The sequence below is a fragment of the Glycine max genome, chromosome 7, assembly GCF_000004515.6.
Source record: "Glycine max cultivar Williams 82 chromosome 7, Glycine_max_v4.0, whole genome shotgun sequence".
Lineage (NCBI taxonomy): Eukaryota > Viridiplantae > Streptophyta > Magnoliopsida > Fabales > Fabaceae > Glycine > Glycine max.
Genome location: NC_038243.2, coordinates 9,095,115 through 9,167,203, shown reverse-complemented (window position 1 = coordinate 9,167,203; position 72,089 = coordinate 9,095,115). Strand labels below are relative to the sequence as shown.

The following is a 72,089-nucleotide window of genomic DNA, read 5'->3' as shown; positions in this document are numbered from 1 at the left end:
AAGCCTCACGTCTAAGATCATTGTCTACTAGACCACCTGGTGCTAAGAGACCAGTGGTCCATGTTGATCCTGCTACCGGCAAGACCGACGGTCTCCACAGGAAGAAATTAAGAACATATTTGGGGATTGTGGCGCATGATAAGGTGGACGTCACCTACAAGAACTGGAAGGAGGTCCCTACTGCTCAGAAGGACCTGATTTGGGAGGATATTCAGGTATTTTTCTTTTCTTATTTGATTTTGTTTAATTAATAGCCAAAAAATACATTATTGTAACAAATAAACTTTATTTGATGTTGTCAGGCGAAATTTGATATCCTAGAGGCTTCTGACAGTAGGACGAAAAGGAAGTTACTTCAGACCGTGGGGAGAGATGGAGGCACTTTAAATCAGACCTCACGAGGAAATGGGCCCTTGCAGCCGATCAGGACGGTGTCGAGGACACTGTCTGTGAGAAATACGTCATCAGCAAGGAAAAGTGGGCCCAGTTTTGCCAGACTCGCAGAGACCCTTCTTGGGAGGTACGTTCCTTGCCATTTAAGTTGTTTTTCAAAAAACATGATGCTGTTATACTTCATTCTACCAATTTGAAACATTATTGTTTAATTTTTTCAGGATGTGCGCAAGAAGGCACAGGCCATCCAGAAACAGAATACTGCCCCCTCACGTTTTGTCTCGTGGGGTTATGACAATTTGGAACAGAAGCTCCTGGCTGAGAAGACGAAGAAGAAGCTGGAGGAAGCTGCATAGTTAGGAAGCGTTGATGGCGTTATCGACCCTCCATCCCTGGTCAGACGCCACATGAAATGGAAAATGGCCCGCACGAAGAAAACAGGGGAGATGACGACTGAGGCCGCAAAGGAAATCGCTAAGAAGATTGTAAGTCATTTTCAACTAACCATTACAATTATATTTCAATATTTTGTGAATGCCATGTACCACTGTGTGTTTTCTGTGCATGATTCCTTTGAGCAGCAGGCCACATAGGGATCCTTCGTCCCCCATGGACGTCAGGATGTTTTCACCGCTGCTATTGGACGTCTAGAGCACCCTGGACGTGTCCGTGCTGCTGGAGCCGGTGTGACTATCAAACAATACTTTGGATCAGCTTCACGGACGTCCTGCATCTCTTCCTCCCTGCCTCTCGAAGAATTGCAGCAGTTGACCCAGCAAATCAGGGATCAGCTAGAGGAGTCCATCACAGAAAAAGTGACACGGTAGCTCATGGCATCATTCAGCCAGATGCAGTCCCAGATTCAGTCCCAGATACAATCTCAGGGACTTGCACCGCCTCCCGAGCATTTGGTTGGTCCCTCCAGTCCTCGAGTAAGCACAAAAGGGAGTTGTGTTAATCCCTCAGGAAACAATCCTGAGACGGGTGACTCTGATAGGTGCGACTTGTACATAGAAGCAGATCCTGCCCGCCTGGTTGCCATGGGAAGAGTTTATGAGGGATCCATTGTTGTTCATAACACTCCTTTGTTGCCTGACCAAGTAAAGGTGAGTGTGGAGGAGGTTACAGATGCAGATGCTCCAGTTCCTGTACCCACTGATGAGGTTTCCTTAGTGGGGCAGACACTTCACACCTTCCTTGCTTGGCCGACACATCTGGTCAAGTCTTTATCACAGCAGGTACTTATTGTCCTTACTATATGTTTCTTCTTTTTAAAATTAATTCATTAAGTGTGCCTCAAATTAGGCTATTTAACTTTGTTTCATGAATAGGTAGCTGTGTTTCCGGCAAAACCACCTCCAAAGCCCGATTCGAAGGTCGATGGTCCGCTTTATCTGATGACATTGACCATCCCAGAGCTTTTCTTGAGGCCTTATCAGGTTAGATGGGATGCCACCGTGTTTGGGGTTTTTAATCCAGATTTCCCCCTCTACATAAAGCACGAAGACCGCTCCAAAATCGCACACGGTGGTCAATGTCTCAGCATATCAGTGTTACAGTTGTGGATTCTATAAGTCATTTTATATTACTTTTAATTACCTAAGTTATTGCTTTCAAATTCATAAATATTTAACTTTGACTTAACATAAACAAGCATCTCACTGAAACATGTATGCGAGCGGGGAATTCTAATATCTATGGATTCCTCGAGCCACAGTCCATTCAGAGGTCTGGGCAATCGCAGTTTGAGTCTGAAAGTTACATAAAGACTTGGATGTAGAGTTCAAAACGTGATGTCTATCTTGGAGCCTACCTAAATGGGTAAGTCACAAAATAACTAAATTTACTTAATGTTTACTAATGTACTAACCCATATTATCTCTACTGCAGCGGACACTGGCAGATGGTGGTCATCCTGTCCAAGGAACACCTAGTTGTCTGGTTTTGTTCATTGCATAACAGGCCAGACAACTACCTTAAGGGGATTATTAATAGGTTAGTGTTCTTTTCAATACATTTGCATTGAAATACCTCAACTTACAACACCAGTTTTTAATTGTTACTCATCTGGAACAGTGCTTTAAAAGGTCTTGATGATGGTCCACAGCCTAAATCAAAGGCTCCTGCTAGGTGGATTGTCGTCAAGGTACGTCATTTACATAAAACTTCCACTTATATATATTTCTTTATGTGTCTATACACTAGTTGTTTAATTAATATCCAAATTTCATTATGTATTTAGTGTAATAGACAAAAAAGAAGTACTGAGTGCGGCTCCTATGTGATGCACCGGATGTCCACCATCATTTTAGGAACTTTTAGGAATAATTGGGAAGCGGTAAGTTTATTTCAAACAAAATCTATTTATTTATAATTTGTATTACATTATTAACTTATTATGATTTATTTCATCATGCAGTATTTTAACGATCCTAGACCATTGGAGCCAGAGAGATTAAAGGCATTGCGGATCCAGTGGGCACAGTTTTATCTCCGAGTTAGAGATCAAGCCTAGGATTTAGGGACATTATCTTTAGCTTAGTTTACTTTGGTTTAACATTTTTGACATTTTCTATGTAATATTAACATTGAATTCATTTGATGATTGTTCTTTATGATAAATCAATTATTTGATGTTTATTATCATTAAAACTGCTTGAAAGCAGAATAAAATGTTTATTTGCTGTGAATTGGGCTTGAAATTGCATTTTACAAGTACAATTTTGGGTTTACTGTAAAAACATAAACTATATAAAAAAAATACTTGAAAACAACATCAGTTATTAACAAAAACCGATGTTAATATGATAAACAACATCAGTTATTTACAAAAATCGATGTCGACATGAACCTTAACATCGGTCATACAGAAAACCGATGTTAACTTTTGTACATTAACATCGATTATTCATACATAACCGATGTTGCCGTTTCTATATTAACATCGATTGTTTATACATAACCGATGTTAATGTACATAAGTTAACATCGGCTATCTATACATAACCGATGTTAATGTACAAATATTAACATCGGCTATTCATAAAAAACCGATGTTAATGTACAACAAATAGCCGATGAATAGCCGATGTTAATATCGGTTTTCTATGAATAGCCGATGTTATATACAAAGACGTACAACAAATAAGTATATGCATCATCAATGTTGATATCGGTTTTCTATTGAAACCGATGTTAATGTAATACCGATGTTAATATATTACATTAACATCGGTTCTTCTAGAGAACCGATGTTAATATATAACATTAACGTCGGTTTTACTACAAAACCGATGTCAACTTTCGTGATGCATACACTTTTTTTGCTGTAGTTCTTTGTGTTTAACATCGGTTATTTAGAAAATCGATGTTATCATATTTATGTTAACATCGATTTGTGAAAACCGATGTTAATGATGATACATTCAACATCGTCACTTTCAACATTGATTTTAGAGCCGATGTAGAATGTCATAAATAACCGATGTTGAAAGTGTAATTTCTAATAGTGGTTACTGGTGTTGAAGTTAAACCCATAGACACAACTGGTGCTAGTGATGCATTTGTTAGTGGGATTATCTATAGCTTAGCTTCTGATCAAAGGCTTTTCTAGGTAATTTTGAAATTTTTACATACTCTATTTGTTCATCATGTTCCAGTGTATTTGAGCACTGAATTCTCTGTACCTATCGCGTAAGCATTAATAATTTGACTCTTGGATTTTATTGATTATCATTTTATACATCTATGCTTAGTTGTAGACATAATTCTTCTGAATTTGGCCATGGTTTTGAATTGGATTATAATGCTTAGATATATAAATCCTAAGCTTTAGCAGCAATGTAGGCAATTCTGGAAGTGCTTACGTTTGAGATTGTATAATTCCATGATTTTGTTGCAAGTGTACAGAGTGCTTGCATAAAATTTAGACTAAAAATGTTTTTCTCTCCCTTTAAAATTAGTAAAGTATGAATTTTGTTCTTAGAATTTTTTTTATACACCTATGTGTCATTCTCCACACGTTACTCCCTCACTAGACCAATTGGATGCCACTACTCTTATGATTTTTTGGGGTTAAAAAATTCCAAAAATTGTAAAAAATCGTGTTAAATTTTGAAACCTCTCACAATGTGTAATGGCAGGGTGCTTAACTCTTTTTTTATTTGTTTTCATTTTACATCTTATATTATATTATATTTTAGGGACTCAGTTTTTATATTCTATTTTATTTCATTATTCTTTTCTTTTTATTTTTCTTATAAACCAGACACATTGTAAATTACATATTTGATATTTTATGATTTAGTTTTTTTTTTCAATTTGATATATTATATTTAAAAATTTAATTTATTCCTTTTTATGCTTATAAAGTGAATCAAAATATATAGTTTTTATGAAACAATATGCGTTTTCAAATTTGAGGCGCAATTATTATTATTATTATTATTTTTTACTGATTTGAGGTATAAAAGTTATTTCATTAGATATACTTATATGAAAACTATAAAGTTTAACTGATGTTTAAATAAAAAAAATTGATAAACACACCAAAAAAATAGTCTCATTAACAATTAAAAAATAATTTAATATTAGTTATTTTCACTATGTTTTCTGTCGTTCATATATTTTTTGAAAGGTTTTAATATTTTTTGGTCTTTAAACTTTTTTGGATTTATACTTTTAGTCCTAATCTAAATTTTTACGGGTCAAAGCTTCTGAACAAGTCTTCATTATCACTTTTATTTTTTGAAGTTTAGTAACGATATTAATTTGATGATTTTATAATATATTGGCAACCTAAACCTAATGACTATTATGTCATCAATTAGTTTTGGTAACAGAGTAGCTTAATAACATATATTTGTATGACCTTAATAACCTTAATAAAGAGAGGGAGTTAGTTTGGTTAGTTGGACAAGCCCAAACTCATTGTAGAAGAAAAAAAGCATTTTGCCTATAAATAAAGAGAGGGAGGTTGAGAGAGAAATCATATTGTCAAAAAAAAATGTTCAGATTAAGATCACATATCAATTTTTTCTTTGATTTACAGTGTTTAAAGGAATTAACACAGTATTACTTAGTACTAGTATTTTCGATTCAATAAAAAAATTGTAACCACAACCTCAAACAACTAGTAAGTGATTTTTTTTGTCAAGTGATTTTCTTTTGCTTTATAAAAGCAAAAGAAGATATATATTAGATTTTTTGTCAAATGATTTTCTTTTGCTTTATAAAAGCTAGTAAAAGTATATATTTTTGGTAGGACTAAAACTTAATTTATACTTGTTTTATTATTTTTATTTCTCAAAAAACTTAAAAAATATATGTGGGTTAAAATTAAACAATGTATATAAACAGCTGTTATTAGTGTTGCACTCAATGATACGTACTACGAGCAGGACTAAAAAAGTAACAATACAAAAAAATAAAACCCCAAACCAAATCATGTTTATTTTATAGAAATTAAAAAGTTAAGTAAGCTTTCTTTTATATTGTCAGTAAATGTAGTATTTAATTTATTCATATATTATCATAAAAGCTTCTTCACCTTACTCACAGGTCTCATGTACATTGAACCATATTTTTGTAGTCATATTATGTTATGTTATATTGTTTGATGTACATTTGTCTAATTGAAAACATATGATTATCTCATTCAAAATGCCATTTAAATGTATGCTTGCTTCAGTTAAATAACGTACTTTATGTTGATTGTAAGTGTTGCACTCCCATATTTTGTTGGGTTTCAAAGCAGAATCCTCTACAATTTCCACTTATTTTCTTCTGTCAACAGCTTCAACATATAAGTCATTTTCCTTGTAGTGAAAACTATATATATTGGTGTTTTTTATATATATTTTTGGCTACATTTTTTCCGAATCAGGAAATGGCAAAGAACACTTGATGCAGTCAAACAGCAAATCTAGGCCTGAAATCTGAAACAACTTCGAGCGGAGTCTTAGGGGCTTCTTCGAGGTATAGATATTTTTTTAAGCTCTATTCGATGGTTGATCTAGTTTTTTTCTCTTGAGTTTTTACCAACCCTAATAGTTCACCATGCTTTGAAAAGAAACTAGAGATGCAACTTTTAAACCCGCTCCTCTGGTTCAGAAGCCAATTTCTTCGATCATGGAGAAAATTCGGCAGAGGAAATTGGAGATTTTACAAAAGTAGGTTGATTTGCGTTAAGATTGTTGTTGTTCATTGGGGTATGGATAAAATAAACATTTGTTTGTTTATTTTGGTCTATGATATGAATCTACATTTAATACGCATATTATGTACTTCTATCTCAAATTGAAAAGCAATTAATTTCCTTAATATTATTGCATGTGGACATCCATATATTGATTTTTATGCTTTCGTATGAGATTGAAATGATAATTAATGCCAGTCTGTAATACATTGTTCTGGTCATCATACAGGGGGATTTGTTGGCTCTCATTCACAAACAAGGGACGTCTTCTTCACATTGTTGGACATAATGGGGTAGCATACGGGGTTAATACTGAAACAGGAGAGCTTTTAAAGGAATTTAAAATCACAAAAAAGTCTATTACTTCTCTGGCTTTCTCGCATGGTGAGTGCTAATTTCATCTAGAGCTTGGTCCATCATATTCATTCATCTTATTGCATGACAACTGACACTTGTTTCTTTTCTAATTTTCCAGATGAAAAATATTTAGCTATTGTCAGCTCTAGACCACGGGTTATAAGCTGGGAAATTGGGGAAGAGATTCTGAAGTTCCCTAATGATTTGGTAATCTTCATTACTTATTCTGGATATGAATATTTGTCTTTACAAGTTAAAAGCATCATTACATTTTAGTTTTATTCCTCAACAGGTAAATGTAGAGCACATTTCTATATCGAATGATGCTAAAAATTTAGTTACATCATATTTTGAGGGTAAACATCTTCAAGTTTGGAAGTGTGATTTAAATTCAGGAAGTCTGTGTAGAGGTCCTACACTTCCCATAAGACATCCTCCATTAGTTTATGTAAAATTTACTCTTTGGCATGATGAGCAGTAGTACTACCACGGTACCACCATCTGAGTATATTTAAGAATTGATTGGTATTTTTTGTACTATCATTTAATGTAGATCAACATGAGGTTGTTGAAGGAGTCCTTCTTGATGATGATTTGAATGAGCCAACAATGGGAGAGAAACTTGCTAGTCTAAGTGTTCTGGATGGGAACAAATCAAGGAGTGATATAGAGCAAGAATCTTTTGTCCCAGCAAGGCCTCCAAGTGCAGACTCTGTACATGTTTTGCTTAAGCAAGCATTAAATGCTGATGATCGCACCCTTCTGCTAGATTGCTTGTTTACACAAAATGAGAAGGTTCTCTTTCTCTCCTATTTCTATTGAACATTATGTATATTTGAATGGAAATTGTCCACTTGCTCAGTTTCTTATATGTTATACATGATGTAACTCCTTTTGCAGGTTGTTGTATCTTTTCAAAGGTCATGTTGCAGCAGATCTCTAACTTTGTGCAGCATAATAATAAGCTTATGTATATTTAATTAAAAATTATAATCAACAAAGAGTGTAATTAGGAACTAGTTTTATTATTATTATATGACATTTACCTACAGAAGACCGTAGGTACAAGTAAATTGACTTTTACCTACAGTTAGAGATTATAGTTATAAATTAATATCTTTTACCTACACATTTGAAATAGTAGGTGTTACCTATAGTGATAGTTAAATTTGACTATAGGTAAAAATATATCCGTAGGTAAAGCCTATAGTGACAAACTATTAGTTGTCACTGTATACCCCTCAAAGTTGACGCAAAAAACGTCTGTAGGACAAAGTCCTTTATACATCTACCTATGGATTTTGGACTTCTAGTAATAGATTTTGACTGTAGGTAAACGTCATTTTCCTTGTAGTGTTAGAGCGAGTTTGTTGAGGAATAGTGTAGTGATCTAAGATAGTTAGGCTCATTCATGTGAGAAATCATGGTTTGAGTAATTTCTCAGTGTAAGAATACTAGAATAACATTAAATAGAGAAAAACACTTTTTGTACAACAAGAGAAATTCAGTAGGACACTCACCAAAGCTTTTAACTTGATAGTTGTCACATTTTATAGCTTTGAATATTCTATTTTTTTTGTTTAAATAGATTAATAGTGCAGAACTCAATATTTGCCTTGTTGCAAGCCTTAAAAGTGTTTATATATTGAATATACATAGTCTAGGTGAAACAAATTCCCTGTGGATACGATACATGGTCTTACCGTTTTATATACTACTTGTGCGAATCGGTACACTTGCCGACCGTCTAACATTTCACAGTTTCACTTGTTCATAATTTGACTGTTGGTTAATTATATGAATTTTTATGCAGGTGCTCTCAATGAAACACACTTTGTGGGAAATGTTGATGAAGAGTCTCGCCAACTAATAAAATGCACATATGAGTGCCTGGAGAAGGCAATATCCATTGGTATGTATCCATTTGATTTCAATTCTGAAGTTTGTGTCTTGTTTAAGTTTCAAAAATAATTGAACTTTTGAAACATTATAGCAGGCTTGGATCTTATATTTGTCTTTTGTTTGATGTGTACCTTAAAGGTTCGTTATCAATTCATAAATCAAACTACAAATTTGGTCCTAACTTAAAATTCCCAAATTATAAGGTAACAAATCATTTAACTGGTAAAAATATAAATTAAGGACAGAAGGGTTAAGTAACTGATATTGAATCATATTAGCTACTTAATATGGTGTAAATATGCATTGTTAAAAGTATGCATTTGGCATTTGGATTATGTTGTGATTGTTGTGTTTAAAATACTTCCTATAATTGAAACATACATAATATTTTAAGAAATTAAACCATGGGATGGGATCCTGAATCTTCTTGTAAAACAAATTCAGTTAAACTTGGGGTACGATTCCGTGAAATTGGTGAAGCTATTAATCGTCATGCTTCAATGTTTGGCTTTTCAATGGTAATGATTTACTTCTTTGTTCTTTGATTTTTTTAATCTATTTATTGTTATTTGTTCACACTAGTGCATGGTTATCATCTGTTCCTTACTCATTTTTTCCCATGACCCCATAGGTAAAATGATATTGTGGTCATGGAATTGGAGAGCTCTTCCATTGTGCACATAACGTTCCTCATTATTCAAGTATCCTTTCCTTAGTTTAAAAGCACTACAAAGTATTAAAAAAATATTTGGAAATTTTCTTTTTGCATCCTCTAATGTTTTGATCTTTAACATTCAAATTTGACTTCACATGTTTTTATTAAGTTAGCCATATATATTTGTACCAACCACATTTTGTTAGCAAAAAATAAAGAATGATTAAAAAAAGTTAATTTTCGTTAAAAATGAAAAGGGTATTACATTTGAATATAATTTGATATATCAATTTTATAAGACACTTTCTAAGATAATTCTTATCTGGGACCGTCTTAGAAAGTGAACATTCTAAAACGGCTGTTAGTTAACGATCATCTTAAAAAGTGTACTTTCTAAGACGGTTGTTAGCTGTGATCGTCTTAGAAAATCTTAAAAAAAGTACTTTTTAAGATGGTTGTGAGCTAAGACCCCTCTTAGAAAGTGAACTTTCTAAGATGGTCCCGGCTAACAACCATTATAGAAAATTAGACTTAACGGTTGTCTTATAACAATCGCTAAAGGTTTCAAGTTTCAACAACGTTAGTTATAAAGATGATTTGTAACCGTCGTTAAATGCATCTATTAACCGTCGTTAAATATCTTTTTTACAATAGTGATATATTATATTATATTAATTAATAATATTATTAATTTATAGTGTTTGATGTTAGAATAATTAACTATAATTTAATTTTATGACGCAAAGAGAGTGAAGTGCCATAACATTTACATCCAAGTCCCACAATAAAGAAGGTATAACAAGAATAAGAGCAAAATGAAAATTAACAACTTATTAGATCATCAATTCCTGATCTTTTTTAATAATTTTTTATTATATAAAAATTGTATTAGATTATAAACTGTAGTTCTTTTCTTTATAGTTAGTGCTGCTCCGTGTGGCAGTTTTTGTCTTATAAGAAGCAAAACTCAAAATTTGATCTAATACTACTTAACTACAATTTAGGTAAATGATTAGTTTCTGAGAGAAGGTAAATGATTGTAAAACGGTCAGTAAAAGTAGGATAATCGATAATAAATAAATAAAAAGTCTTATAATTATATAATTCGATTTAGAGGAAATTAAAAGATTTTTTTATTTATTATCGATTATCTTACTTATACATAATACATGGAATAACTTTTTTAATAAATCCTGTCTAAGGGATACAATGCGATTTATATATGAAACCTAATACAGTAAAGCTATATAAACAAAGTAAGAATCAAAGCTTGAGGTCCATTGTAACATTTCAGGATCAAGTACCACGAAAAATTATTGAATGGCAGGGTTCTTACCTTGTTGGATTCCATTTGTTGGGGTCAGACGCACATTACCAAAGCAAACAAGTAGTTACTTTTGGTGCGTAGCAATGTGGAAATCAGTTAAAACATGGATCACAAATGAGAATCCAAACATGCATTTAACTAACTATACCTCAATGTTAGAAATTAATTAGAGGAGTATCAATAAATTTTTTAACACATTAATTAACATATTGTTACCTAGGTGGAGGAGGAGCGGCGTTTTGGCTTCAACCTGAACCAGGTCCAGGAGAAAGCCTAGGTGGAGGAGGTGGACTTGACATGGGACCAAATTTTCTCTTTTGCAGATCTGCAAATTCAAATGACAACATATTGTTACCTCTTCAAGATGTAATATATGTTTCTACATTCATGAAAGTTTACTTTTTACATATTAAACTCCTACATGGAATATATAACCAAACATTAAATATAAGCTGGTGAAAGCTCGAGTAGTCATTGTGATTCTACGATACATGCATACTTTTTTACATAATACATATCTTTGCATATATCTTTCAATGAGATAGACAAACCTGCACTAACTGGAGCTAGCTGTGCAAAGAAAGTAAAGGCTATTATCAGCAGAATAAGAAAAGGTATTGATATAGAAGAAAGACTGGTCCGAGCCATCTCCTAGTTTATGTTGAAAGTTGAAAGCCTGAAACCAAAATAATATACATGCCCTGATTCATAGTCACCGAAATTTATAATGTCCCAAAAGCAATGGAGTCAAAGTTACTTTTATTTCAGCTTTCAATGAAATTTCCCAAAGGTATTGACGTCATGCATAATTACTAGCAAATAACAAAAAGAAAAAATAATGGGTATAATAAAATCCAACTATTAAGAAAAGTAATATCTACGAGCTAATATGTACATATGACTAAATCAGAATCTTGTCTAGAAATTTTGATGTTTCAAGCAAACTCATTTGAAAGAATTTTTGTAGGAACGTACAAAGTATAAGAAAAGAAGAAAAAATATTTTTTTAAAATAAATAAATAAACGTTTAGTCAATAGTAATTAACAATAATAGAACTGTCTTTTTATAGCTTTTTTTTGGAAGTTCAAGCTCTAACATCTTTTTTGCACTTCGTCAATACTACTGTTGATTTTTTATTCACCTCTTAAAACCTTGCGTCTTTTTTCTGTAAAACAAAAAAAAAAAAAACAAAAAAAGGAAGAAAAACTCTACCTCTTCTATCACATGTTTCTTTATCTTCTTTCAAATGTTGGTTATCGTGCACTTTATTGCATGATTTTATGCAAAATACCATTTCAATATGTTTTTTTTTTTTTATCTCTCAAACTAATTTTGGGTCATTGTTGATTTTGGTTTCCTAAATTTAAATTTAGTCTTTCAGTCCTCAATTTTAAGAAATTATCATTTTAGTTCTTCTTAATTGATTTTTGGGATTTGGATGCACAATTTATTATAATATTTTTTTGTCATAAAAAGAATTAATTAAAACACATTTTCTTAAAAAAAAACTGAGGACTAAAAATTCACATTGAAATTTAGAGAAAAAATAATTGAAATTTATAAGATTAAAAATATATTTAAATCGAAAATGAAAATAAGGAGGAATTGAGAATAATGAGTGATAAGATATTGGACATAAGTCAATTTCCTTACAAATTACATGGCCTGACCAAACTCCTTGCAATTTCCTTATAAAAACATATTGAAATCTAACATTAAAAAAAACAAAGACAAGATATTTTCAGACCACGTTTTAAATTTGACAAGTCTCTAGTTTGTATAGGGTACGTCGTTGAAGCATTTCTTAATTGAGGAGTTACAGAATGACATCAACCAATGCATCCCTGGATTCATATTAATTACTGCGTACAACTGTTCAAATAGATAATAGACCTTCATACATATAAGGGAAGCATGCACAAGCATAAAGAGGTATATACGTAATACCAACCCAAAATTAAGTTGTTTGTTTAATGATAGATGAGTATAAATATATGGTTTTAAGGTTAAATCCTAACTATGTCATTTATTTGACGTCAAGTCATAATTAAGTGCGAACCTCAAATCGCAAACTGGGTTCTACGTCTTTGACCGAACTCCAGAGATTGATTAGTCATTGCTTGGGCACTACATTAAAACACAAAAATTGAAAAAAGAGAGATGATATGTGATACCACGATTTTAGATGTTGTCAAAATCACATGGATGCATGAGTTTTCATACTAAATATTATGTTAAATGTATGGTAGAATTTTCATGTTTGACCATAGACCGGAAAATAAGAAATGAAGAAAAGAGAATTGAATAAAATAAAAATATCAAATTTTCACTGTTTAAAGAGAAAGAAGCAATAGTTTTTGGAGCCCCAAGCAGATATCTTTTCTCTAATTTGGTCTGAATGTAGAGGAGAAATTTTATTTCTTTCCCATTTTTTTGTTTTAGTTTCTTAAAAAATAAACAATTTATATAACATAAAATAAAAAATATTAAATGATTTTTATGTTGATGAAAAAATAGTGGAGTGACAAAGCTTAATTTTTGGAGTTAAACTATAAATAGTTTTAAGAAAAATTATTTATTTCTTTTATTATCTTTTTTTATTTAACTAACATTTCATTTTTTTTCTTTTGATTTCTATCAGTTAAGGAAACATTTTTTTTTTTTACTTTTGGCTTCCTCTTACTTTTATTCTTAATTATATTTTTCCACTTATTTCTTTTCTTTTTAGCTCATTTCAAATTTGAGCAATATTAAGTTATAGAGTGAGGGAAAAGAAATAATAGTGGCTGTATATTCTAAAATGATAATTGTCACAACCAAAATTGTGACGGGACGACAAGCTAAACATGAATTGAATGATAATCAAGAGTCATCACCATAATTTATTTTGGGGAAACATGTAAAAGTATAAAACAAACTCTAAAGAAACGTGACATGTTCTGCAGAATCAAGGAAAGGTAAGCCTAGAATTTGAGGACTATGTGCCTCCTTAACAAACAAGAAAGGGAAAATATCTGTTTATTGATAGATGTTGCCTTCATACATAATGGTCATATATAGCAATACTCATAACTATCAGAAAAGCAAATAACAGAAAAAGGAATTGAAATAAGGATGGCAGACAACATTTCCTAAACTTCAAAAATGAGCATGCGCCGCCGAATTCATTGAGTAACTCATCGATAGTGGGTATTGGAAAATGATCGCGGACAGTGATATCGTTGAGGGTGCGATAGTTGATCTACGCAGAACCGCCACATACCATCTCTCTTTTTGACCAAAAGAACCACCACTTGTGCTTGGGCAGATGATGCCCTTTTGCAACATCAAATCCACTTGGCTCTCAATTTCTTGTTTTTGAAAGTCTAGGTACCGGTAGGGCCTCACATTTATTGGTTTTGTGTTTGGGAGCAAATGGATGTTATGACTAGTATGATCAGGGGGGGTGGGAGAGAAGATGGATTTTGGAAGAGGTCCGTAAATTTGTTGATGAGGGATGCTATTACTGAAATAACAGAGGGTGGGTTAATGTTTTGGGTTGAAGGGGGCTCTAATGAGAGCATCATAATGTGGAAGAATCCACTGGCTCCCTCTTTGCAAACTGCGGTGGATAAATGGTGAGCAATTCCAAATTCGTGTCACCTTCAATTCCACAACACAGTCTGCGCAAAGAAACTTCATCGTGAGATCATTGTAGTCCGTGAGGACTAGTCCCAACGATTTCAACCACTAAACTCCAAGAACGAGGTCAATGCCCGAGAATGATAACACATGGAGGTCAATGGCGAAGGAATGCCCTTGAACGATGACTGGAACGTCGGCAAAAAGATGGTGGCACTCAATCTCGTGGCCATGTCCAACAAGGACCCTTAGTGGTTTTATGGGTTTGGCCGGAAGACCCAAGACTTGGGCCAGGTGCGTTTGAATGAAATTGGGGATACTACCCCCGTCAATTGATATCACCACCTCCTGGCTCGAAACACAGCCTACTAAACGCAAGGCCTCCAGTGCTAACTGTCTAGATAAAGTGTGAAGGCTAATTTGGGCTGTAGGGAGCCTATTTCGTCTAGTGGTTTGGGTCGAAGCTCCATAAGAGGACTGTCGTCTACCGGGTATTCTTCTTCTTCTATGATAAGAAGAAACACCTTGGAGGTGTATTTGTGACCACAGTGGTATTTCTTGTCTCAATTGAAGCACAAACCCTTCTCGCGGTGAGTTGCAAGCTCATTCGGTGACAGTCGTTTGAAAGGAACTGGTGGCGATTTCAACTGTGGAGGTATCAACGATGATGACTATTGCGAGCTATAGATAGAAGGTGCTGAGAGGGAAAGGGGAAGGGGTTTCCCATGTGCAGATCATGAAATGTCACAGATTACACGAAAAGTTATTTACGACTAACTATAGATAGAAGGTGCTGAGAGGGAAAGGGGAAGGGGTTTCCCATGTGCAAATCATATCTGGCCTAAGGGGAAGGGTGGAGGCAGACCAATAACCTTGTTTCATGAAAAGTTATTTACGACTAACTTTTGTATTGAAAAACTTCATGAAATTTATATCTTTTTCCCAATTTATGGTTCTTTTTTGTAGGTTTGTACATATTTTTATGTTTAGTTTAATTTCACTCAATAGATATTCCCAATATTGTGAATCAATGTGGGTTAACTTCAGTTTCAGGCTAAAAGATGAAGAAGAAGAAGGTTGAAGCAGCTGGTGTCTCGCTAAGCGAGGCATATGCACTTAGCGAGTAACATTTGCTAAGTGAGACACTCAACTCGCTTAGTGAATTAGAAGAATCTGCAAGAGAATCTGCCATTCATGCACGTGCCCAACGCGCTATCAGCTCGCTCAGCGAGTCATTTGTCTCTTCTCGCGCTCAACACGCCCAGCTCGCTAAGCAAAAATTCACTAACTCGCGCTTAGCGGGAAAATGGCGCTAAGCGAGCCTTCAAGATCAAAAAGCCCTTAAAAGATTGAAGTTGCCAAAAAATAGGAAGTTCTTTTGGGGGGGAGACGGAACAGAGCTAAAAAACAGAGCAAGAGAGAAGAACTTGGATGAAAAGCCTCAGCCTTTGAGGGATTCTGAGTTTAGGGGTGATTATTAGGTTTTTAGAGGTGGAGGAGACATCCCCACCACTTTGTAATCTTAATTATGCTTCAAAAACCTATTCTTGGACTAAAAGGTGCTAACTTGCAATGGAAGGCTAGATTTCTTGTCGGGGATTTCTACTGAACTTTGATGTAAAATCCTTTACTATCTATTTAAAGTTGTTTTTATGTGTTCATTGCTTCTATCTGCACTTAATTCTTTCATGCTTGTGGCTTGATCACCCATTTGTTTGTAAAGTTAGGATTTTTAGCATTGGAAAGTATTTTAAATCCTTAGAACTGGATAGAGCGGGCTAGAGAACTGTATGTCTGGACACGGAGTGCAGGGATTTAGTTTATATTATGTCATAATCTTAATGAAACTCGTTTAAGCTAAGTTCGATGAGGGATCAAGAACGAAGTTTAGATAGAGTTAGACCCACTCACTCGAGGGATCCTGGTTTGGGTAGTTGTTTTGGGCATAGAACACGAAAAAACAACCTTAAATAGAGAAAATACTTAATAACATCAAGTAGATTCAGTAGAAAGGCCCAATGTTTTTAATCATCTATTTATCTCTCACCTTTAGATAGTTCATTTTGTAGTTAACTTAGAACTGTAGACACAACTTCTTTTAATATTTACTAGCATTATACAAATGTTTACCTACTGAATGATTGCTCTCTAAATGAAACAAGTTCCCTGTGATTCGATACTCGGTTCTTACCGTTTTATACTACTTGCACAACTCAGTACACTTGCTGATTAGTATCATAATTGGGAGAGTGCGAGCATACAGATCATGAAATTTCATGAAACTTCTCTTCGTGTAATGAGGCCTACCCAGCGGCCTAAACGAGGGTCAAAGTTTGAAGTACCTGAATCTCGTAACGAATTTGCAGGTTGAGGCCAAATATGAAACAACTTAGGAGGAAGGGTGGAGGCAGACCAATAACCCTGCTGGCAAGCGCTTGGAAGTGAGAAAGGTAATCCACGACAGACCCCCGTTGGGTGAGCTTGAACAGGTCGCCTGTGGGATCGGTATACTATGACGAGGCAAATCGTGTCTTGAGGGCAGGGAAAAATCCTGGCTAGGAAACTAATTGGCTGTTTCGAGTCATCCACTAGAACCATGCTAGAGCTGAATCATCCATGTAAAAGGATGTGATGCTCAAGTGGTCCTGTTCAGGTGTCAAATGATAATAAAAAAATTGGGTGATCTTGAAGATCCAGCCTAATGGGTCTGAACCATTAAAACGAGGTACCTCAAGCTTCATGCGATAAGGGTTGGATGGGGTTGCGGTTGCATTTGCAGTGGGATTAGGTAAGGTCGAAGAGGAAGAAGGTGTGTAAGGGTGAGGCTCAAAAGTCGCAAATTTCTGAAGAAGCTCGTCGATTTTCAGGGACAGGCTTGGTGTTTGCATTGAGAGGAAAGTTCATCAATCAATGATAGTTGGTTGGAGGTCAGCTTGGTGATGGAATCCTCGATGCAATCCCAATTAGACTTGGAACGAGTTGATTCAACCATGGGAGGACAAGGACTCAATGAAAGCACCAGTTGATATGTTCTGCAGAATCAAGGAAAGGTAAGCCTAGAATTCAAGGACTAGGTGCCTCCTTAACGAACAGGAAAAGGAAAATATCTGTTTATTCATAGATGTTGCCTTCATACATAATGGTCATATATAGCAATACTCATAACTAATAATAAAGAAAATAACATAAAAAGGAATTGAAATAAGGGTGACAGACAACATTTCCTAAATTGAACCACTAGCAGAGTGACAACTCAGCTTTTCCACAACTAATATTTTTATATGAAATGACTAAGGTGCTTTGGGGAATTTGTTTTCCTTTTTGGTCTCCCTTCTGGATGCTTCCTATCAAAATGTCTCCAAGTTAGATATGGGTTCACAAAACAATTATGGATAGGAAATGTATTAACAAGAAAACATATTTTAACAATGTATTGTTAATGAGGTTTAATTACATCATCGGTATCACAAGAAATTTACATAGCCTTATATAATCGCAATTAATTACCCACGTTTATTCCTAAAACTACAAGGAATTTCTGATGGTTTTTCGTCAACCCCAATTAACGTTAAATTTTTTCCTGTTTAATATTTTTATAAAACCTTTTTAAGGAAAATAAGTACTTTGGTAGTTAGTTTAGGTGAGGCCACAAAATATGAATTTGAACTTCAGGTCTCTGAAGTTAGATATCCAAACCATGTCCATAAGAAAGCTAGATGATAAGAGCTTCACTCTTATCCTAGTTGGATATCATCCAATTGGTGCATACAAACTTTACAGCCCCTTGAATTGAAGTAGCAGATGGTGATTAGCAGAGATGTTGTGATAGATGAAACTACAGACTGAAAGTGGGAAAATGAGTCTAAAATTCCCAGTTCGTATATTCCCGAGGACAGCCCAAGAACCAAGGATGTTAACCCTACTAGCTCAATGCAACCTCCTATAAGAAGGTCACAGAACAAGATTTCCCTCCACAAGACTTGTAGATTATGAACTATACAACAATAGTTCAATCTTTGATGATGGTGAAATGATACATTTTGCTTTTATGGTTGACACTGAACCTGTACACTGGAACCAGGCCCTGGATATCAAAGAATGGAAGGCTGCTATGAAAGAAGAGTTAGATGCCATAAAGAAAAATAGAACCTGGGAGCTGGTTGATCTGTCACAAAATAAACATCCAATTGATGTGAGGTGGGTGTTTAAAGTAAAGCTCAAACCAGATGGCTCAATTGCAAAACACAAAGCCAAGCTCATTGGAAAAGGATTTCTTCATAAACAAGGAATTGATTATATAGAAGTATATGCCCCAGTTGCCAGATTGGAAACACTCAGATTAATAAAAAAAATGTTGTTTTATTATCAACAACATCGATTTTGGTATATACATATCAATATCGGTTTTTAGTAAAAACCGATGTTGTGTGCACATATTAACATCAATTTTGGTAAAAATCGATGTTAATATGAAGATATATGACTTTTTTTATATATATAATTCTTACTATATAGCATCGGTTATTTAAATAATTGATGTTGTAATTTTATGTTAACATTGATTTTGGAAAATTGATGTTAACAGTATTACTTTCAACGTCGATATTTTCAACATCAGTTAATAACCGATGTTAAAAGTTCTTAATAATCAATGTTAAAACCCTATTTTCAAGTAATGAATTCTAGCACAGTTGGAGTGAAAAAGACTGATTTTGTATATGCATGAATACAACATTGATGAAGACGAGCTTGAGACATGTGATGGTGTTAATGGACCATTTTAATGGCTGGTTTTACTTTAGATTTCTTGTTTTGTTACTCGTTTTGATACTTGTATTTAATGTAGCAATGACTAATTTGAAGGTTGATTTTATTATGTAAGTCTATTGTTACTTTTGTATGATTACTTTGATTATCAATAAAGAGATAATCTATTTCTGATATGCTCTTGTAATGAAAAGTTTACTTTTTAATGCATTTAACTGGGTTTAAGACTCCTGGTAAGGCAAAAATACAACCCTCGTTAACTCCCTTTTTTCTTATAGTTAACACTATAATATACATTTTAAAATAGTTATGCTTTAACATAATGTATGAAATAATGAATGTCTTATTATAGTTTTTTTTAATAAATTATTAACAAAACTATTTTTTTAATTGTGAATTTTAGGATGGGATTATATTTATGAAAATTATTTTTGAACTTGATAATTAAGGGAGAACATTGCTCCTACATAGATCTTTGAATAAAATGAAAAATCAATGTTATGTAGTTCTTTTGAAAATATCCGTGTTGATGTGGACTTTTAATTGAATTTGATCTCACCAAAATGTCACAACTCAAGTGTGCAAATTTTTTTGGATTAGTAAGATGCCACATCTCAACTAAACCCATTTGGTATTTTCAAAGTATTAATTTTTAGTTGTGAAGTCAAAATCGTTTAGTTGTTAAAACTTAGATGTTTCTAATTTACTATATTGAAAAGTCACATCTCAATTTATCCAATTTTAAATATAAATTAAGATTTAATTGTGAAGTTAGGAGCATTAGGTTATCACAACTTAAATATCTCTAATTTACTTGATTAACAAGATGTCACATCTCAATTAACCTGGTATGTATATTAAAATAAATATTGTTTATTTATAAGATCAAGAGTGTTAAGTTGTCACAAGTTAATGGTCCTTATTATATCATAATATTCTAATGATAATCAAATAAGAAGTATATCAAGAATAATTTTAACTAGCAAAAACATATTCTTTTAGAAGATATTCCATTGTAAGCTAAGATTTAAACTCTCAACTAGTCTCAGATTAATAATAACAAAAATATCCAAGCAGGGTCAAAGAAAATGCTAATTTTATTATCATTTTAATGCATAAATGCTCTCTATTTAAAATTAATTAAATATTAATTCTAATTAAATTAAATATTATTTGATTAATGAAACTGGTTATTAGAACAATTTTGGGCTAGCTTTCCATTTCCGTATAAGAGAGAGATGAAGACCCTCTCCACCTAAAACAGACATGCAATAGATAAATAAAAATTGGAACGCCCATCCACACACCCACACTCACCAATTGGGGGCGCGCAGAACGTACATCCACACACTGAGTTTGTCCTAAATGATTGTCAAACACCCACTAAAAAGACAATACTAGTAATTGATAAAAAGGCCTTTTGATTAAAATCCTCAGTAAACCCTGTCTATTATAGACGTATAGTGTGATTTATTCATAAAACCTAGCACAGTGAAGCTGTATAAACAAAAAGTTTGGAACCATGGCCTTTAGCCCTATTTTAAACGGGACTATTTCGGAGACGACCCAATTTTTTTATCTTCAGATCTGCAAATTAAACAGACAATATGCTGTTAACTGTTCAATATGTATATGTTTCTAGATTCAAGAAACTTGTACATATTAAACACCTACATGGACTAATTAATTCATCCACCAAACATTAATTAAATATACACACTCTTTGTAAAACACTTTAAACCTTAAATATAAGCCGGTGAAACCTAAAATAGTGATTTGTGATTATACAATTCTATACACAAGTGCTTTTGTACATCTTTGCATATTTCAGTGAAATAGGAAAACCTGCACTAATTGGAGTAATCTGTGCAAAGAAAGTAAAAGCGATCATTAGCAGAATAAGAAAAGGAACAAATATAGAAGAAAGGCTGGTTCGAGCCATCTCCCAGTGTTTGTGGAAATTAAAGCTGTAACCAAACTAATATATACCAGCCCTGCTTCATATAGTCACCGAAATTTATAATGTCATGCACCATGGAGTCAATGATATTTACTTAATTTAATTTTAGCTTACAAAGAAGTTTCCCACAGAAAATGACTCCAATTAAATAATGAAGTGGTAGGTATTTGCTAACATATAATTAAAAAAAAAAAAATTGACCTACTGAATTTTGGTGCCCGATTGAAGAAATATTTAAATCATGAACCCGTAAAATAAAATTCTATAAAAAGAAAACTATGCTGCAGTACATATGACTCAAATCAGAACCGTGTTAAAGTATTTAAAAATAAAAAGATCTGGTTTTCTTATGGGAAATTGTTAGTGTTAAACTTCTTAGCAGAAGAGATTGAATCCGTGATTTTTTTTCTCTTTTTTCTTTTTCTTTAATCATCCAACCACTTTATATCTCCTAATAAAAAGATATTGCCAAACCAGTTTTGAATTCTGACTGACTTTGGATCTTAAATCCTTTCTTCATGCATGGAAGAGTTACGGAATGACGTCAATGCATTGTTAGATGAAAATAACTTCCCATTGTTCACATCGATAAAAGTCTCCATAGATATATATAGTTAAGAAATAAGGAAGAGTTGACTGAGTATCTGCTAAACAAAAAATACTACTCTCGTTAACTTGACCTGCTGAATTCTGGTACCTTAAGAAATATTTAAATCATGAACCTGATAAATAAAATCCACGTATCAAACTAGGAAACTACGTGGTAATACTTTTTCATATAACTAAATTATAATGGAGAAGCTAGCCACGTTTTCAGTCTGACTTAGATGTTGGTTCATTCTTAATTGAGGAGTAAGAAAACCACATCTCCATGCAGCATTAAAAGAAAAGAACTTCCCAGTGCTCACTTAGATATAAACATTTTCGTACACATTTAATTAGTATGGTGCAGTTTTAAACTTCAAATTAATTAAATAAATAAAAGGAAAAGCTGACTGGGTATTTGGCATTCGGTTTTGAAGAGGTCTAGTTATTTTTATTATAACTGCATCCATAAATCCAAGAAACGAAATTAATTAATAATCAATACATTTGAGGTGCATAATAATATTTTAATGGAAAAATCCATGGAAACTAGTCTTCTATAGATTTGTTAGAATAAGGGAAAAAAAAATACAACAACAACAAAGAAACTAGTCTCCTATTGTTAAAATATAATTATAGAAAGAAAATTTTAACAAACCTATTCTTCTAAAATAAACTTTTGGATGGACACGTGTCACTCCCTCAAGGATTTTGCCTACTCAAATAATTCTCTCCTTTTTTTATTTCTTCATTTTTCTTATTTCACGTTTTACTAAAATTTTATAATTAAAATTACCTTATGCACAAGTTAAAACTAATTTTTTAAAAAAGTTAAAAGTAATCAGAGGTGACAATTTTCATAACAGGCATGTTGACCTCGGTCAAGACGAGCCAGTAATGACTAGTATTTTTTTATTACTATTAAGACTCAGTCTAATCGATTATAATATAATCAATCTACTTTCTTTTAAAACTAATTTTATAATGGATTACTAAAACTGATAATTAACTAATTTAATGACTTTAGTCAAAATTCTTTTGTTTTAATACTTTATAGTTGATTACATAATCATGTAATCAATTAAACTGTGTTGAACTTGTTGTTTCCAAGAAAAATTAAGACTTAATAGACTATTCATATCTAGATTAAAAATATTCAACACAAATATCACATATTTTCAAATATGTTTAGCATTACAAAATTATAAAATCAAAACCTTAATACTAATTTTCAAGTCTTTAATGTTTCATTCAACACATTACTAATTATACCGTGAGATATTAGAATTATTCAAGTATAATTCTTTTGATGATGCAAAGTGAGTTGAGCGCAACATTTCATCAAGCCACACATGTACAAAGGTGTAGTTAACAAGAATAACTTCTATCAGTACCTATCTAATACTTAACTACGCTTTTTAAATGATTGATAAACGTTCAATTAAAACAAAATGATCGATAAAAAAATATTTATTTTCCTCCGAATCTATTAATTGTACACTTACATATATGCGTGCAATAACATCTTCATTCTTCAGTAAATCCTTTTTGAGACATATAGTTGTTGGATCTAGAACATTAATTTAGCACAAATCAGGCAATGGAAACTTGAATCACACACACAAACCCACCAAAAAAAGTGGAGAAGATGAGCAAGAAAGAGATAGAGAAAAAAAAACAAAATAACAGAATTGCATATCTTGTGAAAATTGAAATTACACAGAATTTATCTCATAGCAAACTCTCCTATTGTAAAATTACAATTATTCCCCCTACTTATATCAGTATAGACAAAATTACCCCTTTCTCTAATACTTTCCTTTAATTCTGTATCTATCACTTAAACTCAACATTATAATAACAGTAAAAGAAAAACAACAAATCACAAATATGGTGCTATAACACTTATTCTGGTGCTACAACACCCTTACAGCACTCAACAGATATCTTCATTGCACTCCAATCACTCTTAATCTGCTCTTTAACTCTTTGAACTGATCAATCTTCAATGGTTTGGTGAATATGTCTGTTACTTGCAAAGTAGTTGGACAATACTCAACACTTAGCTTTCCTTTTGTCACTTGCTCTCTAATGAAATGAAATCATGTTTCAATGTGTTTGCTCCTCCCATGAGCAACTGGGTGTTTAGCTAGATTGACCGCAGATTTGTTGTCCACCATCAGTGTAATAGCACCCTTTACCTTCATCTTCAGTTCACCAAAAAATATTGTCAAGCCACTGAGCTTGACACACTGCCATAGCAGCTGCAATGTATTCTACCTCACATGAAGAAAGAGCTATCACTTGTTCCTTCTTTGAGCTCCACAAGATTGGAGCATCACCATAGAAGAACACATAACCTGTTGTGCTCTTCCTATCACTCTTATCTCCACACCAGTCAGAATCACTATATCCCAAAGCATTATATTTTTTGGCAGCACAATTACTGGAAAACAAAATACCATAATCGAGAGTACCTTTCACATACCTCATTATTCTCTTGGTAGCACATAAGTGAGAAAGTTTAGGATTCCCCATATATCTACTAATCAAGCCAACAACATACGATAAGTCAGGTCTAGTATAGCAAAGGTACCTCACTGAGCCCACCATTTGTCTATACAATGTTACATCTACTTCTTCTTCATTAGGATCTTTCACCAAGTTCACACCAGTGCAGTGGGTGTGTCTGCAGAATTGCAGTCAACCATTCTGAACTTCTTCAGTACATCTCTTGCATACCTCCCTTTATGCATAATCACTTCCTCATCAGTTCTCTTGAATTCAATTCCAAGAAAATAAGAAATAAGGTCCAAATCAGTCATTTCGAACTCTCTCATCATCTCTCCTTTAAAGTTAGCAATCTCAGTCTCATTATTTCCTATCACAAGCAAGTCATCTGCATACAAGCACACTACAGTCAAGTTAGTAGTATTGTTTCCCTTTATATAAACACCACGCTCAGTTGTGCATTTGAGGAATCCAAGCTTCATTAGAAAGCCATCAATGCGTCTGTTCCAGGCTCTAGGCGCCTGCTTAAAGGCATACAAAGCCTTGTTCAAACCCTGGTGGTTGACTCACATAAACCTCCTCCTCTAGAGGACCATTCAAGAAGGCTGATTTCACATCCATATGGTGCATATGCCACTCTTTTTGACTTGCTATAGCAGTAATAATTCTCACTGTCTCCATTCTTGCAATAGGTGCAAACACCTCATTAAAATCAATGCCAGCCTTTTGGAAGAATCCCTTTGCCACTAGTCTGGCCTTATACTTGGAAATCTCTCATTTCGGATTCTTTTTTACGTTATAAACCCACTTTACTACAATAGGTTTTTTCTTAGAAGGCAGAGGCACAAGTTGCCATGTATTATTCTTTTCAATAGCTTTCAGCTCTTCTTTCATAGCATTAATCCACTTTGTGTCATTCATTGCTTCCTCCAAGCTCACTGATTCAGATTCAGCAAATAGAGCTAAGTGTACTAGCTCACATTCCTCCCCTATTGCTAAATCTTGTATCAATTCATAATCATGTAACCTGCTAGAGACTTGTCTAGCTCTCTGTGATTTCCTTACTCCTCCTTGGTCAGTGTCATCAATTACTACAGCAGAAGAATCACTTGACTCATCAATAGGAGCTTCAATCACAACTTTTGTAGGCTTCTCTACCATCTCTTTATCCCAACTCCAGTCCTTGGATTCATCAACTACCACGTCTCTACTCACGAGCACTTCTTTGGTTACTAGATTAAACAATTTGTAACCATCAGTGGCATGATAGCGTACCCAACAGTATCATTATCTCACTTTTTCTATCTAACTTCTTTCTGAACTGATTAGGCACATGTTTATAACAAATAGAGCCAAAAATTTTAAAATGACTAACCACTGATTTGCATCCAGACCATGCTTCTTCAGGTGTGATTTTATTGAGCCTTTTTGTTGGGCTTCGGTTTAGCACATACACTGCAATGGAGACAGCCTCTTCCCAAAGAAATTTTGGTAGCTTTTTTCCATTAAGCATGCATCTGACCATATTCATCACTATTCGATTTCTTCTTTCTACTGCACTATTATGTTGGGGAGTGTAGGGAGGTGTCACATCATGCACAATACCTTCCAGTACACAAAATTCATCAAATTCATTGCTAGTATATTCTCCTCCTCCATCAGTGACTATAATTTTTATCAAGAAACTAGTTTGTCTCTCAACCATTCTCTTGAACTTCTTGAATACTCCTGGCACTTCACTCTTTCTCTTCAAGATATACACCCACATTTTCCTAGTGAAATCATCTAGGAATGATAAAAAGTATCTACTCTCACCAAGAGATTCACACTTCATTGGGCCACACACATCAGAGTATATCACTTCAAGCTTTTCTCTTGCCTTAGTTTCAACAAATTTCTTAAAAGGCTCTCAAAGGTCTCTGTGCTGTAGACTCAACACAATTACATAATCTTTGGTACATATCATGGCAGCCCTACATGTGAGTATCAAGTCATGCAAGTCTCTAAATCAGGTGACATATTGTGATGCCACACCCAATCATCTTCACTCACTATTGCAGCTAGGCATTTATGGCAAAGTGCTTCAAGATTGGCTCTAAATGTCCTGTTTCTAGACATAGAAACATCAAATATCAAACTATTTTTGCCACCTGAATCAAACAGTTTAAGTTTTTTATCTTCCATAATCACCTTATGGCCTTTCTCCACTAATTGTCCTAGACTGAGCAAATTGCTCTCCAGTCTAGGTACATAAAATACACCTGATATGCAGTCTGTGTACCATTCGGCATCTTGATCATCACATTTCCAACTCCTTCTGCTAGCATAGCTCTACCATCAGCAAACTTGATTCTATTTTTCTTGCTTGAATCAAAGTTGACAAGCCATTCTTTATGACCAGTCATATGTGTAGAACATCCTGTGTCAAGATACCATTCATCAATGGTGCACGTTTCATCTGCAGTAGTCACCATGAGCATTACTAGCTCATTTTCCTCATCATCACATTTGGCAAGATTTGCCTCATCACCTTGGGAATCCTTCTTCGCATAACACTCATATGCAAAGTGTCCCCACCTATCATAGTTATAACATTGGATGTTCTATTATCAAACCTTTTTCTACCACTTCTTCCTCTACCATTGCTACCACCTCGATAGTAGCCTCTGCCCCTGCCTCTCTACGACTGATCAAGTTTATTTTCAACATTATTCTGGCCTCTTCCACTACTAAAAACATAGCCACTTCTTCCTCTATTGTTCCTACCACGACTCTTCCTCTAAAACCACTTCTTCCTTTGTTACTATTACCAGAATTCTTGTTACTAGATTGAGCCAATAAGGCATGTTCAACAATTTTTTGCTTATTTCTCTCTAGCAATCTAAGTTCTCTAGCAATCTAGCTTCTAGTGAACTTTGCAATTATTCTAAACTCATTTCACTTACTTCCTTGGATTCCTCAATAGCACATACTATATAATCATATTTTTCCAACAGAGATCGAGTAATTTTTTCACAAATTTTTCCATCAATTAGAATCTCACCTTGTGTAGCCATCTGATTGATGACTACCTTTACTCGTGCAAAGAAGTCAGCAATCTTCTCATTCTCTTCCATCGTCATCGAGTCAAACTGTCGCTGAAACACTTGAAGTTTCACTTTCTTGATTCGATCTCCACCAGCATAACATTTCTCATGTTTATCCCAGGCCTACTTCGCTGAAGTCGCCTTCAAGATCAAATTGAAATTCGCATCATCTACACTCTGATGCAGGAAGAATATTGCCTTCGCATCCTTCTTCTTGCTATCCTTGTATGCATTCCTCACCGCCTCAGTAGCGTGTTCTACTGGTTCCGCTGCTACGCCATTCTTCACGACCTCCATCACGTCTTGAAATTCAAACAACACCTTCATTTGAATATGTCACCGCTCCCAATTATTTCCATCGAGAACCAGCAAAAAAAGTCAGCAATCTTCTCATTCTCTTCCATCGTCATCGAGTCAAACTGTCGCTGAAACACTTGAAGTTTCACTTTCTTGATTCGATCTCCACCAGCATAACATTTCTCAAGTTTATCCCAGGCCTACTTCGTTGAAGTCGCCTTCGAGATCAAATTGAAATTCACATCATCTACACTCTGATGCAGGAAGAATATTGTCTTCGCATCCTTCTTCTTGCTATCCTTGTATGCATTCCTCACCGCCTGTGTTCTGCTGGTTCCGCTGCTACGTCATTCTTCACGACCTCCATCACGTCTTGAAATTCAAACAACGCCTTCATTTGAATATGCCACCACTCCCAATTATTTCCATCGAGAACCAGCAATTGCGCAAGGATGTTTCCTTTCTTAGGCATATAGTTGTTGGATCTAAAACATTAATCTAGCACAAATCAAGCAATGGAAACTTGAATCACACACATAAACTCACCAAGAAAAGTGGAGAAGATGAGCATGAAAGAGATGGAGAAAAAAAAAAGAATAACGGAATTGCATATCTTGTGAAAACTGAAATTATACCGTATTTATCTCATAGCAAACTCTCCTATTGTGAAATTACAATTATTCTCCTTACTTATATCAGTATAGACAAAATTATCCCTTTCTCTAATAATAGTGTCATTTATTTACACATAAAACCTAATACTGTAGGCTATATAAACAAAATGAGAATAAGAGATTGAGACCCCCATGTGATTTATTGCAATATAAAAAGTTAGGGAATGAATGGAGGACGACCAGGATGACCAGGAAAAGGATGAGGACAATCTCCAAACTTGGGTGGGGGAGGTGGACTTGGGAGGGGACCCAATTTTCTCATTTTCAGATATGCAAATTATATAAAATGACATGTTGTTAACTGTTCCAGTATACTATATATGTTTCTAGATTGAAGAAAGTTTACTTATACATATATTAAACACCAACATGGACTAATGAATTTACCAAACAATAAATATAAGCTGGTGAAATTAATCCTCGAATATACTGGTTGTGATTATACACACATGCTTAATTTTGAACATACTTCTGCTTATTTCAATGAGATAGACAAACCTGCACTAATTGGAGTAAGGTGTGCCAAGAAAGTAAAGGCGATTATCAGTAGATCAATAAGAAAAGGTACAGATATAGAACAAAGACTGCTCCGAGCCATCTCTCCCGGACTGTATGTTGAAATGAAAGCTGAACCAACATTATATACCAGCCCTGCTTCATAGTCATCGAAATTTATAATGTCCAAAAGTAGTGGAGTCAATGTTGCTATTCCTCTTTAAAAAAATATTCTTATTTATATTTTTCGATTTAATAATTTAAGATATTTTGTTATTTTTAAATTATACTCTTATTTTTTACTTGGTTTTTTTTATTTATTTACACATTTATCTTAAAAGTAAAATGGAAAACAACTAATATGCATTTATTGTGGATTACGAATGAGAAAGGATAAAAATGAAACTTAATAACTATTTTTATAAGAAACAGTAAAATTCATTATATTTCTTAATTTTTGTAAAAGTAGAATCTTAAATAGCATTTAAAGAGGAATGGATATAGTAGTATTTTCTAGCAAGAAAACCAAAACAAATTACTTTTGTTAATTTGACCTGCTGAATTTTGGTGCCTGCTCAAAGAAATTAAATAACAAAGCTTTAAATATTTAGCTTTGGAAATGGTCAATATATATAGTAAAGGAATTTCTCCCTGAATACCTCCATACACTGTTAATTAATGTTGTAAACTTAATAACTATTTTTCATAGCATGCTTGTTTAGCTTTTTTGGAATTACATATTTAATGCACACAATAGGCTTTGTGGAAAATAAGAGAGGAAGGAGCAATCGTGACTATTAATAATAAATTGCATTAACAATGTGTATGAAAAACACGAGCCTAAGTAATTGGCTTTGCTAATTACACAGCTAACTATGACAAAAGTTAAAAAAATCTAATTTACAAGAAAAAAAGAGATATGATATTCATTGAAATAAGTTTTACAATAGTTTGTATACAACGTTATATTGTGTCTATTTCCATTATCATTTTTTATAAGGTTAAATATGATTTTCGTCATTCAAATATGAATCCATATTGATTTAAGTTTTTCAAAAATAATTTCCTTGTATTTGCTTCTTGAATATTTAAAAATTTCCCTTTTAAATCCTTTATTTAATCCCTTTAATTTTTTTTGGTAAAGTTTATGGCATTATTGTTCCAACACTAACACTTTCAGCATCAGCATTTAGTGTGTCCTACTAGAAAACAATGGTGGAACCTAATTCTTGGAACAAACATCAACAAGTGCATTGACGGTAATAATTTGAGTCTTAATCACATTATCTATAATAGGTGGAAGTATTTTACATTTAATAACAAAATGAATGGAGTTAAATAAATGAATTAAAATAATAATTTTAAAATTTTCAGAGACCAAATACAATAAAATTATTTTTGATAGACTAAAATCAATATGAATAAATATTTGGAGGACCAAATTCATATTTAATACTGTATTATATTTCAAACTTCTCTCTTTTCTTTGTTATAAAATTTATTGTACAAATATCATTTGCCAAAAAAAACCTAGTAGTTGACAAGATTTTGCCAAACCAAGTTTTAAAGTTTGGTTAGTCTAGTTTCAGAGGGATGTTAATTGAATCCCTTCTTCATTGAGGAGCAACAGAATGCCATAATCAATGCATTGTTAGATGAAAATAACTGTCCACTGTCCACATACATAAAAATTACTCATGCATATACATAATTTGTATGATGCACTGTTAATATCCATAAAAGAAAGGAAGAGGTGCTGGCTGCGTATCTGCTAAAAAAAATACCCTTGTTAATTTTACCAGAAATATTTAAATAATGAAGGTGAAAAAAAAAAATCCAACTACAAAAAGAGGAAACTACGTAGTAATACCTACTAGTACGTAATCATATGACTAAATTATTAAAAAGGAAGGAAAAGACCCAGTAATTGAAAAGGCACACGTTTTTAGTCTGACAAAGTCTCTGATTCTCAAAGGGATATTCTTTTACTTCATTGAGGTGTAGGGGAATACATCAATGCAGCGATAGAAAAAAAAAAAAAAGTTGTCCAGTACTCGATCAAGTTCCAAATAAATAAATCTATTCATAAATCATTAACATAAAATGTAACTTCAAAGTTCCAAATCATCACATATAAATTTTCCAATTGCATATAGCATCCAATCATGTTATGGTTGATCAAGCCATGGAGTACTAAAAAAATCATTTAACCACCAAAGATAAGCTACTTGAATTAATGAGTCAAATCTGAATTATAATTTTCAAATTAGAATCCACCATGTCCTAACCAAAGGAACTCAATTGCATACCATCAAGAGTAGTAAAGAAAACAATAGAAAAACAAACAAAATCAATGAAGAATTTACAGGAGACACCAACACTATGAAGCTAATTAACCTTTAATTTTTAATTAGTATCAAATTCATGTGGGTCCCATAAATCATTTGAAAATCCAGTAGCTTTAAAAAAAAGAACTTAGAATAATGATTTTCATATCATTTTGAATAACTAGAATATAAATTGTAGTAATTAGTACTAAATACGTACTAGATCTTTCGAAGCTGTGTGATGAATGTAATCCATTAATTAAAGAATTAAAAATTCTTCTTCCAGCCATCTGACATGCAGTGGTTCACTCGTTGACTACTTAACAATAAAACATTGCGCGCAATTCCAATGGTTTCAGAATCAGAATTTAGGATTTGCTCAAACTAAACTGCCTTCTTAATTTGTATTCTCATTAACCTTTTCACCATGTCTCTATATAAATTTATAAACGATTAAAACAAAATTTAAAGGACTTCAGCTCAAAAGTAAAGAACAAAATCAGATATTATCATGTGTTCATCTAGACTAAAAAAGAATTACAGTACAGCAGTATATTATTTAATAACTTACATGGGAATATGTAAAGGATTTGTGAGAATAAAATTTGTGGTGTGATTTTCAGAATTATTCAGATCTGTTGATGTATGTTATAATTCAGTTAGTTAGTTAGGAGTTAGTTAGTTTGACAGCTATGAAGGTTGTTAGCTACATGTGCAATGTGTATAATAATAGTAGTGATCATGAATGAGAAGTATATGAGAGTTCAGAAGTTTAATTCAGAATTCTAAGTTCCCTCTATTTTCTAAATCAATTATTTCATCTTCTCTTATTCTCTAACATAGAGTGAGTGAGTGCATTGTGTGAGTGTGTGTGAAGAGCTTTCCTTGCTCCAACAAATTGGTATTTAGAGCTGAGGTTCAAGATCCTTGGATACCGAAATTGAGATGGCTTCCTCTAATGGCAATTTTCCAGCATCCATGCCTGTTCTCAAAGGCAACAACTATGATGATTGGTGTGCTCAGATGAAGGTAATCTTTCGATTTCAAGATGTGACAGAAGTGGTGCAAGAAGGGGTTCAAGAACTTGACAGGAATCCAACTGATGTACAGAAGGTGGCTCACTGTGAGTTGATAAAAAGAGATACAAAGGCATTGTTCATTATTCATCAGTGTGTAGATGCAAATAATTTTCAGAAAATTAGATCTGCTGATACTGCAAAGAAGGCATGGGATACTCTAGAGAAATCCTATGCAGGGGATAACTCAAGAAGGTGAAGTTGCAGACCTTGAGAAGGCAGTATGAACTTCTACAAATGAGTGATCAAGAAAGCATTGGTGAGTTCTTTTCTCGAATCTTGGCAATTACAAATCAAATGAATGCTTATGGTGACAAGCAATCAGACTTGGGGATCATTGACAAGGTATTAAGAACCTTGACACCAAGATTCGATCATATAGTGGTGGCAGTTGAGCAAGACCAGAATCTTGAAGAAATGAAGATTGAAGAACTGCAAGGAATTCTTGAAGCTCAAGAGATGAGACTCAATGAAAGAAATTCACAAAGATCAGCTGAGCAAGCTATGCAAGCCCAAACAACCAAAGGGAACAACTATGATGGTGGCAAGAATAAGAAGGGAAAGGGAAAGTGGAAGAACAATAAGTGAAAGGGGTTAGGTGAGGGCTCCAGTAGTTCTAGAAATCATAACCAAAATGAAGAAACTGATAAGAAAAGTGGAGGGAATCACAAAGTGGGCAAGAAGAAATTCAACAAGAAAGGGATTCAGTGTTATAACTGTCAGAAATGGGGACATTTTGCCGATGAATGCAGAAATAAAAGGGTTCCAAGAAATGCAGATGAGGCTCAATTGGCACAAGATGAGGATTCTGACTCTGATAAAGTGTTACTAATGGCAAAAACAAACTCAGAAGAAGACAATGTTAATCTGTGGTATCTTGACACAGGTTGTTCCAATCACATGAATGGACATAGAGAGTGGTTTGTAAACATTGATGATAAGGTGAAGAGCAAGATCAAGTTTGCAGATAACAGCTCTGTAACTACAGAAGGCATTGGAAAGGTGATGATTCAGAGGAAGGATGGACAACACTCATTTATCAATAATGTGCTATATGTTCCCAATAAGAAGAATAATTTGCTGAGTTTGGGACAGTTGCTAGAAAAGGGCTACTCAATGCAGATGGAGGACAGTCAAATGAAGATATTTGATAGCAATAGGAGGTTGATTCTAAAGGCCCCTTTGTCAAGAAATAGAACATTCAAGATTGGAATTCAAATTGCAGAATTTCAATGCTTGGCTGCTTCTATAAGTGATGAAAGTTGGATGTGGCATCACAGGTTTGGTCATCTAAACTTCAGGAGTTTAAGTGAATTGAAAAGTAAGAAAATGGTTCATGGTCTTCTCCAAATTGAGATACCAAAACAATTGTGTGTTGAATGTTGTGTGTCAAAGCAACCAAGGAATTTTTTCAAGTCAGAAATTCCAATCAGATCCAAAAGAAAGCTTGAAGTGATCTATTCTGATGTGTGTGGTCCTTTTGAAGTGAAATCCCTAGGAGGTAACAGTTATTTTGTGTCATTCATTGATGAATTTACTAGAAAAATGTGGATCTATCTCATTAAGCAGAAAAATGAAGTGTTTAACATTTTTAAGAAGTTTAAGCTGTGGAGTGAAAAACAAAGTGATAAGGTAATCAAAGTGCTTAGAACAGATGGAGGTGGTGAGTATAACTCACATGAATCTCAAGTATTTTTTTTATAAAGAGGGGATAATTCATGAAGTGACATCTCCTTATACACCTCAGCATAATGGTGTTGTTGAAAGAAGAAACAAAACCATTTTGAACATGGCCAGGAGCATGATGAAAGGGAAGGGAATGCCTCATTATTTCTGGGGAGAGGCAACTTCTACTGCTGTGTATATTCTGAACAGGTGTCCCACTAAGAGATTGCAGGGATACACACCTGAAGAAGCATGGTCAGAAAAGAAGCCTAGTGTGAGTCATTTCAGAATATTTGGTTCACTGTGTTTTAGGCATGTGCCTGAGCAGAACATAAAGAAACTTGATGACAAGGCTGAACCAATGATACTCATTGGATATCATCCAACTGGTGCCTACAAGTTGTATGATCCTAGAATGAGGAAGGTTGTGATTAGCAGAGATGTCTTGATAGATGAAACAAAGGGCTGGAATTGGGAAATAAATGCTATTGACAATGGTGAAAGAAAGGTGATTGTGAACCTTGAAGACAAACAAAGTGAAGAAAATGTACCATCATGTGGAGAGCAACTCAGAAGGTCACAAAGAGAGAGACAAGTACCACAAACACTTAGAGAGTATAAATTGTATCCTGATATAGCAATCACTGTAGAAGGGGATTTTGTGCACTTTGCTCTACTTGCTGAATCAGAACCAATGAGTCATGATGAAGCCTCACAAAGTTCACATTGGAGAGCAGCTATGGAAGAAGAATTTGAGATGTCTGATCTTGGTGAACTATCATACTTCCTGGGTATTGAATTTGTTTCTACCAGTAAAGGGATTTTCATGCATCAAAAGAAGTATGCAGAAGACATCCTAAAGAGGTTCAATATGATGGAGTGCAATTCTATTATCACACCAACAGAAACTGGAATTAAGCTGCAAATAGATGGGGATGAGAAAGAAGTTGATCCTACCTTGTACAAGCAAATTGTAGGCTCATTGAGGTACCTATGTAACACCAGACCGGATATTACCTATTGTGTTGGGTTGATAAGCAGGTTTATGGAGAAACCAAAGACACCTCACTTCTTGGCAGCATAGAGGATCCTGAGGTATGTGAAAGAAACATTGGATCTTGACATTTTATATCCTTACAGTCAGAAGAATATAGAAGGAGAAGTGTTTGGTTATAGTGATTCAGATTGGTGTGATGATAAGGATGATAGGAAAAGCACTACTGGTTATGTTTTCAAATTTGGAACATCACCAATCTCTTGGTGCTCAAAGAAGCAAAGTGTAGTTGCTTTGTCAACATGTGAAGCAAAATATATTGTTGCTGTGATGGCAGCCTGTCAAGCTCTATGGCTGGAAGCTTTAATGGAAGAACTAAACTTGAGAAATTGCAGGCCTATGAGGTTGTTGATGGATAACAAATCAGCAATTGATTTAGCTAAGCATCTTATGGCACATGGCAGGAGTAAACATATTGAAACCAAGTTTCATTTCCTGTGTGATCAAATGAGTAAGGAGAAGCTTGAATTGGAGTTTTGTAGGTCTGAAGATCAAGTTGCAGACATACTAACTAAGCCATTGAAGTCTATCAAGTTCAAGGAATTGAGAGACAAGTTAGGAGTGGCATCCTTGACAAATCTGAATTAAGGAGAGATGTTGATGTATGCTGTAATTCAGTTAGTTAGTTAGTTAATTAGGAGTTAGTTAGTTTGACAGCTATGAAGGTTGTTAGCTACATGTGCAGTGTGTATAAAAATAGTAGTGATTATGAATGAGAAGTATATGAGAGTGCAGAAGTTTAATTCAGAATTCTAAGTTCCCTCTATTTTTTAAATCAATTCTTTCATCTTCTCTTATTCTCTAACATAGAGTGAGTGAGTGCATTGTGTGAGTGTGTGTGAAGAGCTTTCCTTGCTCCAACAAGATCCTCTACTGCCTCTGCAGCTAGCATCTCTCTGCAGCGGAAATTTTAGCAATTGTTCACACTCTCTCTCTTTGTTAACTACTATTGTAATAACCAATCAATGGTCCAGATTTTGCAGTAGGTGGCTATTGGGCTGTAATAGAGAGAAGAAAAGTCAGGCGTAACTCAATAGATGGCTATTATGGATTGTTATCTATAAATTTTCGAACTTGTCAATTTTTTTATAATTAATTAACCTCTACACAATCTTATCCCAGAAATATATACTGTAAATGTACAGACTAATATGTAAGAAAATATTTTGAGAAGTTTAATGTTGCTTTATCTCTCTTTTTTATTATTGAGAGTAAAGTTAGACTAATATATAAGAAAATATTTTGAGATGATTGAGTGTATTTTGGACTTTTGAGATTTGAGTAATCAAAGAGGAATCTATTAGGATCTCCCCAATATCTCTTTATTAATTAAATTTATACGATATTTGATACTTTTACTTTCTTTGCATACTTAATATATTTAACAGTTATCATTTCTCATATTTCGGTAAAAAGATATTGATAAAGATATGTTTAATATATTGACCTGAAACTTAATTAACCCTCTTGGCTATCATTATCATGCATATATATTCAAAAGAAAACACTTCTACCGTGTTGGGCAATTGTTTCAACTATGACTATGAAAATTGAATTAGTTGTCGACTAAGCCACTGCATAACCACTTCTTATAGTTTCAAAAGGATAATTCTAGCTGATTCAAGTAGTTTCATAGTTATCTAGAATAATGTTCTAAGGCAGATCGTACATTGATGTAATTATATCAAAATATACTTGAAGACCCGGTTAAAAAGAAAAAAAAAAGGTAAGGGTGTGGTTGATGTGATCACCTAACTAGGAGTCTCTTAATGCTCGGTGAAATAGTGTACAAGTAATATTAAAATGGTAAGAATGAGTATTGAATTTTATAGAGACTGTGTTTGTACTCAGAGTTATATATATCTAATGATTAAACAGTTAGTGACTTAAATTGAATCTTGTTCATTGATTAACTATAAATATAATTAAGTGAATTACTATAATGCAAGGAACATGAAAGGTTAATAAAACAAACGCTTGAATGTTGTGAGATGGTGTTGTAATGAGTTAAAAAACGTGTTGGGGACTTCGCTTGCCAAAACTACTCTTGATGTAATTTTAATATATTTTTCTATTTTTAGCATGAATATGATTATTACTCAGACTTTATAACATACTCTAGTCATAATCTCTCAACTGAGAGAACCTAAATCAATTAAATCAGATGATTATTACTCGAATTGAAAATTATTTTATATTAAATAACTTACATTATGAGAAAAGATGCATGCATAAGCTAGACAATATATACCACTCTACCCCCTAGACATGGATTACCTAGATGTTCTTCTCCAGTTCTTAGCATATAAATATTTCCAATGCCTAAATTCTAAAACAGTTTATGAAAATGGATGATCAGACCACAGACAAGTGAATGGGCACAAAGATGAACAATAATATCAACATCATATTAATAAATAGTTTATAATCATTACATCAAAGAGAGTTTGGTTTGCATAGCTCCCAACAATTGGTGATTTTAGCCTCTGATTGTCATGAGAGACTTACAAATATAAAAGTGGGATGAAAGGGAAGAAAATGAAAGAGAAATGGATTGAAACGGATCAGCAAGATCTACAAAAAGATTTTCCTTGCACTGACATCTTTACTTTTCTCTACTTCTTTATTCCTCTACTTCTTCTATGGTTACTTCATGCTTAGGAAATCAAATGTTTCCTTTCTTTTTATATGCTTCACAAACTAATGGGTCAATCAGAACTTTTCTATGCACTTAGCGTGACAATCATGCCGAGCACACATGTCCAGCTGGATCAAGCGACCATATGCTAAGCTGCAGGATGCGTGCTTAACGCGCTTGCTCGTGACAACTGTCTTCCAATATAACTTCTTGCGCTAAGTAACTTGTTGGAATTTTAGAGGATCCTTATAAAATACCAAAACCACTAGAAACACATTACCTTAGACTATCAAGAAGAGTTTTAGGAATACTTGGATCCATAATGATTTATCAAACAAACGCAGCAGGATCTGAATTCGTAGGTGATTTCTGATCTATGTTCTCTTCTTAGGATCTGTTACAGAATGATGTAGAGACAACGAATAATCAGCTAACAGCGTAACCGGTGCCTTCATGGTTCTTCCTTAATCAAAACCTTTTTATTCCTCAATAGGACCTTCATAACTCTACATATGGGAGAAGAGAAACTATGTGTGAAAGTTTAGTATATTGGGGACCATAGTCTTCTTATAGCATGTTAACTTAATAGGGTTCTCATTATCTCCTAATGAGTCAGTACTAACGTATGCTTATTTAAGTCCATATCATCTTATTTAGTTGTCTAGCAGACTCACTTAATTTGATCACATAAAATAAAACTCACTAATGATAAATAGCTAATATAATTCTCTTATAATATTAGTCTACATGAACTATTGGAATAAAAAACTCAAAAGAAGCGAGGAGGTTGCGCTAAGCATGCCACTTCAGTTCTTTAATCCTCTTCCATGCCTATGCTATAACTCAACATAAAATTCAACCAAAATTACTATAAAATCATTAACTTTAGCTTCTTCTAGATAAAAACTAAAAAGAAGCTAAGATCCTACTGTTTTAACACAAAATAAGCAATAAAAGAGAAGAAAATGAGATAATTGCTACGTGATTTCAGTATACAAATGATGTATGCATAACACTTATCAACTCTAAATGTTGGAATTGCAAGTGTTGGGACTATTAGTATTGTAACTTCTTAAGGTATTACTTTTAGGTACATTATTATTTGTTTTTCTTTTTTTCATATTTATTTTTTCTATCATGTTTATAATATTAATGATCATATTTTGTTCATTTGTTTCATCAAATCCAGTTGCAACAAATTTGGTTGTAGCAAATCTGGATGCAGCAAAGTTTATTGCCAAAAATTAATTTGTAAGAAATAGTTATGATTCAGACTATTATAGTAAATCTCATTAAAGAATATTTTGTTTTAATTTTTATTAGTCTACTTTAGAATATTATGTTGATGGTATTAAATGAATTAACTTTCATACTTTTAAACATTTGATAATATTGTGTTAATTGTATTGAATATTTGGATGAATCATGATATAAAATAGTAGTTCTAAGAAGAAGAAAAAGATTAAATTTAAATGGGTAACCTGTTGACCCGAACCGAATTAAAACGTTCATGAATAGATTGGATTGAGGTTCAAAAAGAAATTGTAAAAACCAAACCAAACCAAACCGATCAAATTTAATTGGGTTGAGTCTTAAATTTGAGCAAAACTAGCCCGAACCGACCCACGAACATCCCTATGTGTATATGTTTTCACTACATTTTTAACTCTTCAATATAAATATATATTTATAACTTATTTTTATAATTTACAATTAATGTAATAAAAGATTAATTTATAATAGAAATATTATCCCCATAAAATTTGTTCCTAGTCTCATTTTCTTAATAGGCATTCACAATATTTTCTTTTCTCTCTCTTTTATATTTCACACATTATCATCTAATTTATGAGAATTTATCTCTTAGAAATTTCAAATATTGTTATTTGTTTGCTTGAACTTCTTGATAGTATATTTCTTTCAATTTATCATCTTCTATCTTTATTTTTAAATTAAAATTTTTTTAATATAAAAATTGTTTATCAATAATTAAAAATAATCTTATATCATAATTTAAATTTTTCATTGTTAATCCAAATTCATTTTTATATTTAAATACCGAGGTATCATTTTTTATGCAAAATATTTATATATCATCAAATTTATTTATAATAAAATTTATTTATTTATTTGGTTTACTTTTAGTCTCCTATTATTGTCAAAATTTAATTTTGGTCTTTCTATTCTATTCTCTCTTTTTTTTGCATGAATTTAGATCTCTACTATTTTAATGTGTAATTTTTATCAAACGTTTAATGAAAAGCTAATTTGACATTATCGTGCATTGTAATATCACATCAACTTGTTCAATATTAAACCTTAAGTTAAAATTAATTAAAGAACTAAAATTATACGATTAAAATAATAAAAAGACTAAATTTGCACAAAAGTTAAAAAAACCAAAATCAATTTCAACAATGATAGAGAGATCAAAGTGTAATTGATTCTATTTAAATAATTATGTAAAATAAAAATGTATATGTATATGCGCAAGTGTGTTATATTACATCCACAACATCAAATTTCTAGACTTGCACAATTATAAATGTGGGCGCTCCAAAAGGGTTCAAACATGGCAAACAAATATTAGTGGAAAATACCTAGTTTAGGCCATAAAATATTAAATAAACAATAACTTACAAAATACTCTCGATAAAATATCAATCAAATAAACCTTAACTGCTTTTCTACAACCTTTTATTAAAAACTTCCCTTTAAAAGTATTTTTTTTTTGTTATGCTCAAAGTGAATACCAATTAAGGGAAAGTGAATACCAATTAAGGGATAACTCATCTGTCCACAAATATTACTCTATTCACATAATTAGAAATTAAACTCATGTCATGCATATTTAAAAGACACAGGTTACTAGTCACTTATGTTATATCTTGCAAGTTTCCTTTATAAATTTCATTTCTATACACTCTATTCCAACAACTTCCCCTTCATAGAGTGAATCAAATTTCACTATAAGCAGCTTTCAGAGAAGCTTAGTAAATTACAACTAAGGAAATCGTTATATTTGTGTCTATTGATTCACTAAATTCATTAATTAAAGTATTAATTGAGCAGAAATCATGACAATGAAAAACAAAAACCAGATTTTATAATTCTTGGGCCCAGTTAGAGTATCAAATTTATTTAAACTATTTTTGGCATATGGACTTAGGCTTGATTTGAATTTCAATTCTAAAATAAAAAAACAAATAAATTAATTAGAATTCCAAGGTTTCATTTCCATTTCAAAATTTTAAGTCCCATTCTTTACTCCAAACAACACACAAGTGGAATTTAAGAATAGAATTAATACAATTGATGGAATGGAACTAAAGCGTATGTAACTATATCTTATTGTGATTAATTAATTTCTAGTTTGGTTTATTATTTATCAATTACACAAGGATTGATAACCAAAGTTGAAAAAGGAAATCAAATAAGCAACTTCTAAATTTCCATTAATGGATAGAACCAAACATATATAGAGAAATAAGTAATGAGTTCCATGTGATTTCATTGAAAGAAAGAGAATGAGAAAATCTCATTGGGTAATAGAACGACATGACACGCATAACCATATATAGTTGCAAATTTAATTTGAAATAGTACTCTTCGATCTCTTTGATTTATTGGTGTAATCCTCACATGATAGAGCAAGTACTGTCATATGAATCATAAACTGGGTGGCAATAGGGAGAAGGACCACATGGTGGAGGAGCACAGTACGGTGTATAATAATAACACCCTTTGTCGTCTTCAATTTCAATTTTGCATTTATTGTCATCTTTTTTCTTCACTTCTTCCACACTGACAAGGGTGACACACTGAAACTTCTTCCTAAGCACCCGACCCAAGTGCACTGCATCCACATCTCCAGTCACCGTCAATTTGTCTTTATTGTCTCCTTCCAATGCCACTGAGCTCACACCTGCATGCATGCATGTATATTAATTTCATAGAACACATCACAAACTAACAAAAATATATATAACTTTATATGTGTGTGTGTGTCATGTGTGTTTGTCGTGCACCTATTTCTTGTGCTGCAATCTTGAGGGCCTTGCTTCTGCTTTTGTCACTGTCCAGTTGCATTTGAAGGACTATTTTTTGCTGCACAAATAGATACTTTGATAATATATATCCATGATCTGAATTAAGGTACAACTACAAAAACTTAAAAAGTGAATGATTAATCACTGTGTGCAATGCAATAAATAAATTGTATCTATGGTGCGAGAGGATCTCACCTTCATGTTTTGATATAACTTGAAACCAATGACAGCTTTATGTCTTGTGAATTAGGAGGAACTTTGTGATCTAGTGTCTAATTACTTTTGCCTCTATATATAGGGATTAGGGACTCTAGTGTATATTCCTTAGTTTTCCCAATTTTTCAAGGCTGATCTTGGAGCATTGTTAATTGACTCATTGGAAACCTTAATGTCACTAGCACTGAATAAATAAGAACCTAGTAGTGTGTCAACTTTGGATTTAAATATTAACTGAATGAATTGGTAAACCGTTATGATATGTATGGTCCTATATGACACAACTAATGAGTCTTGTTTTCATCATATAGGAATTTTTTAATGGAAAACCACTAAGCATGTATATTTTAGAGAATTAGGATAACCTATACCAGTGGACTGTTGATAAATGTATTAGTACTATTTGATTTGATTTCCAATGGAAAATAGTGGGACATGTATGCAGAAAATTAAAAGTCAAGTGACGCATGTCTCTTTTAGAGTGACGTGTACTAATGGCAGTGGACTGTTCATAAATGTAGGTAAGTTTGCAAGACGTTGAACAAAAAAGGTCAAGTTGATTTTATTTACACCGAGACCTATATCATTCTTTAATTTTTTCAATTACTGTTTGATCAGTATCCATACATAATTCACCAAAATTTATTCCTATACTTATCAATCCACAGTTATTTTTGAAATTTTCAAGAATATGTTAAATATAAACTGAACACAGGCTATTAGAACATGATTTAATTTTAATATACACACAGACTCAGGCACAGCACAAAATATGCGTACACACACACACACGAAAAAAAATTAATTAAGATTTATATAATCATCTTAAAATAAATTAAGCTTTATAATCTTCGTATCTTAATAAGTCTCACAAAAAAATTACTAAGGTTTATAATTTAGATTTCCACATACATATAATTTGTATTATATATATAACAATATATCTGTTGTTTATTAATAATTATATTTCTTTTTACTTAGTTTGTCCTAATTATTTTGGTGTACACCACTAATGCACACCAACTAAAAAAGTGATGAATACATATTAGCAAACCATATATATATTTGTGATTATGAATTTTTTCTCTTGCATTATTTAGCTTATTATATTATGTATTATGTTTAATTTAGTTTTTGTTATTAATATTAGTTAGCAAATTATATTTTTAATTATTATAATTTTTAATTTATTGTATCATATATTATTTTTATTTGGTTTATTATATTACATGTTATGTTTGAAATAGTATTTTTATAACTTTTTATTATTATAATTATCTAGTTTATTTGATATTAACCGTTCACACTTTTTTATAGCAAATTACACATATTTTTCTCTAAACTTACGACTTATTACACCATCCTTCCTCAATTAAAATATATTTCTTTTGTATCCCTGAGTCTCTTTATAAATTCAACGATCTTATCTTCTTAGTGAAAGGTCCAAATAATCCTTTAAAAAAAGTGTCATTGTATAAAAAAAAGATGTCAATAATAAAGGAGTGATGATATTTTGACACTTTTTTTATTTTTCTTTATTTTTTCTTATCAGATGACATCATGTATTATACATATATTTTTCTTTATTTTTTCTTTCTCTCACTAAGTGTAAACTACCATTAGGGTGTCAATATATTTTTCCATAAAAATCTTCAATCAATCATAACCCCAACGCCCATCTCCTTCTTTCCCCTTGTTGCAACACCCTAAACGAGACGCCTCCAATTAACCTCGCAACCGCTTCATCACCGTCACCAACCAAACCACCACCAAACCAAAACCGTAATGACAGCCATTAAAAATGTAGGTTGGGCCATGTCCGCCGTTACATGCCAACGCGTTTGAAACGTGCCCAAGTAAAGAACGATAGGACACAACAAAAATGTGTCTGACACTGTGTACACCGCATATCTGAGCGGTATCCGTATCGGAAAGATATCCCACACGTGAAAGCGGCATTCAGAGTCGTGTCCGTGCTTCCTATTGGATACATACCTGGTCAACTAATTATAGTGATGAAGTTAACGATAATATGTAAATTATTGGCTTCTAGAAGATATAATTGAATATGGTTCCACAATATGTTTCGAATGACACTATTTTGACATGGTTTCAAACAATTGAAAATAGTATATATAATATATGTTACGTGTCTCAGAGGCTCACGAAGTCTTTCGTCCCTCTTGGGAGGGTATATACTATATACGCACCAACCGCTAAAACAAAAAATATAATACAAATCACTTGACTTTGAACTGAGCTGAGTCTGTGATTTTATTGATTTAATATATGATTGTTAGTATTATAAAAATATTAAGTAGTACAAATGTGTTTTGATAAAATAATTTATGAATAAGTAATACAAAATATTTGTTAGACTATCCATCAATTAAATATTTAAAATCATCAGAGTTGGCTTAATACATGTTATTAATAATAAATAAATGACATGTTTAAATTTTCAACTTTAAGTATTTTTTTAATTATTCATCCATGATTTTTATTTTATGTAAAAAAAAAAACAAAAACTGATCAAACTCGTCAAACTTAATTAACTTTAATTATTAGTTTTGACTTATGAGCATAATTTTCCTTTTAGGTAACACCTTTCTCTTTTTCCTTGCTAATCATGCACAATTACTTTCTCTCCAAGTTGACATCATCCGTGCATGAATATATATCATGTTATGGAAGTGATGAAGAACAAGTAAGAACAGCAGCAAGAGATGCAGCAGAACAAAAATGTCATACTCACAGATGTTGCAGCAAATTGAAAGGGAGAGAGATGAGAAAGAACACACAGATTTACGTGGTTCACCTTTCAACAAGGCTACATCCACAGGAGGTGGCAGAAAGCTTTTTATTACTGATGCAAAATACAAGTGGAAGTTGTTCTCTCTGTGTGTAAAAATACAAAACAAGTTGTCCTATATACACACATATAAATCAGAACAGAAAAAGCAATAATAGAATTAACTGTCATATGGATTTAGGTCACAGTCCAACAATACACCACCTTGAACTAACATCCATATAAAACACAAATTGCACCCTCCAAACACACATGAACTTAACCCCAACAATCAACATTGAGCAAGCTTAAGCAGTGATCAAACTTGCTCTTTGGAACTGGCTTTGTGAACATATCAGCAGGATTGTGCAGAGTGCTGATCTTATGAACCTTAATTCTTCTTTCTGACCGAATGAAGTGATATCTAACATCTATGTTCTTGGTTCTATCATGATGATCTTGATCCTTGGCCAAACATATAGCACTAAGGCTGTCACAGTAGATGTTAGCACATTCTTGATTAATTCCAAGATCATTTATTAGACCTCTCAGCCAAATTCCTTCCTCGGTAGCTTTAGTAAGAGCCATGTATTCAGCCTCAGTAGTTGAGAGGGCAACAAAATGTTGAAGTGTTGCCTTCCAACTCACCAAGCAGCCACCAAGGGTGTAAGCATACCCTGTTAGGGGCCTTCTCTTGACCAAATCAGCAGCAAAATCTGCATCAGAATAGCCAGTGAGGCAGCAATCTGAGTAAGATCCATAGATCAAACCTACATCTATAGTCCCTTTAAGATATCTAAAAATTCTCTTCACAGCCTTCCAATGTTCCTTCTGAGGTTGGTTTAAGAACCTACTAACCATGCTAACAACATAAGCAAGGTCAGGTCTGGTGCAGACCATGGCATACATGAGACTGCCAACAACACTTGAGTATGGAACCTTTAACATGTAGTCCTGATCAGCCAGAGCTTGGACCTTAATCATAGTAGACAACTTCTCTTTTTCTGAAATGGGAGTGTTGATAGGTTTAGAATCAGCCATTCCAAACCCCACAAGTATCTTCTGAATGTAATCTTTTTGAGACAAAAATAGTCTTTTCTGAGTTTTGTCCCTATAGATCTTCATTCCTAAGATTTTCTTTGCAGCCCCTAGATCCTTCATATCAAATTCATCATTCAGGAGGATCTTCAAATTTTGTATATCACACATGCTTTTTGTTGCAATAAGCATGTCATCTACATAAAGTACAAGATAGATCATTGATCCGTCCTCCACCTTGTTGTGATAAACATGGCAATCATAGAGATTTCTCTTGAATCCTTGGCTGGTGATAAAGCTGTCAAACCTCATGTACCATTGCCTTGGAGATTGTTTCAATCCATACAAGGACCTCTGCAGTTGACAAACATACCTTTCTTTTCCTTGAACTTCAAACCCTTCAGGCTGTTTCATTAGAATATTTTCTTCCAATCTTCCATGGAGAAAAGCAGTCTTGACATCAAGCTGTTCAAGTTCCAAATCTTGGTTTGGCACTATACCAAGCAGAACCCTGATGGGTGTATGTCTAACCACAGGTGAAAAGATTTCATTGAAATTTATTCCTTCTTTCTGGCTGAATCCCTTGGCAACTAACCTAGCCTTGTATCTTATCCCTTCCTTTTCTGAAAGACCAGGTTTCCTCTTGAATATCCACTTGAAACCTACCACATGTCTTCCTTTAAGTAGTTCAACAAGTTTTTAGGTCTGATTCTTATATAAAGATTCCATTTCCTCTTTCATAGCTAACAACCAATTTTCAGCTTCAGGATGATTGATAGCTTCTTGGTAAGTGGCTGGTTCATTTGAATCTACTTCTTTAGCTGCATGTAATGCATAGGCAGCCATGTTTTCAAAGCCATATCTTTCAGGAGGTTTATTTCCAGAATCGAGCTGTGGAGGATCAGGTTCAGCAGCCAAATGAGACTCATTAGCATTGGAATCTTCTGATTTCTCACCTTCTTGAAGAACCACAAAAGATGTATCAGAATGACCCCCTTTTTCTGAGTCTTTGGTTATAGATTCTACATCCTTTTCTTGAGGGTAGTGGAAGCTCTATGTTCCAGCAATTGGAACCTCAATTTTTGGATGGAGCAGATGTGATTCATCAAAAATTACATCTCTGCTGAGGAGAACTTTCCTTTCAAAGGGTGACCAGATCCTATAACCTTTCACCCCATCACCATAACCCATGAGCAGACCCTTTCTTGATCTCGATACCAGCTTTCCTTCATTGACATGATAGTAACCATTGTAGCAAAATACTCTTAGATTTGAGTAGTTTGTTGTTTTGCCATTCCAGATTTCAATAGGAGTTTTAAGTTCTATAGCAGTAGAGGGTGTTCTATTGATCTGAAAACAAGCTGTATTAATAGTTTCTCCCCAAAAACTTCTGTTGAGACCAGCACTGGATAACAGGCATCTTGTTCTTTCCAAAAGTGTTATGTTCATTCGTTTAGCAATTCCATTTTGCTGAGGAGTGTTCCTAACAGTAAGCTGTCTAGCAATTCCTTCATCTCTGCAGAATTTGTTAAATTCTGTTGAGCAGAACTCTAGGCCATTGTCAGTTCTGAGTCTTTTAACTTTCCTTTCAGTTTGCTTTTCAATCAGTGCTTTCCATTCTTTGAAGTATTTGAAAGCTTGACTCTTCTGACTCATGATGTAGATCCATGTCATTCTTGAGTAGTCATCAATTATGGACAGGAAATACCTACCACCACCTAGAAAAGGTACTCTTGCAGGCTCCCAGCAGTTAGCATGAATGTAATCAAGAGTTCCTTTGGTGGTGTGAATTGCTTTAGGAAATTTGATCCTATGTTGCTTGCCGAAAACACAATGCTCACAGAATTTAAGCTCATCCAATTTCTGATTTCCCAACAGCTGTTGTTTTTGAAGTATCATCATACCTTTTTCACTCATATGACCTAGCCTCATGTGCCACAATTGAGTTAAGTCAGGTATGCTCTTATTGGATCTTGATGCAACAGCTACTAGACCATCATCAATACATGGTGTACCTTGAAGTATATAGAGATTACCCCTCTTCATACCCTTCATCACTATTGTAGAGCCTTTCTGAATTTTCATGACCCCATTTTCAGTGTTGCATTTGAACCCCTTTCCATCCATAATGCCTATAGAGATTAGATTGTTCTTCAGCTCTGGAACATGCCTAACTTTAGTGAGTGTTCAGATAATTCCATCATGCATCTTGATTTTTATTGTGCTAATTCCAACTATCTTGCATGAGACATCATTTCCCATGAAGACATTTCCACCTGATTTCTCTTCATAGGTGTCAAACCAGGTTTTGTTAGGACACATATGAAAGGAACAACCAGAGTCTAATATCCACTAATTTTCAGAATGTTGGTGATTATCAACAACTAAGAGAACAAGCTCATTTTCAGATGTGGAACCTTCCTTGGCAACATCAATAGATGGTTTGCCCTTTTTCTTAGGACAATCTTTCTTCCAGTGACCTGGCTCCTTACAGTAGTTACATATGTCCTTTGGGTTGACATAAGTTTTCTTCTTTCCTTTAAACACTTTTTTCTTGATGTTCTTGTTAGAGTTAGAGACTACCAGACCAGATCCATTTGATTCTTCAGAATTTCCATATGCTTTAGATCGAAGTTCCCTTGTGTATAAGCTGGGTTTCACTTCCTCCATGGTGACACATTCCTTACCAACACTAAGAGAATTGACAAAGCTCTCATATGATGGTGATAGAGAGGCTAACAGAATCATGGCAGCATCTTTATCCTCTATCCTAACATCTATATCTCTCAATTCCATCAAAATAGAATTCAATACATCAAGATGATCCTTAAGAGATGTACCTTCTTTCATGTGCAAACCAAATAGAAGCCTCTTCAAGAAGAGCTTGTTGCAGATTGACTTGGTATAGCTTTTCCAGCTTGAGCCATAAGCCACTTGTAGTTTCTTCATTAGCAACTTCATATAAAACTTCATCAGACAAAGAAAGCAAGATTAGTGAGTAAGCCTTTTCTTCTTGTTCTGCAAGTTCTTCAGTCTTTGAAACAGATTCCTTTTCTTTTGAATCAGAAGCCACTGATTTCTTCATAGATGCAGAAGCAACAGGAGCCCAAACACGTTGTTCCTTCAACAAAGCATAATCTTGATGTGCCATAGATTGAAGCTGTTCTTTCCATTGAATTTCTCAATCCTGATTGTGTTTGACATGATTTCTTGAATGTTCTTGATCACAAAGAAGCAACGAAAGATACCAGAAACAAGACTTCCACAGCTTGATCTTTGTATTCAGACGAGAATCTTGAATTCCCTTGATCGCAACATGAGCTCTTGATACCAGTTTGTTATGGAAATGATGAAGAACAACTAAGAACAGCAGCAAGAGATGTAGCAGAACAGAAATGTCATACACACAAATGTTGCAACAAATTGAAAGGGAGAGAGATGAGAAAGAACACACAGATTTACGTGGTTCACCATTCAACAAGGCTACATCCATGAGAGGGGGCAGAAAGCTTTTTATTACTGATGCAAAATACAAGTGGAAGTTGTTCTCTCTCTGTGTAAATATAGAGCAAGTTGTCCTATATATACACATATATATCAAAACAGAAAAAGCAGTAACAGAATTAACTGCCATATGGATTTAGGTCACAGCCCAACATATCAAATGTTGCCTTTAAACTAAAAGGTCATCATTGCAGGACAAAACTAACGTAATGAACAGATGGGGAGACAAAGGTAGCGTATATATGGTCTAAAGTCTCTTTCTCTATTTTGAAGTGGCTCCTAAAATCCTAAACTTTTTAAATAATTACTTTTTTATAGAAGTCTTATCTAAATTTAAGTATAAACTTAAAATCACGCTATATGTCATATTCTCTCAATTTTTACTTCACTACTAAAAAATGTTTTTTTTACAACATGTATTTAAAAATGGTTATCAATACACCGTCTTTGTTAAGTAGTTGTGGCTTATTTGTAATTAATAGAAACTTTTTAAAGACGGGTATTGTTACCACTGTCTTTGAAATTAAATTTTAACATCGTTTTACAAAAAGCCCGTCCTTGTCGAGAAAATATTTGCGTTCACGTTCCTTTTTCCCTCTTTCTCTTTGCGTCTGTTTGTCTTCTTCATATTTTTTATTTTCAAATTTTTAATTCCCGCATTCATTCCTTTCCCTCACATTCATTTCTCCTCGTGTCTGTTCCTCTTTCCTCTTTCTCCTCACGCCTTTTCCTCTTCTCCATGTCACCACGTTTGTTCCTTTCCCCCGTGTTCCACTCCATGGAGAAAGAGCTACGCGTTTGGATGGAAGCAGAATCGCGTTTGGATGGAAGCGGTGACGGAAGGGCTATGGGGACTCGCAGAATACCACGAGAGGGGCTATGGGAAATAGGGAAAGCAGTGAAGTGCCTCGAAGCCATATGCCAAAGCAACGTGTCATTTTTCGCGTGCTTGCACATTAAAATCAATGGTTGTTGTTACTGCACTTCACTTTATTCTCGTGAATGTTATGCTTCACAATTTTGACAAGGCATATATGTTTCAGTGGTAAGTAATCAATGGCGGAACACGGCGAAAGGTATAAGATGCTGAATTCTGCCTGAGTTTTTATACTTCACTTTCTTTCTATAAATATATGCGGAGGAAGAAGCAGCTGAAACTCACCTTCTAATAGATGGAAGGACTTGCTTGCTTCAGGTGAAATGAGTTCATTTTTACCTTAACTATGTTCATTCTTCCAAGTAAAGATGTCTTTTGACTTGTAGGTAACTGGGCGTATTCTATTGTGATCTCAGAATGAAGAGTAAGTAAAGGTAGTTTCATGATCCTATATATTCCAACAAGCTTATGTTGCTGCCATGCATTATATTTGACATTTAGCGAGCTATTCACATACTGCTACTAATCCATTCTTAATTGAGAGGCAAAGCACTAACCTTCCAAACACATCAGTTACAATACACTTGCAGAATCAAATGATGGCCAATATCCTCTAGCCGCACCTTATAGGAGCAAGAACTTTGATTGGTAAAAACAGTTTTTAGTTAGTTTAATATGTAAATAGTTGTTGGGATAGTGAGTGTCGCCTGTTACCATATTTCTATTTGTTTTTGTTGGTAGATATTTGTTCCTCACATGATATCATTGAGGCTTGCTTGCTGCTGGCTGCTGAATCACTCAGGCCATGTACAAAGGAGCCATATGATCTTATGATCTCTGTTTATTAATTCTTAGTTAGAAATATTAATTCTAATATAATCCTTAGTTAGAAATATTTTAATTTTATCTGTTGATCTCTGCTTGTTATATAGTAAGTGAATCCATATTTTTTGTCCCATGTGCTTATTAACTTACCATTTTGCTTTGTGTATTTAATTTTAAATATCTAATCACTTTTCTGGCAGATATGTAGTTATGTAGGCAACATTCATCCCCAGTGAATCCATTTTAAATACTGTTTTGCTTTGTGTATTTAATTTTAAATATCTGTGAATGATTTCTGATACTTTAATTTTTCTTAGTATATTGATTCTCAAAATTATATATCTGTCAATTTCATTGTTACTATGTAGTTAAATTTTGAAAATAACTGATAGTCTTTTGAAAATATTAGTTGTTACTATGTAGTTCTCTTTGACCTTTGACCTTTTTGGGTATAGCATGGCCTTTGTTTCTGTTTTTTTCCAGGTGATACAATGTAATGGAGTAATGGACACTGAAGCAAAACCTTTTGAAAATAACTGATAATTTTACTTTATAATGGAGTAATGGACAAGTAATTGTGCATGGTTTGCTCATAGTGCTGCTTACTCATACGCAAATATGTTAGCTATGTACTCATTCATTTCCTTATGATTGTTATTCTCTTCTTCTAACTGATATTGTCTGTTAAGTAGTTTTGTGTTCGTTGATAGTATGCTCTATGCATAGAAAGATTAAAGGGAAAAGTAACCGAGAAGACTAGGCCTAAAGTATGAGTAGGTAGGTTTGGATAAATATTTTATTTAAAACCATTGTTGAAGCATTATACTTAGGTATTCTTACAAGTTTTTATTTGTTTGCATTCATTCTGATGCCTTAAACACTTGAAGCCATGTCTCATGCAAAAGCAAATATTGTACCAATTGTAGTTGCCATTAACAAATGTGATAAAGCAGGTGCAAATTCTGAAAAAGTTAAACTGCAGCTTGCTTCAGAGGGCTTGCTTCTAGAGGAGATGGGTGGGGATGTTCAAGTTGTTGAGGTTTCAGCAACTGAAAAAATTGGTCTGGATAACCTAGAAGAAGCTTTACTACTTCAGGCTGATATGATGGATCTTAAAGCACGAATTCATGGGCTTGCTCAAGCAAATGTGATGGAAGCGAGACTTGACAAAGGACGGGGTCCATTAGTAACTACTATAGTGAAGGCAGGGACTCTTTTCAATTTGTTGTTTTAAAATTTTGGTTTAAAATTGCAGGTTCTTGAAGTGCTAGTGGAAGTGGTCGAAGGTGATGCTAGGAACGTGTTGTGTGATGTTGTAGACAGGCACCGTGCATCTATATTGGTTTTGGGAAGCCACAGCTACGGAGCTATCAAAAGGTACCTATTAATTAACTATACATTACTTTATTTAATTAGACATAAATTATGTTTTTATTTTCTATACTTTCGTTTAATCTTATTTTTAGTCTTCAAACTTTCACAAAATATAATTTAATTTTTGAACTTAAAAAAATATGATTTTTACAACATAATGCATGTTCTGCTGGAAAGTCGTCCAAGGACTATATAAACACATTTTTTTTATGTTCTTGTTCTATATTGCCTGATATAAAAGTTTGAAGACTAAAAATAAAATTTAATAAAATATAAAAACTAAAATATATTGTATTTATTTAATTAATATATTTCCAAAATTCCCAAGTCCTTTCTAATTAATTAATATGATTGGCGTACTACTGTACTTTGATATGAAATTTTGACTGGTTTAGTTGCCAAATTTAAGTGGTGATATTTCCATCATGTAGTAAGCCTGTGATTACCACTTACAAGTTGCTTTATTAGATGATATATTGGGTTGAATATGCTAATATGGCTATTATGATAAAAAGGATTTGGTATGCAGTTTCAAGTGATTTCTTTGCAATTTGTGTGTGTGTGCGCTTGCAAATGTTATCTGTGATACATATTATAGGGTATGTTTGGAGAAGCAGCTCAATGTAAAAGTTAGTATTCATAGAGAAAAGAGAGAGAGAATTGTTTATATCAAATTAAGAGAAAGAGAAAATGATTTTCATTCATTTATTACATAGGTATTCATAGAGAAAAGCAAATAACTTTTAGAACGTCAATATAAAATTAAAGAGCTACCAACTTTTTACCATTTACCCAAACTTTTTATATTAGTCTAATTTTGAGAAAACTTTCATCCTAAATGTAATGCTTTTGTAGGTTTTCAAACTCTTGCATGTTTGAGTCCTTGAAGGATGAAATATTTACTAGCATCATTTCCATCATCTTCTTGTTAGTATTTAAAATCCAAGTTTTGGTGCTCCATGTATATATTGTCCAAATTTTCTATTCTATATCTAAATGCTGGTTAGACCTATTTTTCAGATGGATACTTTTTTCCCTTTTTTAAAACAAATCGGAAGTCCACATTTAGTTTTTATGTTTGAGTTCAATAATTATTATTTGCTCTATTTTTTCAAGTGATTGATGCATTAGTGAGCCATTTGCTTCCTTACGGTTAGACAGAATTCAACCGCCATCACCTTTGATAATTTAATTTTATATATCTTGTATAAAAAAATCTTAGAACCTTATTTTGACAATTCATACACATAGTAAATAAAAATTAAAGCAATAAATATATTAATGATAAAATCATAAAAGAGGATAAAAGAACTAATTAAAATTAATAAAAGTATGTTTTATTACTATTAAGAATAATTTTAGAAAAAAATATAAATTTAAAATAAATTTACTGTTACCAATTAAATTATTATTAATTTCTTAATTCTTAATTAGGTCTTGAAAAACAAAATCAGAGTGTTAATTAGGTCATGTGCTAGTTGGAAATCCTCAAGGCTTAACTTTGTAGACATTGATAAACAAGTTGACTGAGAAGTTTCATGTTTCTAATGGTTGTAGAACAAGCCTAAGGATAATGATTCTGATCATAATGTGGATTTTGCTGCTGGGAATGTGAAACTTATTACCACCAAAGAAGCGTGGGACCAATATTTGGAAGAAGCAAGGAGGGATGGCAAAATTGTAAGTTTCCCTCTTTTTTACTCTGTAGGACAGTAAATTTAATAAGGTAATTCTACTTTAGTAATTTTCCTTGATCATGAGAGTTCTCTCTCTTTATCTAATCATAGCTCCCAATACTATGTTTTTGGACCATTCTTATTGTTATTTGACTTAAAGGTCTAATAGAAATAAATTTAGAGTTTGTTTGAGATAGTTGTAAAAAATAAATTCTTATGTTACGAAGTCCCAAAACATGGAAACTAGTGATAGCAAATAATGCTTTTATTATTTTTTAAATTTAATATTTTTTTGTCAAAATAATATTTCAAGACAGTTGTTAACTAAAGACCGTCTTAGAAAGTTACATTTCTAAGGCGGTCATCAGCTAACGACCGTCTTAAAAGACAACATTTTTCTAAGACGAGTTTTATAGGCCCGTCGTAAACTTTCGCCGACATTAGATTCAAATTTGTATGTTATTTTCCACCGTCTTTGTTTATGTTTTTGTAGTAGTGCTTCTAAGTCATATTCATCTTGTCTTTTTCTAAAATTATAATGCATATACATATACTCGGTCTTAACTAAAGTTAAAAACTCTTTCTTTTTCAAAGTTTATGTTTAGAATTAACTACTTCCCCTATTTCCTCAATCAAAATTGTATCATTTATTAAAAAAACAAAAAACAAATATGCAATAAAAATAATATTTTGTATATAGCTAATAAACATGTTTAAGACTAAAATTAATGCAACTATAAAAGCGACTTTCTACGCCAGTTAAATTTGATGTTCTATGCCGGTTATGACCCATCTTCGATGCGCATGTCATAGAATGTGGTAGACACTATGACGACGGTTTTGCAATTGTCATAGAATGTTGCATATTTTAAGATAATTTTTGCGACAAACCCATATTAGAATGTATCATATTCTACCACATTCTAAGATTATTTTTCCGTCATAACGGTCGTAGAATAATTTTTTTTCTTTCATTGACACATATTTTACAATAACTCAGATCATTGAATCATGCCATATTGAAATACGTTATACACTAAATCTTTTACAAATAATGTTTCTATGAAATCTAACATCAAATCTCAAAAATAATTTTACACATAATGTTTCTATATATTATATTCTTTTTTTAACAAAATCAACACAGAAGGAAACAATTAATTTTTTCATGGACAACCTAAAGTGTATATTATCCATTGATACTAAACACTACTAGTTGAAACTTATGGCCATGAAGTCCCAATTTTTTTTATTTCATAGCAACTAATTAATTCCAAACTAATACCCATGTTAGTAAAATATGAACAACATTATAAACAATTCAAATACTCTGACAATAACTATGTAACTTATTTTATGTGATGTTCATCAATCTAACCATTGAATTGTGAGAAATGTAGTGTTCATGAATACCAAATTTCAAATAAATTGGTTATTGATAAGCCAAAATCTAGTAGAATGCATGAGTTGAAGAAAACCTCAAGCTTCTTAATTAAGTTTCCCTTCTCAATATCATTTGATGTCATCTGAACATACTGGACGCCATAATGTTGTATTCGGTTAACAGTGATGGTTATTCCATAGCAGAACTTAGCACACAACTCAAATGCCTCTATCCCACCAGGGAACTCAGGGAGTTGGATTATTTGGTGCTGAGAAGATGAATGCAGCAAATTCTGAACATAGCTTTTGTAGCCTTAAACATTTGGATGACAAGGGAAACTGAACAACTTCACCATGAACTTTAGAATAAGTACTAACAACAAACTAAACAACATAGACCAATTTCTATGATTAAAAATTTCATATACCTTCTAAAGGAGATATCTACTTTCGTTGACTTGAATTATGAGGTCACTAGAAACTTCAAAAGAGACCCACTTGTATACAAAAGAAAAGATATACTATAGTCATTAACTAGAAGAAAAAAAATATACACAATCTAAGAAGAAAGAATCAAATAGATGAGTTAATTAATGTCTAACTTGATTGCTTCTACGGTGTAGAATGTATGAGGATGAGATCATACTTTCATGAACTTCATGGCTTTCGATTTTTAATCATCTAAATGATGCACTAATTATGACTACCCAGTTGCATAATAATTCACTTGCTAATATAGAAGAAGTGCAACAAACAAATAGTCAAATAAGTTGTAAACAAATACCAAAGCAAGGAACAAATTTTGTTGCTGAGTTATACACTAATTGGTATACATGGACAATTATAAGCTGCATTGAAAATTTGTAACAAAAATGGACACATAATAAAAGAAAGATATTAAGGGTCATACTTAAAATGTCTTTAGGTTAATCATTCAGTGAAGAAACAAATACTTAAACAAATTTGTAACTAGTTTATGCATAAGATCATGGCATATGTTACTGCTAATATGAGCATTGTCTCTCTTCAAGAGCAAAAATGCTTAAACGGAAACAGAATAACATAAACAATATAAAAATGCCCACCATTTGTTTTGCTGCTAGGCAATAATAGCGTTGTTGTACATGTTGACTTGAATTGCATGTAGGAGAATTAACTCCACTGGAGGAGCTTGTATTAGAGTTCAAGGCTTGATGAATAAGGTTCAACCACCTAGATGTTGGTCTAGTATCCTCTAGTCCAAGCATATTCCCAAGTTTAGAGGTATAATTTCTTGGAACCTAAGGTGCAATGCAACAAAAACAAAATCATTAGTATATTTGATTATTATACTCGCAAGGACATTATTTCGATTCCCTACTAGGATTAGGGGGCAAAATTGTGAACTTAGCTCGGCCATGATTTGATAATGAGGTACAAAATCTAAAATGCAAATGCACTTTATAATGACCTGTGAACATGTTTGGGTTGACTAGGCGTGTTCAATATTTCTTGTACCAACCCAACACTAATTACATGCAAAGTGTTCTTATGACTATATCAGCTGTCTAATACTTCTAGGCTAGTTTTTTGAATTGTGTACTTTGGCTCTGATAGAATGACATCAAAGCCACTGGCAGTCAATCATGCTACTTCATCTTGTGCGCTAACAAATATCTCAGTTTGGGTATCAATAGAAGTCCATATTCTTTTAGCAGGAGGGGTGCCAGGGTCCTGTACCAAGAAATTCAAATAATTTATCAAACACATAATCAAACAACAGTGAAATACAAAAATCAATCATTGACCTAATAAAACTAGAGTCTACTAGACATTCCACCAACATCAAGTTCCCAAATCCTTGGATCCCCAACCCACAACCATCTCCTTTTTTGGTGGGATAGTCACAAGCATCCCATATAGGGTCAGACAATAACTGAACAATCTCTTGTGCCTTAGGATTGTTGTTAGGATCACAAGTGCTAACAGGTTGCTCCAAGTGTTTGGCATTATCGGGAACACAATAATAGTGATACGCCAAGTAGGGGAAATTGGCAGTGTCATTTCTATAAAAAATTTTGTCCTCTGGAGTCATATGAAATGGTGGGTGGATGGTTGCCCAAAATGGTGGCACTGCACCAAGCTCGTTTTTCAGGATTAATGATCATTTCACTATATCTACTAACATCATCTCCATCACAAGGATCACCATTGTTATTCCAGTAGCTACCCATGTCTAAAAGGTAGAACCAACTCTTAGGTCCTTCATTTTTTTATATCTAACCTCCACCTAACTTTAAAATTCGATGACTCAGGAAGCTGAATCATGAAACCAAATGGTTAATTGTTGTCAATCAAACCATATATATTGAAGGAAATTGAATGTTGTTAATTAGCTTACTATTTTATGACTACAAAACAAATTTCAAAGTGTGGACAAATTAAGCTTCTACATACGGTTTTAAGCATTCCCCTTGTGTCATAATGGTAACCTCCAGAAACAACCCTCTGGTTGCATCAACTCTCAGATGCAACATGAACCATGGATATTTGTTTGCAGTCTTGAGCTTATGTTTGAACATCCACTTCCCACATTAACTTTCTTCTCCTAAACAACTTTGTAGTAAGAGTGATTACCATTTACACCACCCTGACAACCAGAATCCAAATCATAAGTACCATAAAATCTTCCTTGCATTGTACAATCATTATCATTGACCTATGTCTATTGATGACACAAAATGGGTTGGTTCTTGCAACTGCTGCCATATACCCATGTCTACCAAATCTTGACGACATTTCAAACCATCCTTTCTTGCCTTTAATGTTAAGAAGGCTACCAATTAAACTATCACATACATTTTTTCTTGAAATGCATTACATCTAAACAATGTTGTGCATGTAGATCGCACCGGTAAGGAAGATCAAATAATATTGACCTTTTCTTCTAAATGTTCTTTTTTGACCCATCCTCTTTTTGTGTCTTCCCAAAGATAGTTATGATGTCCTTGACCCGATCAAAAACTTTGGGTCCACACAATGGTTTCGGTGCATTGTCAATCTCTAATGTTCCATTAAATGCTTTCTTCATTCACCGATATGGGTGATAAGGTTTTAGAAATCTTTGATGCCTTATATATATATTGTTTTCTTTCCATGCTTTAGTTAGATGTAACTTGTGTCTTTCTCACATATAGGACATTCCTGGTGTCCTTTGACACTATATCCACTCAAATTCCATAAGTTGGAAAGTCGTTAATGGTGTAAAATATCATTGCACGCAACCTAAAGCACTGCTGAAGATTCCTGTCATACACATCAACCCTTTCTACCCATAATTTTGTCAAGTCTTCAATCATGGGAGCAAAATAGACATCAATGTCATTTCTTGGCTATCTTGGACCGACTATCATTATACACAACATAATGCATTTTTGCTTGATGCACAACCAAGGAGGAAAGCTGTAAATCATTAGCAAAATAAACCATGCACTATGGTCGGTGCTCAAGTTACCAAAAGGATTAATTCCGTTAGAAGCAAGAACAACCCTTAGGTTTCTGGGATCCTGTCCAAAATCCATATACAACTGATCAATTGTCTTCCATCAGGGAGAATCAGTGAGATGATAGAACAATCCATCATTTTTTTTGCCTATTTGCATGCCATGTTAGGTTTTTTGCGTCATCTGCATTAGCAAACAATCGCTTAAACCTTGGTATTATTGGAAGATATCAGCATACCTTTGCGGGACGATCACTATTTGTGGCTACATCATCACTGCATTCGTCATACTTCACTTTGTAGCGTGAGACCCCACATGTAGGGCAATTGCGCATTTCAGCAAATTGATTTCTGTACAAAATACAATCATTAGGGCATGCATGTATTTTCTGGTATTCCATACCCATAAGACATAATATCTTCTTCGCCTTGTAATGATTCTTGGGTAAGGTGTTATCTTTAGGAAGCATATTCTTCAATAACAATAACAATTCAATGAAGCTTTTGTCACTCCACCCAAATTTTGCCTTCAAGTTCACCAAAGCTAACACCTTCGATAATCGTGTGAAGGTTGTGCATCCCAAATACAATGACTTCTTGGAACCAGTTTCTAATTTTTCATAATAAGGTGCATGAGCTTGCTTAAAACCCTCTTGCCCAAGATTGCATAGCATGTCTTCTATACGATCTCTAATATGTACATTAATTGCCTCAGTCGGAGGGGCTATTGACATTTGTGGTAATTCACCATGCCATATCCATTTTGTATAAGTAGGATTGATACCCTCACATATAAGATGTGCTATAATGTCATTCAATGATTGTCATCTCCCATTTAGACATTTAACACATGGACAAAAATATTTTCCACCTACTTCTGGTGCATTTTGTTGTACAAATTATAAGAACTCTTCAACCCCCTTCTTATAATCGTGAGTTATGTGTGCTGCTTTCATCCAACTTCAATCTATGTTTCATGTACTGTGATATAGGGTACATTATCCCATATGCATGAAAATATCTTTTTTTTCATAAAAAGGTGTGACTCTATCCCATTCGGGAAGATATTTTTTTACGTGATTCATACGTACAAGTTAAGTAGGTTGTGTTAAATTTGATGAAATTTCGACAACATTTCGCATTGGTCTCCCAGTACACGACTTGAAAGCGGTGACATGAATTCACCATGATCAACTATGCACACGGAGAACAAAGCAATATGAACTAAACCGAAATTTAATCAAAATTAACACAACATACTAAATCTCTAAGTAATAATTAAGTAAAAAAAAATAGTCTTCCAAATTGTCCAAACGGACAATTCAAGATTCAATACAACAATTAATCCTAATTGTCCATATTAATCATTGTATTCAATCTCAAATGGGGAACTACGGTTCGCTCACAATGCATAAACTTGTAATATTAAACAATACTCATATATGAACAACAAATGTAATAATGATATAAGTGTCTAAATGACATACATACCTCGAAAGATGCTAGTAATAGAAACTATGAGTGCAGTAATGACAATGATAATCAGATGAGTTTATGTTTAGTCAAGCAACAAGAAGTTCTTCGGTAGCCTTAACTTTGTCACACACTTAAATAGTAGTACCTACAAGCAATACAAATTGTTTAAGATAAAAGTAGGAATACAATTGTGATAAGAAAATTAATTCAAACACACAGACGATATATGTATTTGTAAAGGACAAAAAGGAATAAATATGGATTTTCAACGGGCCACATTTATGTAACTAGTCAGTAAAGTACAACAAATTATCTTAATAATCAATACATATGAGATGGTCATTAATTGTCTGCCTTTATTATGTAAAATTTATGGTTTGTGATCCTAAGGTTACTCACCGTTTGTTAACAAAGACAATAACTATGCATGTTATTTTGGGGGTGGTTGGGAAAGTGAGGTGAGAAAGGTGTTTAAGATAGAAGTAGGGGAGGGTGTTTTAAAATGTTTGAAAATAATAAGAGGTGTGAAGAGTAAAAAATAGAATGCAAATAGTAGCCCCAGTATTTTTGTGATAGAATAGAACCAAAATTAAAGCAGAAAATGTTTGACCCGAAACATAACTATATTAGCTGATACATGATCCAATTATATGTCCAATTTGGTCAAGCTTTTAAAAAGATTGGCATCAATTATATTTACATACTATTAAAATTTTAAAATTATAGCTTGTGCTGCATGCAAAGTATGAACAACAAACATTTCGGCTATGCATGAATTATAAGGTCCACTTTGAAGTCGACAACTTTTGTCCTTTCTAAAACTAGGGAAGTTTCTAGGTAAAATCAAAGGGCAAATGTTGAGGATAGCATCTAGATCCTATGTCATGCATTCACAAAACAAAAGACAAAGCACGGTTATCAGCAACCCATGCTTAAGCACACCATATCTTTTTTGCTAATCTAACATCTTAGTATTTTTACATTCCTTATATAATATGTTCCAAGCTTCAGGTTTGAACAACATTTTGTCAGCTCCTAAGTATCTATAGTGTGATGTATCATAGGTTGACATGCATGAGTGCATCCCCTCTCATGCATGTATTGTTAATCATGTTGCTCTAATATTCAACAAAAGTATCCTATAACCTCAAACATATCCACACAAAGGGAAGGTTCCTTTGGGCAAACTAGTACCTTAGCTACTACCACTATTCTCAATTTTGTACCTTCACTTTTGCTTCCTCATCTGAATCTTATATCTAATTAAAATATTTTTTTAAGCTTTACTACTATGTATATGAACCCCTTGAAAAACAAAGAAAAGAAAAAGCTTTCTACTAGCCTTGATTTTCTCACAGTGGAAATTAACCCTTTATTTGTTCTACTTAAGTTATGGCACCCCTTGACTTTGTTGCACTTGAAGACTTGCACAATTCAGCAAACAACCTTCTCCATTCTCCAATGGTTCAACAAGCTATTTTCCATCAAATAGAAGAAAAATGGTTAGATAATGTGTTAGAGTCATCTCTAAGGATGTTGGAGGTGTGTGGCATCTCAAAAGATGTTCTCTTGCTAGTAAAAGAACACCTCTAAGGACTTTAATTCACTTTGCGTAAAGCAAGCATTGGTGATCCAGAAATTGAGGAAAAAATTGCAGACTACAATTGCTATAGGAAGAAACTGAACAAATAAACATTGAAGTGGTTGAAGAAGGGTATGAAAAGCCAAAAAGCCACCATGCACCCTCCAATGATTAATGAACAAAAGCTATTTTTGGTTGTTGATGTGCTTAGAGAAGTGAGAATGACCAGCATTTGCATTGTGGAATCACTTTTGTCCCTTGTTTCCTCACCTTGGTTGGATAAAAAAATTAGGGAAACTAAGGTCCGTCACATAAAAGCTTTTACGTGTGAGTTTGCATTGTTGTTTAGATGATATGATCTATTATGATGCCATGGTGCTTCAAAGTGAAAACAAAAGGTCAGCAGGGGTTAGGATGGCCATAGAAGATATTAAGGTGGAGTTGGAGTTCATGTTCAGACGTTTGATCCACACAAGAGTTTTGCTTCTTAACATTCTTGCGAAATAGAAAAACTAGGTGGGGAATGGGAGCCCCAACATACCAGTGACAAACAAGTTGACTAGCTAACTAGCTCAAAACTCATTTATCTCTTAATTAAATTTACTTAGATTGTTAACTATTCTTTTATTCTTTGATTGTTTTCAAATAAACTACATTGTGAATGTTGAATATAATTGAACATTTCCACCCTAAGTTACATAGATTTACTATCAATGGAAAATAAGTTTGGACTAAAAATAAAAGCAATTGAATTGCTTGTATATATATGTTTTATTATGCCATATAATTGCAAGAAAGAAAAATCATAATTCTATGTGCATCTAGTTGTCTGCCAGTGGATTTCTTTGTCACTATGTTATCCAACAATTTAAGGAATAATTAATAAAAAAGAAATAATACTACAATCCTACTTGCAAAATGACTTAGGTTCTTCATTAGAGGCTTAGACCACTAATTGACCATACACACAAATACTAAACATATTTTGTGCCACACCCATCAAGTCTAACCCTGAACCAAATACAAAATGTAAAACTTTTGAATAATAGTCAGTGCTCATGGAAATTCTAGTGTAAAACAAAGGTAAAATATCACTTCCATGAAATTCAGAAAATCATGTCATTCACTCACCGTATTAAAAGCTCAACTGCTCGTGAACCATGCCCATGCTCAAATTAAAGATAAAAGTAAATAACATGCGTCTCCTACAATTTTCAAAGAATCTGGTTAAACAAAACTTCATGGCAAGAAAATAAAAGTTACCCAAATGGCACTAGGGTGTGTCGCAATGAGTACAATGTGAGCAACTCAAAGTTTATGAAAAATTGTATCTTGACATTGCTCATAGAATTTCAATGTCAACTAAACCATTCCTCATACCAAAACAAATACTAAGAGTTGTCAAACCTAATCAAGGTACCCAAATAGGACCTTATTTCATCTTACCTAAAGAGAGCAGTCTCTAACACGATGACGGAAGGCATGACTCACGGAGGCGGCGAGAGCTTAGTGTCGTCACAAAAAAGCTGCAATGGGTGACAAAGATAAACAATAGAGGTGAGGGAAGGAGATAACGTGTGGTGTCAATAGTGGATTTAATTAGGGGCGTTAAAAATGACTATGGTTATCAACAAAAAACCATCATTGTCTTTTCAGTTTATTTACACTTTTGCCACAAGCGTACATTCTAAGACGGTTCCTTATAATCGTCTTAGAATGGGCGACGTAAAAAAACAAATGTAACTCCCTTAATTACAAAAATGGCACCAGTCACATTCTAAGACGGTTCCGGATAACCGCCTTAGAATGGGCGTCATAAAATCATCATTTTTTAGTAGTGTAAATATAATTAAGTTCATAATGCATGTTAAGCCTCGATGTAATCTCATCCTATATAAAAATTCTTAATCTCGTCTTTTGGAGTTAATTTTCACATTAGTAATTAACTCTTCATAAATGTAATATGCATATACCTTTCTTTTTTTAAGTCTTCTACAACATTTCTCTTAACACTTTATCACAGCATGCACTTCCTTCAAAGATTAAACATTATAACAAGTAATAATAAAAAAATCAAGACAAAATGGACTCATTTTGAATAAAAAAATTGTTAGTTACTAAATCATACATTAACTATTATAAACACATTAAGGTGTAAGAATCACCAATCAGGTCCTATTTAAATATATCATTTGAAAAATAGAAAATTTTAAAATAACAAATAAAAAATGAAAACCTTGACGAAAATCAAAGTTATCTCTATATACATTGTTCATGCTACAAAATTTGCATCGAGAAGCATTTTTTAATTATATATTCTAATAGCTTAAGTTAGAAATTAGTTTATGATAAAATATGTTTGGAATGTAATAAGTTTTTATTATTAAAATATGTGATTAATTCCTTATTAGTGATCTATATGTTTTGGACTTAGAATGTCATCTTTAGCTGAAGTGTTCCATCAGTTTTGGAGTTGAAAGACCATATATTGAATGACATCAATGGGTGGCAATGACTAATAAGTACATTTTTTATAGTAGAATGTTTATATATAACACATGTGTTTAGTCTCTGAGCTTATATCTTTCACTTTTGTCTTATACACACCATTTAAAGAGAGAAAGAGCTTGAAAGAATCAAAACAAAGTAGCTTTTACATGACAATGACTAGAGGTATATTTTGATTATGTTTTCCACATTTGTTAAGGACTTGTATTTCATTTTGTTGTTTATAACCATTACAACCTATCCTTCGATGGGAGTGAGAGCGAAAAGCCAAAGGAGCATCTTCCAAAAAGGAAAACGCGTGGAAGTCGCCACCAACGTTTATTTGAGGAAAACATTAGAAAAAACCAAAAGAAGTCTGCAAATTTTGAAAATAAGGGTTAGGGAGTTGTTTACGCATGGGGAAGGTATTAGCATCCCATGCGCCCGTCACAAGGGACGACAACCTTTAATTGAGTATGAAAAAATGTGACTTCAATATTATTTACTTTTCCCTTTTTATATATTTTTATTTTTTGGGGGGTCCACAAGGGTGTTGCCCTTGCTCCTACGTATCCTCAGGTGCGATGAGAAATTCAAACCTGCGTAGTTCTTTAAGTCTAAATGTTTGTGTGTTAAATTGTTTTTATGTTTTTGAAAGATTCATTTTAATTGTGAACAAAAAGTCGTTTAAGGCGTTGGACCTTGAAACGATCTTTTAAATTTGAAAAGCGAAGAGAATCGTTAAGGGGTTGGACCTTGAAATGTCTCAAGTGATATTTGATAAAAAGAAATTAGTTATGAGTTGGTTTTATCTTCGTTTTGTTTATTAACTTCCAATCTCTTTAAAGACAACTTTACAACACTAGTGATTGGTTAAGATTGAACTTTACAATGAAAAATGAGATTGTCGATGATAGATGGAGGAAATGAATATGCACAAAACAACAAGGAGGACCCCTACCGGTGCATAGATCACATCAAAATCTTAAAAAAAACAAAACTAACCGACGGTCACACGAAGAACACCGAACAAGGAACGATGTAGAGATTGATTGCGGTCGCGATTCGGTAGCGCCTCGCTTTGTTTCCTCTTCTTTCTTCTTCTTCTTTCTTTCTTCTCTCAATTCCCTCTATTTTTTTACCTTGGAACCCTTTAAAACACCCCCTAGGACGCCTATTTATAGGCAAAAGGTCACTTTGAGGCAGTTGCAACTCGCCCAAGCGAGCCAGAGGCTTGCCTGGGCAAGCTAGGGTCCAGGAAAACCAAGGAAAAGACCCTTTTGCCCCCTTTTTTTTGGTATTTTTTGCATTATTGATCAGAACACTGAATGATCATTTGTTTCTCACTGTAACTGGCGTTCAACACCGTATGTCGACTAGCAAGGATCAAAAGATCAACAAATGATAGTCCTCGAATGAAATTAGGGTATGACAGTTACCCTTCTTTACTTATTTTTTATTGCAAATAAAAGGGAAGTAAAGATAAGGACACTAATTTCGTTTGAGTGACCTTGCTATTCGACTGGGCAACTGGCGAAAACCAAGGAAGAAAAACCTGTAAACAAAAGGACATTGAAGTCCTATAAAACATAAAAAGGGAGGACATGGAAGTCCTATAGAGCAGAAGACATTTGAAGTTTTTTTTTCTAAAGCATAAAAATAGAGGACGTTGAGTCCTAAGAAGCATAAAGACAAGGACATTGAATCCTATGAAAGATAAGGACAAGGACATTGAGTCCTATTGAGTCTTATGAAAGGCAAAAGACGTTGAAGTCTTATAAAGTGTAAAATTTAGAAGACATTGAAGTCTTTGAAATGTAAACGATCGAAGACATTAAAGTCTTTGAAATCTAAAAGACAGAGGACTTTGAGTCCTATGAAAGCATAAAGACAGAGGACTTTGAGTCCTATGAAGGATAAAGGCGAGGACTTTGAGTCCTATGAAAGATAAAGGTGAGGACTTTGGGTCCTGTGAAAGATAAAAGCATGGACTTTAAGTCCTATGAAAGATAAACGTGAGGACTTTGAGTCCTATGAATTATAAAAGCGGACTTTGAGTCCTATGAAAGATAAAGGCGGGGACTTTGAGTCCTGTGAAGGATAAAGGCGAGTACTTTGAGTCTTGTGAAAGATAAAAGTGAGGACTTTGAGTCCTATGAAAGATAAAGCGAGGACTTTGAGTCCTATGAAAGAAAAAGGGGGGACTTTGAGTCTTGTGAAACAAGCCAATAGGCACAAGTACCAAAGGGCTCAACCTTATGAGAAAGCAAGAGGTTGACTCTTTGAGAGGGCCTCTCATCCTAAACTCAAAAGATAGGACATTAGATTTGGGAAATTGGTATATAAAGAGAAATCTATGCACTTATGAACTTGATTTTTGGATGCAAACGCATGCAACCTTCACCTTGAAATGAAGTAAATGTAGGCTCCATATCTAGTAATGCAAAAGGTTTTGAATCATGAAATTTGCGTAATGCTCATGACATTATTTCTTATTTTTTTATTTTGATTTTGATTTGATTTTTTTTCTTTTTTTTTGGAAAACACAGATTGACTGTCTCTTTCTGAAAGGCGTGATAACTCATGAGATCTCATCCTATCTTTTTGCAAATCTCTTCAAGAACTCCTTCAGAGTGTATGTTTGTTTGATTTAGTCACTTGACAATTTTGGAGTGAAGGCAATGGAGCTGTTTGACATTTAATCAATCAACTGAAATATTGATCCTAGGGTTTTCCCTATCTTTTTAAAAACTTCGATTATTCTGCACAGCAAGAAAACATAAGGCTTTGGGATCGATCGTGCGCCCCATTAAAGGATGGCAATGGATTGTCACACTTTGGTATGTGACCAAGTGAAAATTTCCCGATTTAAGATCATAGAGTGATGCCAAGGGTCTGTCGATCCCAGTGAAACTTGATGACATGGGCTAATCCTAAAAGAATTTATACAACAAAGGCCACCCATGGATTCAAAAGGAATCCTAAGGAGTTTGCATAAGCGACTAATATCAAATGTGTTTTCTTCTCAAATGTGCAAGTGTGAAACCTCGAGGATTCTCTTATATATATATATATTCAACGATCACAAACATGTGCGGGTTTCATTCCAGAATCCCAACTTAAAAGAAAAATTAGTTATTCCTTGATCCACATGGACTTTATTGGGCTTGTAACGTGGTCAAGGGTAAGAGGGCTATGAAAGAAAGGATTAGAGAGGCTCAAAGAGTGTTTAAGGGTTATATTGAGAAAGAACCTTGAGAGCGTTGCTCGTACTTTTATTCCTTTCAACTCCTGGGTCGGGCTCTACTCCTTTTGTCTTATACATTAATCCTTATTGCACTTTTGTACCTTCCTTGTAAAATCTTGAGATCTTGTGTCTCACTTTTTCTTCACTCGCCTTTGGCGGATTTTATTTTCTTTTTCCTTTCATTGTTGCCCAACTTCATGCATGTGGTGTTTGTATTGCTCTTCCCGCTGCTTTATCGGTGGTTCCTATTTTGTTTTTGTTTTTATTTTTTGTGTTGTTTTTAGAAAACAATATGCTTTGGCTCGGAGGGGGTAGCAAGGGATAAATTAGTGTTTGCAATGTTGAAACACGACCATGTGTCATTTCAAATCTTGACTTAGATCCTTTTGTAGTTTGAATTTTGGGACAAAACCTTTGATAAACATGCTCCTTATTCATTCTTTTTTTTATTTTATATCACCCTAATTTTTGCCTAGGCCGCCCTTTTGGGTTTTCAACCTATCAGGTGAGAACTTCTAATCTGCCCCTAGGTTCGCTTGAAGCTCATACATGGTGCCTCTCATTGCCCCAGTATAGGGCTCTGAGGTATCTATTGCTAGCTTTTGTCCTGACCTTGTAGGAAGGAAAAATGAAAGAAACTGTATAGGTTCTCGAAAATGAATTTTCAAGGACAAGAAATATTTAAAGAATTTTCAATTGACAGATTAAATCGAATGACTCTTATTCTTGACAAACTCACTTTTCTATCAAAAAGACAACTTTCAAGAAAAATGAGGTCACATGAATGTCTGTACTTCTTATTTTTTATTTGTAACATAGTCAGTCGAACACTTTTTTATTTTTTGTTTTGAACTTTACTCGTCGTTTACGGCACCACACCAAATGTGTAAAACAAGAAATATCTGATTGAACAAACTTGGAGATCAAGTCAGGAGCGCAATTCTCTTGAGCAAACAAGCCAACGATGTACATTCATATTCTAGTAAATGTTAAATAAATATGAAAAGATGTAATTGTGAGAGAATGAGAGACAAGGACATCAAATTTATCCATATTATTAGCATTGTGACTAATGTTTACAGTAATGGCATAAACTTGAAAATCCTAATGAGTCATTGGAGACATTTAACGACAACCTTCAAACTGCCCAAAGTACCAAGCATAGTGTCACTCGACAATGTCAAAATTCATAAACAATTGTCCTCCTCGAATTTTAGTCAGCCTACATCAATTAGACTTTGCACCTTATGTTTCAGGGTCATACAATGCTCAATGTAATGCCCCGAAACTCCCCCATGATAAGCACATGTTACATTAGGGTTGTATCCTTTGGGAAACATAGGTTGAGAAATCTTTGTTGGGCTTATGATTGTCATTGCATTATCGAGCATATAGGGGGGTAAGTCAGCATATGGCATTAGAATTGGGGTGAATTCTATAGGCTTCTTTTTTGGAAAGTTCCTTCCCTGGTTGGTGCTTTGATTGGTATTAGGGGTGGTGTTTGGTCTTGGATATGCATCGGGTGGATTTCGTGGCCGATTTGGGGGCGGCCTTTGTGGATGATTAGGCGTTCTTAGCTGATAGGGTGGTGGGTAATGAGAAGGGCTGATATTGGCTTAGTATTGATATTGTTGAGCTGGTGAGAAATTTGGCCATGTAGGAATGACAGTCACAACATGGGTTCCTCCCTCCTTCTTATTCTCTCCATTTTCCCCAGGCTTCCTATTCACCAAAGCAAGATAATCAAATTTGTCTCTTCTCAGACCCACTTCGATCCTTTCGTCAGCGGACACTAAATCGGCAAAGCTCAAAGGCATGTAACCCACCATCTTCTCATAGTAGAACATTTGTAATGTTTCCATTATCATTGTTATCATTTTCTTCTCCATCATTGGGGGTGCTACTTGAGTTGTAAGATCCCTCCACCTTTGGGCGTATTCTTTGAAAGATTCATGCTCCTTCTTACACATGTTCTGTAGCTGTATTCTATCCGGAGTCATATCAGAATTGTACTGATACTGCCTAATGAAGGCAACAATTAGGTCCTTCCAAGAATGGACTCGGGAAGGTTCCAAATTAATATACCAGGTGACGACTGCCCTAGTAAGACTTTCCTGGAAGAAATGCATCAATAATTTTCATTTTTTGAGTATGCCCCCATTTTCTTGTTGTACATCTTCAAGTGATTCTTGGGGCAAGTAGTCCCGTTGTACTTATCGAAATCTGACACCTTGAACTTCAGAGGGATAACAACGTCGGGCACTAGGCACAACTCTGCCATGTCAGCAAAGGCATAATTTCCGCCTCCTTCAATAACCCTCAACCTTTCCTTTATATCATCAAATTTTCCCCTTTCCACCATGGCAAGAGGTAGTCTTTCCACCGTAAAATGTAAGGTTTGTGGTTGTGGGCGATACTGAGGGCCCCCCAAAGTGTTTGGCAGGGGTACGCTGCAAAATGTTTGTCCCTCAGTGGCATATTCGAGGCAAGGCTCAGAGTCAACTAGAGTGTGGTCTCAGGGTACTTCATGTGTCTTTCCATGGGTTAAGGGACCTGTACATGACCAGATTGGGGTTGTCAGCTTTCAATGGGTATGGGATCAAAGTTATCGACGTTCTCGTCAAGAGCGTGTGCAACATTAGGTGGTGTATAGTTGGGAGGCAAGCCATATGGTGGGAAAGAATGCTTGCTCTGGGCCTGCACAAAATGGGGGCCACTCGTACTTCCCAATGCCTCACATCCTTGACCTACCATATCCGAGACTAGATGATTTACTTGATTGAGGCCAGATGGGTGAGTCAGGTCCACTTCTATGGCGGTACTTGCAGCAACAAATGTAGTAGCATTAACCTCCATCATCCTTCTCATACTCATCATGGCTTCCATCATTGTGGTAATTTGTTCTTTCATGGCCTCCATGTCAACCTTCATCTGCTCATGCACCTCCTCTATTTCACTCATTACTCTAACTCTAACACGCGTTCGGTAAGGGCGTCGTAAAGCACGTTCTTTCCTTTTGATAACAATGATTACAATTCTGATTTCAAGGAAAGAATGCAATAAGCAATGCAACCAATGTGAAAAGAAAAATAAGCATGGGTGTATGTGAATGATGCATTGTTGAAGTATTGCAAATTTTTACACAAGACATTCAGTAGAACATAGGGTCGAATCATTTCAGACAACATTGTTCATTACATATTGTCAGAGTCAAAGTTCAACTAGAAATAAAACATGGACATCAACAGTCTCAAAATTTTGTAATTTATTTAGCCGAATCACGTGTTGGCAGTAGCCAAAGAAACTATGTAAAACTCGATCCATCTTTTGCCCCAACTTTTACAAGCTGGTTACCTCCATTTTTTACCTTGACTTGATGAAAACCTTTTCTTAAAAGCATGTGCTTGGTTCAACCCCATACTCCAAGGAATAGAAATTTTGATTGTCAATACTTAGACAACCTATCATAGAGATGAATGATTAGGGCATACATATGCTATGCATGACATATGTAATTATGAGATCGACATGAGACGCCCGAAGAGCCACCCTTTCCTAGTTAACAATGCATTAGGCACCATGTTCACATGATTTTCAATCATTTTTCAAGAGAAATGAGTGTATGACACCAATATGGTTTGTTTATAACTATCATCATGGTACCCAACACATGTAACTAAGAATGTGGTGTAAACTTTCATGCTTCATTGTGACTTTCGTTTTGTTCTTTTTTTTTCTTTTTTGTGTTTTTTTAGAGGAAAATGCAAGGAATGAAAAACTATGTGCCAGGATCATGCATGAGTGAACATAACATGCGAACGATGAAAATAGAATGTATGCAATTGGCAGAACAAAAGCATGCTAAATGAACATGTATGATAATGCAATGACTTATGAAAATGCAATGCATGAATATGATAAATGATAAATGTAGGAATGATATGTCCATTATGATGCCATGAAGAGATGCATGATGTGATCAAGGAACAATCCAGAGTGAGTTTGCTATGTGCCCCCTAATTCAGGAACCTAATGGAAAGGATCCAAAAGTCCCCTTCTAGAGACAACTCCCAAGGGTGGTTTCATTTAACTTTACTGGCTTCTAGAGGTATCATCCTATTAGGTAATACATTGTGGCGATAGGGACTATTAGCGACAATGCATCACAAAAAAAAGGAAAACTCTAGATGAGGCTTCAATGCTATCAAGCGAGTCAAAGACCCGTCATGACCACAGATCAAGCTCTACTCCATATGGCTCACACAGACCTGGGTATAGGGCCCAACATCTAAAGGTGTGTGAGAGATGTAGGTTCCATGTGTGCATAGAACAAGAATATTCCTATCTATGAATGTAATAGATAGACAAAAACATACCAAACACAACAACATAACAAAGGTTATATACAAATATGGACAAAACAAAAGATAAAAGGGAAAATGGAACATAAATAAAGAAGAAGTCATGATAAAAACATTGAACACTGATCGAATGGC

At 33.8% G+C, this 72,089-nt stretch overlaps 3 protein-coding genes and 1 pseudogene across 4 annotated transcripts; 1 reads left to right on the top strand and 3 right to left on the bottom strand.

Annotated features, from left to right (window-relative positions):
• Positions 1–7,555: 7,555 nt before the first annotated feature.
• LOC121175184 (uncharacterized) lies at positions 7,556–9,393 on the top strand. The gene is made up of 4 exons (XM_041017482.1): positions 7,556–7,741; positions 7,847–7,916; positions 8,760–8,858; positions 9,293–9,393. Exons 1-4 carry the CDS (start codon positions 7,556–7,558, stop codon positions 9,391–9,393), a joined length of 456 nt encoding a protein of 151 aa, XP_040873416.1.
• A 14,585-nt stretch (positions 9,394–23,978) lies between these two features.
• Positions 23,979–24,302, bottom strand: LOC106799224 (secreted RxLR effector protein 161-like). Its single transcript, XM_014777396.1, has one exon. The coding sequence runs from the start codon at positions 24,300–24,302 to the stop codon at positions 23,979–23,981; it is 324 nt and encodes a 107-aa protein (XP_014632882.1).
• A 16,655-nt stretch (positions 24,303–40,957) lies between these two features.
• On the bottom strand, positions 40,958–42,015 carry LOC100812612 (heavy metal-associated isoprenylated plant protein 47). 2 transcript variants are annotated; one of them, XM_041016963.1, is made up of 3 exons: positions 41,832–42,015; positions 41,616–41,748; positions 40,958–41,512 (listed from the first exon to the last, which is right to left on the bottom strand). In XM_041016963.1, exons 1-3 carry the CDS (start codon positions 41,835–41,837, stop codon positions 41,226–41,228), a joined length of 426 nt encoding a protein of 141 aa, XP_040872897.1. In that variant the 5' UTR covers positions 41,838–42,015; the 3' UTR covers positions 40,958–41,225. The 2 variants fall into 2 exon arrangements, with proteins under 2 accessions (XP_040872897.1, XP_006583442.1); XM_006583379.3 differs by having other exon boundaries at positions 40,997–41,512; positions 41,616–41,694.
• A 14,928-nt stretch (positions 42,016–56,943) lies between these two features.
• LOC100809911 (uncharacterized) lies at positions 56,944–57,997 on the bottom strand (annotated as a pseudogene).
• Between the last annotated feature and the right edge of the window lie 14,092 nt (positions 57,998–72,089).

Bases quoted from the DNA above. Each gene is read 5' to 3' on its own strand.
- LOC106799224 (XM_014777396.1), bottom strand. From the start codon at position 24,302: ATGGGGAATCCTAAACTTTCTCACTTATGTGCTACCAAGAGAATAATG.
- LOC121175184 (XM_041017482.1), top strand. From the start codon at position 7,556: ATGGGAGAGAAACTTGCTAGTCTAAGTGTTCTGGATGGGAACAAATCA. The intron at 7,742-7,846 runs GTTCTCTTTCTC...CTCCTTTTGCAG, and splicing joins TGTTTACACAAAATGAGAAG to GTTGTTGTATCTTTTCAAAG. The intron at 7,917-8,759 runs GTATATTTAATT...ATTTTTATGCAG, and splicing joins CAGCATAATAATAAGCTTAT to GTGCTCTCAATGAAACACAC.
- LOC100812612 (XM_041016963.1), bottom strand. The intron at 41,513-41,615 runs GTGCACGACAAA...GCATGCATGCAG, and splicing joins GATTGCAGCACAAGAAATAG to GTGTGAGCTCAGTGGCATTG.